This window comes from Clupea harengus, chromosome 9, assembly GCF_900700415.2.
Source record: "Clupea harengus chromosome 9, Ch_v2.0.2, whole genome shotgun sequence".
In the NCBI taxonomy this organism is placed as follows: Eukaryota; Metazoa; Chordata; class Actinopteri; order Clupeiformes; family Clupeidae; genus Clupea; species Clupea harengus.
Genome location: NC_045160.1, coordinates 8077980 through 8133083, shown reverse-complemented (window position 1 = coordinate 8133083; position 55104 = coordinate 8077980). Strand labels below are relative to the sequence as shown.

The window sequence follows — 55104 nt, the reverse complement described above, 5'->3', positions numbered from 1 at the left end:
ACATTTGCCCTTACAAGAGCATTTAGGTAGGTGGGAGCAGAACCATAAAGCACTCTGTAGGCAAGCATAAGTGACTTGAACTTAATGCGAGCAGCTACAGGCAGCCAGTGGAGGTCAATGAATAGCGGGATGACGTGTGCCCTTTTCGGTTGGTTGAACACCAGATGCGCCGCCGCGTTCTGGATCATTTGTACATTTACATTTAGTCATTTAGCAGACGCTTTTATCCAAAGCGACTTACAAGGATGTATACACATTTTACATTTACACTGATGGCACACTGCACATCAGGAGCAATTAGGGGTTCAGTGTCTTGCTCAAGGACGCTTCGACAGGGAGTCGAACTAGCAACCTTCTGATTACTAAACGACTTCTTTACCTCCTGTACCACTGTCGCCCCATTTGTAGTGGTTTCACCACGCAAGCCGGCAGGCCCGTTAGGAGGGCGTTGCCGTAATCAAGGCGGGAACTCACCAAGGTTTGCACCAGCAGCTGGGTGGCATACTGGGTTAGGTACGGCCAGTGGCGTAACGTAGTACTGACAGGCCCAGGTGCAAGATATTATGTCGGGCCCCCCTAGTGAACCCCCAAAAAAATTAAAAATCGTAGCGTTCCCTACTTCCGCAACCGCGTCTAAAAAAAACGCTAATCAAAGGTGTTTGTTATCAATATAAATAGTGTTTAATTAATCAACCTTACTTATTTGGGTGATGGGTGTGTACACAATGAACTAAGTCTTGTTTGACTCTCAGCAGGAACATTTCTTACCTTAAAAATAGTTAGAAAGTAATAATAATAGCGACCACTATTTACCCAACTTGTAGCCTAGTAATCCTGCCCTACCATAATGTACAGTGCCCTCCACAATTATTGCCCCCCCCTAGTGAATATGAGCAAAACAGGCTATGAAAAAATATGTCTTTGCTGTTTATCCTCTTGGTCTTTCACTCAAAATATTCACAAAAATCTTACCTTTTCATTGAAGTAAAATTATTGAAAGAAAAAAAAACTGTTGACATTAAATAAATATTTTCCCCCAAAACATGTGTGCCACAATTATTGGCACCCCTTAATTTAATGTATTGTGCAGCCTCCCTTTGCCAAGATAACAGCTCTGAGTCTTCTCCTATAATGCGTGATGAGGTTGGTAAACACATGGCACGGGATCTGAGACCATTCCTACATGCAGTATCTCTCCAGATCCTTCAGATTCTGAGGTCAACGTTTGTAGACTCGGCTTCAGCTCACCTCACAGATTTTCTATGGGGTTTAGGTCGGGGGACTGTGATGGCCATGGCAAAACCTTTATTCTGCGGTCGGTGAACCATTTTTGTGTTGATTTTGAGGTGTGCTTCGGATCATTGTCCTGCTGGAAGGTTCAACCACGGCCCATTTCAAGCTTACTGGAGGGGGCTGTTAGGTTTTCATTTAATATCTGCTGGTATTTGATAGAGTTCATGATACCATGTATCCTAACAAGATGTCCAGGGCCTTTGGAAGAAAAACAGCCCCACAACATCAAAGATCTGCCACCATACTTCACATTGGGTATGAGGTGCTTTTCTGTATGGCTATCTTTCTGTCTACGCCAGGGGTGGGCAATTAATTTCTCCAAGGGGCCACATAAGATAGTGGGACTGTTGTGGAGGGCCGGACCAATAGGCTGAACTCAATTCTGCTCAATATAAGTTGTATAAATAAGTTGTATCTCTTTATAAAAAAACATTAAATTGTATGGTTTTGATTAACTGCTACTGGTAAGAGTAGATGTTGCATTTAGGCTATCAAAAAAATGAAAATGAGCATGTTTTTGCAGTATTAAAGGTGTTCCCAGACGACCAATACACATGGCACACACACGAGAGCAAGCTTGCAATGCAATAGTATAAGTATACAAATTAATAGTAATATCAATTTTTATCAGCGCAAATGGTCACAGGCACGCCCACACGCACGAATGTAGGCCTACGGAAATAAAAAAATATCCCGCTTATTATACGGTTACTTGCCAAAACAATAGAAGACATTTCTCCAAAATACCTCTTTTTAATGATTTTGTTGCCGTTTAGTTCTTCACGCAAATGCGAAGCAACCCACCTTCTGACTTCAAGTTTCAATGACTTTCAGTTACGTTAAATGACCGGACTACTTGCGTTGCGGAATGATATGAAAGATGTGAATTAGAAGCACAAAACCCGTTGCCAATGACAGCAGTCATACATTTTTCGCAGCAGTGAATATAAAGAAATTACAGACCTGCGAACGTTGGGATGGCCCATTCAAATCAACGGAACTTTTTTGGAATATTCTGAAGAGCCGTATTATAAATACAGGTATTTACGTTTGATTCCTAATTTACAATTGACCTCCGCGGGCCGCACAGGGACAGCCAACGGGCCGAAAATTGCCCTTGGGCCGCACTTTGCCCAGGTCTGGTCTACGCCAAACCCACCTTTGATGTTTGTTGCCAAAAAGCTTTATTTTTTCTGACCATACGGTATAACTCGGTCCCATTGAAAGTCTGACTTACATTTGGCAAACTGTAGGCACTTTAGTTAGTTGTTGATTGACAGCAGAGGCTTTTTTCTGGCAACCCTCCAAAACAACTTGTGGTGATGTAGGTGGTCTCTGATGGTAGTTTTGGAGACTTTCTGACCCCAAGACTCAACTAACCTCTATAATTCTCCAGCTGTGATCCTTGGAAATTATTTTGCCAGTCGAACCATCCTCCTCACGGTGCGTGGGGTCAATGTACACACACGTCCTCTTCCAGGCTGATTCTTAACATCTCCTGTCGCTTTAAACTTCTTAATTATTTCCATGATAGTGGAAATGGGTATTTTCAACTGTTTAGAGATTTTCTTGTGTCCATTTCTTGATTTGTGCAGCTCAACAACTTTTCGTCGCACATCGTCACTGTGTTCTTGGGTCTTTCCCATAGTGATGAATGACTAATGAAATTTGGCCTGTCACCTCATATTTGTACGCCAGTGGAACAGGAAGTCATGGTTGACCTCTTAAGAGTTCCTTATCAAACAGATGAACTTAAAAATGTAAAACATGACTGGAAATATGCTCTATACTAGTTAGATTTTAATTATAAGATTTTTCTAGGGGTGCCAATAATTGTGGCACACAGGTTTTGGGGGGAAATATTTATTTAATATAAACAGTTTTTTTTTCTTCTAATAATTTTACTTCAATGAAAAGGTACGATCTTTGTGAATATTTTGAGTTAAAGACCAAGAGGATAAACAGCAAATTCACTAGGGGTGCCAATAATTGTGGAGGGCACTGTATGTAGGCTACAACTTGTCTTGAAATGTATATCTATCACAATAGCCGTAAGTTACCTGTTGCATGGTTGCTGACACACCACTGAGGGCAGAAGCAGCGATGCTGATCCCTGCTGACTCTGTGGGCTCGCGACTAGTTGACGCCGGGCTAGTTAAAAAGCCGAATTGGTTTAACTATAGCGTATTGTATTGTCACATGATCAAATAGAGACTTGACATTGGACAACAACATACATATTACCCAGCAATCATCATTGCTAATCACAAAAATACCAAAGAAAATAAGAACTGGTTCATTTCATTGAATAGTTTTTTGATAGTTTATATAGTGTATGTAGGATAAGCATATGGGGGGCTGTCGAACGACGCGTGTAAATCTTTGGGCCCGGCTACGGCCGCACCTACTGCACCCCCTATAGTTACGCCCCTGGATACGGCCTGATTTTGCGGATGTTGAATAGCGCAAAGCGGCAGGACCTGGAGACAGAGGCAATGTGGTCCGTGAAAGTCAGTTGGTCATCAATAATGACCCCGAGGTTTCTTGCTGTTTTGGATGGAACAAGAGATAAGGAGTCAATATTGATGCTGATGTTGTGGTGGATGACCTGTTTGGCTGGAAAGACCATCAGTTCCGTTTTGGCCAGGTTCAGCTGAAGGTGGTGATTTTTCATCCATGTGGATAAATCAGCAAGACAGTCCGAGATCCGCGCCGAGACAGTGGTGTCCTCAGGAGGGAAAGACAGAAACAGTTGAGTATCATCGGCATCCATGACAGGTCCACAACCCAAGTCAGAGGGATATGAATATCTGCTTGTTTGCATTGACAGATTTGATCTTGATGGGCATTCCCTCTCCAGATTGACAGTGCCAAGGGCTCACATTTCACATGACAGGTTTTCCAAGCCATTTTGAAAAACAGCAGATGCCACTTTGTAAGTCCTCCTCGGAAATTTCCCATGTCACCCTCAAGAATGCTTTGAAATTTCCGCCCATGCGCTCACCCCTTGATTCTGGGGTGGGCTACAGATCAGTGCCCCTTATCTTTGCTGTGCTCCTCACTGAGAGGTTCTCTTGCTATGCTCCTCACTGAGAGGTTCTCTTGCTATGCTCCTGACTGAGAGGTTATAGAGAAGCTGCCCTCTCCTGTCAGATCTAGGGTACTTAAACTGAGCTCTGTGATTAACACACCCCTCTCCTGTCAGATCTAGGGTACTTAAACTGAGCTCTGTGATTAACACACCCCTCTCCTGTCAGATCTAGGATACTTAAACTGAGACTTTATCTGTTCTAATCAGAGAAGCTGATGAATTATGTGAAGCCATGCTTTCTCACCCTTGATGTGCATCTCTGGAAATAAAATCTTGTTCTTGATTTTTCCTTCCATTGCCGGACTGAGGTCTGCATTCCTGTGGTATACAATTACCAACACAATGTACACCCTACTCAACCCGTTGAAAGTGTAAATGATGGTAATATTGTTTATTTAATTCATATTTTTTTTTTCTTTATGAAAACCCCAAATGTCCAAAAAGCTACTACAGCTAAATTCTTCCACCACTACTACTTTTGAACCATATTCAGTTTCACAGAATAACACAACAAACTTTTAAAAAACGTTTTTGTTTTTAATAAATAACAAAAATAACATTGACAATTTTTCCAAGTTGATTCCTGCATCCCCTGAGGACAACTTTTTCATGTTTGGGCTGAAAGTGAAGTGGAAATCCCTTGAATAACTTGACAACACATCTACAAAGACCTGTTTCGTTTCAAATTGAGAATCAAAGACCACAGTTGACTAAAGTTTACTTTGACTTAATTCACATTCTGGGATGCATTTAGTTCTCATCAAACAAGGCATTAATCACATCTGTATGTAGTCTTAAACAATTCAGTGGTTTAAATGATAATGTTTAATATAATTTTATAGCTTTGAGGTGTCTGTATCACAAGGATAAACTAGGAATTTAACATGGAACACACTTATGATCTTTAAAGTTTCTAACATAAGCAAACCTCTTCCCACATCTCTGGCAGAAATGTGGCTTCACCCCTGTATGGACCTGCATGTGCGCTTTCACATTATTAGCCTGACCGAATCTCTTTCCACAAACGTCACAGCTGAAAGGCTTCTCTCCAGTGTGGACACGCTTGTGTCTCGTCAAATTCCCAATCAGACGGAAGGCCATTCCACAGGTCTCACATTTGTATGGTTTCTCCCCTGTATGAATGCGCTCGTGCATTCTGAGTGCATTAGCCAGGCTAAAGGCCTTTGAGCACCAGGAGCACTTGAAAGTCTTTTCTCCTGTATGAACCTTCTGATGTGTGGTACATGCACTTTTCTGAGCAAAGGTTTTGCCACACACTTCACACTTAAAAGGTTTCTCTCCTGTATGAAGCTGCAGGTGGAGTTTCAGGGAGGCTACAGAACTATAGCATTTGCCACACAAATCACACCTTTGAGGATTTTCTGATTGTTCTCCAGTTGTTTTCAGTCTTTGCTTATGGACCCCATCATGTGTTAGCATGTGATTTTTCAGGGCATAATTATAAACAAAGGTTTTGCCACAGATGTCGCACATGAAAGGCTTTTCACCAGTATGTACCTGCATGTGACCTTTCAAGATACTCCTCTGGTTGAAACCCTTACCACACACCACACAAATGTGTGGTTTGAGACCTGTGTGAATCAGGTGATGTCTCTTGAGGTTTACGGCCAGCCCAAACCTTCTCTCACATACATTGCACGTATAAGGCTTATCGCCTGTGTGAACGACCTGGTGGGCTCTTAGTGTGCGTGGGTTTCGAAACGTCTTCTGACACTGTCCGCACTTAAAGGGCTTGTCCTCTGAGTGAACCCTCTCGTGCATCTTCAGCTGGCCTGACTGAGTGAAGCCTTTCCCACAGGTCTGGCACATGTAGGGTCTCTCTCCTGTGTGGATGCGCTGGTGGCTCACCAGACTCCGGTGGACGGTGAAACCCTGGCCGCATGTTGTGCAGCTGAAAGGCTTCACCTCGGCATGCACCAGTTCATGCGATCGCAGAGAACTTTCTTTATTGAACATTCTACCACAGGTCTCACAGTTGTATTTTTGATCATGTTGTAATTTGTGCCTGTTAAGAGCTTTTACATGCCAGTACTTCTTCCCACACAGGGCACAGTCATGTGGTTTCTCAGCAGACTTTCTGTAGTTCAAAACTAGATTACACTTATCTTGAGGGGAGAGGTCTGGTGGTGTGAGACTGATATTTACTACAAAGGACTTTCTTTTGGATAATTTGTCTCTTTCTGGCACAGTTAGTACGGCTCTACCCTCCTCCAGCCCAAAGGTTCTGTTCTGGGCACTTATGCTGTAGGATGGGGCTCTGCACACAGCTGCAGCATCCCTGTATCCCTGGGCATCAACAACCTCTTCGCTCTCTGCAGTGACAAATACAGACAAACATAAGAGAAGGACAAATAAAACGAAATTTAAGTCACACCAGTCTTTTAAAATTACCTTTTCTGTTCATAAAGACTTCTTCACTTGAGTCATCTTCTTTGTCCTTGCTTATGAAGCCTGTAGTGGAGTCAATCATTCTTTCAAGAAACTGAGTCAGACACAAAAGGTTATTCTGAGTGACATAATCAACAGCATCTCAACACAGGAAAAAAATACATGAAATCTGCCATGTGTGCATTAGCCAAGACAAGATCCATGTTGGTGAGCTTACCTCCTTCTCAAAGGTGCCTGTCTGCACTGGACGTTCCTCTGGGATGGTTTGAGAAGAGGAGGGGGACACCAACCCTGAGGAGAGAATTAAAGCAGAAAACTTTCACCTGAAACTTAACTACACCCACTGCTTTAACCTGCAACATGACTGAACTTGAAACATCACTATATCCACTGCTTTAACCTACAACATGACTGAACTTGAAACATCACTATATCCACTGCTTTAACCTACAACATGACTGAACTTGAAACATCACTACACCCACTGCTTTAACCTACAACATGACTGAACTTGAAACATCACTACACCCACTGCTTTAACCTACAACATGACTGAACTTGAAACATCACTACACCCACTGCTTTAACCTACAACATGACTGAACTTGAAACATCACTACACCCACTGCTTTAACCTACAACATGACTGAACTTGAAACATCACTACACCCACTGCTTTAACGTACAACATGACTGAACTTGAAACATAACTATACCCACTGCTGAAACAGGACTAAATACACTAATGCAGGAGCAACAATAGGTGGGGCTATCAAGTGTAACTGAACACAAGTTTTATCATCTACAGAATGCACTGCTACTTGTAGCGCTGCTACAAATGTGTTCTTGCTTAATGTCGCCATTGGGTGTAATTCAACTAATGAATGGTAGGTTTTGATATTTCCATCTGTTGATGTAACATTACTTACTTTTATCTACCTTTTTTTATTGTGGTTTAGTTCAGGGGCTCAGGCAGAATTTCAACTCACAGGCTACGCACAAGCAGTCACAGCGTGGGACCACCAACAACCTCAACTCACAGGCTACGCACAAGCAGTCACAGCGTGGGACCACCAACAACGCTAAATTGATGATGGTTATAATTTAATATGATAAAAATGACTGCCCTCTCAAAAATCTACCATCAGTATCAGTCATCAAATACATTGCGCCAGCAGTGCGCTTTCAACACAGTTTGTTTGAAGCCTCCCCATCCTCCAAGCTACACACGGACTGGAGCTGGAACCTTCATTTTGAAAACTACAATTGACCGATCGCCAGGGCCCCGCCCCCTTAGTTTCTGTTGCTACGTCCGACACAATTCCCGGAACTGTCAAGCCAAAAGCCATGGCGAGTGCGGGGACAAGCGTTATAGCTGTCAGTGTGAGTGATGATTTTTGGAGATATACCTCCACGATATCCTCCAGATCAAGGCAAAAGGGACTGCAATATGCAGTGGAAGGATATATCCAAAATATTAAGATCAACGAAGTGGACACAACAATAATCGAAGCAAACGCATACAGGTCTCAATAAAAAAAATGAGAAACCCCACGACCTCTTCATTAAATGCAACCAGCACAGCCTTGTAGACTAGTCATGTTATTTCACCACTGGGTAAGATCTGTATATAATATTTCAAGCTAGCTAATAACCTACAACGATTCTTTATTCTTATTATGTATTCCGTCTCTGGCGAGAGACTCTGGAGGTATCTATCTATCTAGCTAGCTAGGATGGTGACAATCTAGAGAACAGTACAGTAACGTACCAGTGTGGATCAAGATAGCTGCTAGTGACGTTATTGTTCAAGGGATGTGTGTGCATGTTGCTGAAAGTATTTCACAGTCACTGTAGTGATAACTGGCTTGTAAAATGATGATCCTGATGTAATCAGCTTTGTATCAGATCGCCAGGTTATTGCTCTCAGGTTGTGCCTTATGCATACATTGGGATACTCAGGAGTAGGTTGCCCATTCACAAAATGCTACAAAGATTAAAATAAAAAAAACTTCATAATGGCCTTTTGTTCAACATTGATACAGTATGTTAAGCTCGAGCTAGTCTCTCCAACTAAAGTGTTAATGTTAAAATCAAAATGTTAATGTTACCGTCTGTAAAATTGCACGCTGAGCTATCCTAGCTAGCGATTTTAATGTTATGTCTGTAAAGTTGCACGCTGAGCTATCCTAGCTAGCGATAGCAAACGCCAGCAGCATAAATACAAAGTGTTAGATAAAAGTTCTGTTCAATGTTGTATCAAGCATAAATACAAAGTGTTCGTTAAAAGTTCTGTTCAATGCTGGCGTTTGCTATCGCTTGCTAGGATAGATCAGCGTGCAATTTTACAGACGGTAACATTACCATGTTGACGGTAACATTAACATTTTAGTTGGAGAGACTAGTTATGTACTTGTAGTGGTAATAATACAAGTTGTCATGAACCATAACTGTTTGGGGATGTTCTCTCAACTAGATAGTTAGTTATCATACCTAGCGATAGCGTAGTTCGCTAGATAGATATATAGCTATCTGCAAGCAGCTTCATTTACTTTGGAGCAGACATATGTGTGTTTTTCGGTATATTGAGTTGGGAGTGGGGTCTCCCACACTGTTTAATTCACCGCCGGCACCTTTCCTCCTGTGTTTTAGGCTTTGGAAATGCGGGGAAAAAACGACGCATCCCTCTAATCTCTGTATCAGAGCTACAAGTCCCGTAGGCACACTGTTTCACCATGCTGCTCAGACCTCAAAGTTGTCGGACCTTCTTCTCTTAGTAGCGGTTGCTAAGGTATGATTGGATGAGGGCCGTTCTAGGGAGGAGTTTCGCGATCGGTCAATTCCATTTCACCTTGCTTCCCAACAGCAAAGGGAGTCGCTCGCTGAGGATCACAGAGAAAGCAGGGGAGTCTATCTGTCTGAGCAAGTTGATATGCCGGCAAATCTTTCTGGCATTCTACCCACTTTCGACCTAGCAACAATGCAAGCAATATTCCGTTACATTTGAGTAACGCAAGGGGGTGACTTATCACCCTTCATACTCTATTTTCATATCACAGTAAGCCCTTACTCCAATGATGTCCTATTATTTCTTTCATGGCTTTGTGAAGCCATTTACCATACAAGTAACTGACAGCACACAGTCTGTAGCATAACAACCATAACAACCAGGCAGCAGTTAGAGGCAACAGTTTATAGCCTGAAATTTTCCCCCAAAACAACTCACTACCTAGCTAAGGACATTTTCAAACTATGTATACTATTTTAAAATGTAGTATGAAATGATAGCTAGCTACCTAGCTGAAGTTCCATCAACAATACACAAGTGTAACTTAGGATAGCTTCCTAAGCTACATAGCGAGGATAGGTAAGTTAACTGACATGAGACCTTAATTATGACTGTGCCATGAATTACTGCTCTATTCCAATGTATGTCACTATATTGGAAATACTTTCTGCCAGTGACTGTATTGCTTATTTGAAATGTCTTGCGGGATTCTCTCTAGAACGATTCTGTCTCGATTCAGAAAAGTTCATAATCGATTTTTTTTTTTTTTTTTACACATCCATTTTGTGTTGAAATGCAAGCTGCATCGATTATTGCATTGTTCATTGAAAGTCATAATTGTGACAAGGAAAAGCTTTTTCTCTAATAAAAAATAGAGAAGGTAATTCATCTGTTGATTTTCTTTAATTATCAAACACAAAGTAGGAAGTGATTTGAGACTCTGAGTAGCAAACTCAAATGTTTTAAAAATCGACATGCATCGATAATCGTTTTATCGGTTTAGAATTGATAATCGGTTTTGAATCGATAATCGGTTTAGAATCGATAATCGGTTTAGAATCGAATCGTTGACCACTGAATCGGAATCGAATCGAATCGTGAGGTGCCAAGAGATTCCCACCCCTAATGTATACTGTGAATTTCCCAGGAAATGTAATAAATAAATTGTATACAACAGTTCCAGTGGAACAATGTATTAATTTCTGATTGGTCAAGAGGCATTCCCTGAATGAGGATATCCTGGCACAACCTCAGCTCTAATTCCAGGCACTGAAGGTGGCACAAGCACATCCCCACCTCATATCAATCTACTAACAGATGGTGTCACAAGTGTGCTTCGCTCAACCCTTGACACTATAGCACCACTGAAAAAGAGAAAAAGAAAACAAAAAAGACACCCCATGGTACACTGATCAGACTAAAAAGGCACTTGCTGAAGCGAAATCAGCCTATTATTCTTCATTCTCTTTAATACCATTTCTAGACAAACAAAAACCACAATGCCACTATCGAACATTCTGTTACTATAACCTGTAGCAGTAACAATTTAATAACCTTTTTCAAAATAAAATGTTCACAATAAGAGGAAGTCTCCACCCCCTCCATGACCCTGTAGCTCTTTGAGGATGACTACCTCTGTAACACCCCCACAACATGGCGCACTCTTAGAATCTTTCACACCTATTGGCCCCCCTGAACTCACTTCCCTGATCTCCTCATCGAAATCATCAACATGCCTACTAGACCCCATCTCTACAAAACTGCTTAAACATGCACTGCCCTTATTAAATGAGACACTACTTAAAATAAAATAAAATAAACAATTCACTATTTTCAGGATACATTCCACAATCATTCAAAATGTATCATTTGTTAGACTCTCAAAAGACCTAACCTTGATCATGATTACCTGGCTAACTATAGGTCTATATCCAACCACCTTGTCTTGTCAAAAATACTTTAGAAAGTAGGCTAATAACAAAGCATGTCACTTATTTTTGACATAAAAAAAATATTTAAAAAGACCTCCCATCTGGATTTAGATCCCACCAAAGCACTGAAATAGTCAAAGTTCTGAATGACCCACTAATCTCATCTGATCATTGGTGCATTTCGGTACTGGTTCTTCGAGACAATTCTGCTGCTTTCGACACTATAGATCATCATATTTTGCTACTGAGACTTGAACATGAGACTATCATGTTGATATCAAAGGCTGTGCCCTATCCTGGTTTAGGGCTTACCTTTCTGACTGTCTTCATTTCGTTCATGTCCACAATGTGCCATCCAATCAGACGAGAGTAAGTCATGGAGTTCCCAGAGGCTCTGTGCTTGAACCCTTGCTCTTCTCTTTGTACATGCTACCCTTAGGTGCTGTAATAAGGAGGCAATGCATTAACCCCCACTGCTATGGTGAAGACACCCAACTTTACCTAACCATGAAACCTGGCGAAATTGTACAACTACCTAAGATAGAATGTTGCCTGAAAGATGTAAACACATGATTGACTAACAACTTCCTGCTCCTTAATTCAAATATAACTGAGGTTATGCTTGTACGCCCTAACCAACTGGGAATAACATTATCAGGCCATCTACCCACACTCCATGGTATCTCATTAACATCCAACACCAGTACCAAAAATCTCTCTGTATTATCAACCAAGACCTCTTAGACCTCCAACATGCAGAAAAAACGAATCCACACTTTCAATACTTCACAACTAGATTACTGTAATGCTCTTCTGTCCGGATGTAGCAACAACTCACTAAAGAGCCTCCAACTAATACAGTACTTGCCTCTCTGCACTGACTCCCTGTCAAAAGTACAATTGATTTCAAAGTGCTCCTTTTTATGGCCCTAATCGGCTTAGCCCCAAATTACCTCAAAGAATTGGTCATCCCCCCGATTGGTCACCAAGACCTCTTTGTTCCTAGAGTGCAGGTCTCCTTTTAATTCCAAGATCAGCACAATAGGAGGCCAAGCGTGCTATCGAGGCCCACTCCTGTGGAATAACCTTCCTGCCGCCACCCAATAAGCGTACACCCTTTCGATCTAGATCTAGATCTTTAAATCTAGACTGAAGACATTCCTCTTTAGTGCATCCTATAGTATGAATAATGCATCAAAACCCGGCACCTGCCGCAACACACTGCATACTTCTTGTCAGCCATGTTGTTGTGTTTAGCAGCAGTGGGCTACAGTCAGCGCAGTTTGTACTCTCACCAGCCAGTTGTGCTCTGTTGTTGCATCCTGCCACCCTTGTTATCCTTCTAAATTCTCATGTACCATATCAGCCAACCATAATTAAACATCTCAACAAACCTAAACATAAACAGAATTCCCACACACCATGCGGGGCATCATTGCTACCATCAAAAGTTTTCTGATTCATTCAGGCTCTGTAAAGTGCCTTGAGACAATTTTATTGTTTTGGTGCAATATAACTGAATATGAGAATGGGACTTAAGGCAGAAGTGTTCAGTGTGAGGGAGGATAAACGATGAAGATGAAGGTCTACCTGCTCCTGTTGCTCTGGTGTGTTCAGTCCGAGGAGGGGCTTTTAGACGTGTTGTATGCAGGTCCTTTACAGCAACATCCTTCTGCTTCAACTGCATGTTTCCGAGTGTCTTCTTTAGGCTTTTATTCTCCTGCATACTTTGCCGAAACTGCTTTTGCAAAACTGCACAGCACTCTGTGAAAACTCTGCTGAGCTTGCGTACAGCCTCTTGTCCCACCATTTCCAGTAAGGAAGTAATACGTGTCTGCAAAGTAGAATTAAATATGAATCAGCTGAGTGGACGTAGAAGCTAGTCAGTTAAAGGTTAAAGGTAAATCTGAGGAAACATGTCTCGGTTGACATTTCAAGGGACTCAAGAAACTCAAGGATTTGCCCCAAGTAAAAGTTTGACCCTGGGCCCCTTACCCCCAACCTCCACCCCACATATCATAACATATCCTCAAAGTACAAGCAACTCAAGTTGGAATCTGGCGTTACCCCATGCAGAGATCATAATGTCAAGCAAATTTCCATAACTTTTCCAAAACTTTCTGGTGTTAATTTTTCCCCCAAAACTTCTCAAGGCCTGGAAATTGATATTTTCAAAATTCCATGACTTTTCCAGGTATTTTATGACTGTGTCAACCCTGAATGAATTGGCAAGATCAAAGCTACATAATAACTAAACCATTTCTATATTTTTGTTCTACAGAGAAGTAAGCTATAGGCAGTCCCTCCAGGATTGAAAATGGCAGTGCATGCACACTGTTCCACAAAAAAGGACATGTATTAGAGTGAATTGTGAAGGGTTTGTTTAAAGCTGACCTATAGCATTGTCGAGCAATCAGTTTAAACTGAACGCGTCAGACAAGATTACAATGCAAGAAAAAATATTGTTGCAGATGATTGTGTTTACCAGGGGTAAACTTCTTCTGTTCTTCAAAACAATACAATTTGTTGACACTGTAGCTTGTCAGACCCGTTTTAAAAATGCCATAGCCACATCCATTCAAACTGTGAATCAGGGTATGTGATTTTGAGTAGGGTTGGGTACCGAGAACCAGTTCCAATATGGCACCGGTTCTTATACAACCGGTACCTACCCGGACCAAAATGCAACGCAGATTTCGGTGCTTCCTTTCGGTGCCTGAGCCGATTGAAATAAATAACAGCAACAAATCATGCAGTTAAATGAACAAAACATATGTAAAATGTTGTCATATGAAAATGAATTATTTCAGGCTGCAACATGAAACACGGAGGCTGGTTCCAAAATAGTAGAAAACTAGCGATAGCTAACACTACATGTAAACTTTGGCTCACGCTCATTGGTGTTTCCATAGCAACAGTCTTGTGACAGCAAAGAGCAGGCAGCATTTCACAGAGCAAGCACAAACAGAGCTAGCCATCAATTTAACAGAGAAAATGCCGAAAGGTAAACGGTCAAAAGTGTGGCTGTATTTCGCACAAAAAGATTCAAACAACGCGACGTGCAGCAAATGCAACAAAACAATTGCGTGTAAAGGGGGGAGAGAAGGCAAGAGTCAAAAACAGATCAGCAACCGCAGACTGAAGACTAAACGGAGATGCCAGCAAAACTAAACCTAGTCTCTTAAAGGGGCAGTACAAGTTCACGTACTCAGTGTGTTCAAATAACAAGATTAAGTATAAACAAGATAGAAAAGATAGCTATAAAACAAATCAGAATATGGTGAAATTTCATTAAATAAATGCAAACAAAATAATACATTTTTGACTCCGAAGGCAAATATGCTGCAAAAGAATTGCTGAAGTTTGAAGCTGTAGTGTGTGTACAGAGTGTGTGTGTGCTTTGTATTTTTTATTTTATTTATTTAAGTATAGTGTAAACTGTGGTTAACAGTTAATATATTGTTCATAGTTTGAAGTTAAAAAGTTTGAAGCTGTAGTTTGAAGAGAAGTGTTTTGTATTTACTTATATTTATAGTATACTTTAAACAGTTAATATATTGTTCCATTTGAAGAAAATGTTTTGTTAAAAAAAGCCTTTTTGTAATGTGTGCGTGATAACCCAGCAATGCACAACTAACGTTAGACATACATTTGGAAATACTATTCTCTGCAGGTAACATTAGGTTACTTCACTGAGCAAAAGACTAGTTATACATTAAATCCTGAGAAAAATAATGGGACACCAATGGAGCAAGGGCTTACTCTGACATCAATGAAGTGAGTGACGTAATTTGGGGGTGGGTGGGAAAGCTCTCTCCAGTATTTTGAATATGGGCTGCAGTACTGCATTTTAAACGAGTGCCATGTTACATATTGGTCCTTTGACAAGTTGAACTGCTGACCTCATATAGGATTGGTCAGTCTTCTCCAATTTACTATGGAGCAGTGGAAAGCACCCTATAATCTTTGGTTCTAATATCCTACCAGAAAAGGGCTTTGGAACTCGCAGTAACTGTATACTTTTCCTAACAACTCTATCGTAGGTTTACATGCCTTGACAAGCGTGATAACCCAGCAATGCACAACTAACGTTAGACATACATTTGGAAATACTATTCTCTGCAGGTAACGTTAGGTTACTTCACTGAGAAAAAGATGAAAGCGGCAACGTTACATTTTGTTTTTAATTTGAATGTTAAACTGACTTGTTTTCCATAACTAGCTAACGTTACCATTAGCGAACATCTCTAAAGTTTTGGGACGTGCGAGGGAAACCGCATTAGCTTAAATGACAGTTCAAGCTATCTGTTCATGAAGACAACATAAAGTTAATGTTACTTGACTCACCATCTGACCGTTTTTCTTTTCTAACTCAGGCGTGTGTAACGTTACTTTGGTAGTGCTATGGCTGTCCTCACATGCTGTTGACAACCTTACTTCACCATCGCCGCTTGACGTTACAACTTTGGCGATTTCTATTAGGGCCGCATGAATCAACTCCTTAATGACAAAAGTGATTTCCGTTTGGAAGACATCTGGAACTGACATATTTTACGAACTATTTCAGAAAATAAACACTCAACGTGAAATCTAAGGGTGAACAAGCTGAAATATTCCTTGCCAGTGTGTAGTCAGCGGCAATAACGAAAATTTCAAAATGGCCGCCCTTGGTAAATGTTTCAAAATAAAAGTCCACAACTTTTCCAGCAGCCGGTGACACCAGCAGTGTAGGTTCAGAGTGTAAAGGCCGAGATATGCTTCTACGACTGCGTTACTGTGTGGCCACGCAGTCGTTTCGATGGAGTCGTGAACCTTTTAGTTCTCCATTGGTTGGTGGGTGTCGCAAAGCAATTCACCGCCAGAACAGTAGGGGAGGCGTTTTTTTATTCAATATTCAACAACACCAACCATTGTACCACTGATCACACAAGGTTCACACATGGTAAATTTGCCATACTCAAAAGTGGTATCTACAGTTTTGTGATGGGCAAGCCTAAAGAGGCCCCCTACTGTCCCGACTGAACGCTCATCGGCCCCCATACGAGGTAATTTGAGTTTGAGACCCCTGTGCTGGAGTATACATATTGCTAGAATACGTCATAGAACGTGTCGCGTTTTTGACGTATCGACTCCTCATTTGTTAGGAGTTGAAGGGCGTCTAGCAAGTTTGTATACCCCCACCTGTCAAACTCGGAACATCCCACTACTAGGAAAGCGGGAGATTTTGAGAGCTCCGAGAAGTGGGTTGGTTTGACGTCACTCTATATGACAACGTTTGTGGTGAAAGATAAAAATGTACCTGCTCTGCACACAAATAAGTCACTTCATTGTTGTTTTCATAAGCTCATTGTAATGTTAAACGCTACTCCATTTAGTTTGACTTTCTGTGCGACCGGACGCCATGGTTGTTCCTTGGCAATGTGGCGGTGAAAAGCGCCAAAATAAAAGTCCACTTCCAAGTTATGTTTTAAAATCCGCATTGATCAATGTTTCAATGTTTTGCACTTCTGTGCTGCTAACAAGCCTAGATAATTGTAGCAGTGTATATTGCAACTGCTAATTTTGTAATTTTAGCTGATTAATCTGCCAAATAATCATGAAATAACAAGGTTGCCAACATTTAGGTCTTATCATGTATTTCCCCTTTTAACCTTTTATAGATCAACAAATCCAGAAAGTTGCATTTCTTACCAGGGGCCACACACCTGGACAAATTAGTTTTCATTAATACCGCTAATGAGTTATAGGGCACCATATACATTACTGGATAAATTGAGCTACTATATAAGACCTGCAATGTTTAATATGAATAGTCAGAATACAATTGTAAGTTGAATATTGTTTGTTACACTATTATGTTGCCTATATAAATATGGATATGCCATACATAGTGTTAACACGCACACACAAATACAGAAATACAGGCCTAATTAAGGCTTAGTTATCTTTCTATTTTCTAAACGTATATGTTATGAGAATTTCATTTCACCCCAATATCAATGTGGAACAATTTGTTTTCCCAGCCACACAATTTGAAGTTCACCATAGGTGATTGTAGAGACCTAGTGTATTGGTATGTGATATGGCTGAGGCTTACATTGCCCTGGTACCTGGTGATTCAACCCTTAGTATACATATGTTTTCTCAAACTACATGTTATGAGTATTTTGTTTGCCCCTGTTGCCATTGTACTAAGTATTAAGAAGGTATTTCAAGTATTTTTTCCCAGCATGGCCTGCATTTGTTGCACATGTTTAATGTACTTTTGGGAGCACATGTAGTTGGTTAAATCAGTATTTTTTCTTCATTCTGTAATTAAAGTTAAAGTTCACCCCCAGGTCTGAGCCTAACTACACCCATCATTTTGAAAAATGCTAAAAGGTGGATAAGGGGATGAGAGGGAGAGCGGGGAGGGGTTGAGAGTTTTAACCAAAGACAGTTGAGAGTCAAAACCAAATTTGAGAACACTAAAAGGTTGACTCATCCAGCATTGGCCTTGGATGATTGGGGAATATTGAGGTTTATGTAAGGGTAGGTTTAGATTTGATTTAAATAAAAAAAATGTTTTACTACATTCCTTTTACTCTCATGTTATTATTGCTGATGACTTTATCTCTAAATAATGAGTACATTTTTACTTTTATTTTGAAAAGAAAAAAAAACCGGATGGCGGCCATATTGAAATTTTCGTTATTGTCGCTGGATACATGCAGCTCTTTCTGGTGAATGGTGCGCGGTGAGCGGTACAAACGAAATTAACTTATTTTATTGCTACCGACGCACTGCCTTGTTCCAGAGGTAAGACCTTATAAAATGATTTGGGAGCTTACAGTGAATTTACAGTGTTGATAAGCTGACTAATGCATAGCTGGCTGTATATCTGTGGCAAATCCACACAGTTTACGATTGCCAATTTGGCTAACGTTAGCTACTCTAGCTACCAGTAAGTTACGTTACCAGTTTCTTTGAGGATGTGACTAAAGTAGCCTAATTTTGGGGAATTTAATGACTTGTTAGCTCACCTGCTTGCAGTTATGAAACATAAGGTGATCTCGTTCTTCATAAAAATGCCGAGCATCTTAGTTCTGGTGATGTTGGAAAGGTATTAGGATATCTTTCTTGTGTTAGCTAGGATAACGTTACTTTGAGATAAAATAGCATTATGATGAGTTGGGTTAATACCTGGGATTATATACCTATGATTACCTTAAACCAAAGATGCTTATCGTTAGAACCTGCACCGGATGGGACCATGATCGTTTTTCTTCTGGGTTAACGTTAGCCACGTTTTAGCAGTACAGTTGGTAGATTTCGTTCTGTGTTGACATTAAGGTCTTTTCATTTCATACTAGTTCACGTCTGATTTTACGTCACACCAGCCACAGATTAACAATCCTTTTCATTTATCCAAGTTTTTTCTTCTAAGATACAGTCCTGGTGAGAGGTTGTTGATATTATTTGAGCTCAAGAGCCAATCAACTGACACCTCTGCCAACATGCTGATTGATTGACAGGAATTGTTTCCCATTTACAGAGCAGCAGACTTTTATGTGTGTGTGCACACTTAAGGGCAGCTAAAGCTAAACATCTGTGAGGAGCAATTCGCTGAATTTGAGAGTGCATTGGATTCGTTCAATACAATACAATTCAATTTGACTACAACAGTATCCCACAGCGGAGACAGTCAAAGGCAGTGGGCAGAGCTTGGTTGCCTGAAATGCGTATGTGTACTAAATGGTTATGGTGTTGAGGAACAGTGTTCCCACAGCCATTGGCATTTGCGGGCAAAGATCTATAAGAGCTATAAGAGAGAGAAAAATCTGATTAGTAAACATCAAACCTTAAGAGGCATGGATTGCACATTCAACACCTCGTTTCCACATAGTTTTATTTGTCCATAATTCAGTATGATATACGATAAATTCCCCGTAGTGTTCAACCCAAGGTAACAATCAAGCAACCTCTGTCAAAGGAGCGGCGAGATAAAACAGGAATTTCACCAGGTTTCTATCCGAGAAATTGTAAAACAACATCCCCAGAAAACTAAATATGTTTTGAGCCTGGTGAAGACAATAAAACGAACAACATGCACATTTCCAAGCTTTGCCCTGGTTGTAGCCTAACTTTGTCAGATGAAAGTGTGAGGACAGCAAGGAAGAACATTGCAAAACAAATATTGAATTTTCACAATATTTGTGATCGCTTTCGCTAATCATGTTTCTCAAATGTTTAAGCTTACCTTGACGCAGAGACACCATAGTCTACATTTGGCACCACTCTCACCTCCTCCCATGCTGACAAAAGTTTGTAAGAAGAATTTTGAATCAACATTCTTCTGATGTAAAGTTCTAAACTTAATGAAACTTGACACACTCAATCACTCGTCCGATCGTCATCAACGTTGGTGTGCCTCATCTCCAGACCATGCAATTCAGTATAACGCATCTACAGACCAAATGTATTTCAAGAAAATTTGACACATTGAACCGTTTAGTTTATTTACTCAGATAAAACTACTCAGATAAAAGATGAGGTAATGAATTTGAAGTGGGCTAAATAAGCCACTCTGAATGTCCAATCAAGCTTTAGTCCACAGGTGTGTGTAATTGGTTGATTTTCTTTAAAACCTTTCATATTTATCTTAATGGTCCCACAGTAATAGGCATGCTGAGGCTATATAGCAGGTCGTTATTTTGTGACAATTTTGTCACACGTCCTGCTTTCTGCCTTGTACCTTTGTGCTCCCAGATCAATCTATCAGGGGTGTCTGACTGCAGTTCAGGAGATGACACATGAATGAGGAGGAAGATGAGGGTCCGATGCGAGAAGAGGGCAACAGTGGGAGAGGCAGATGAAGAAGAGAAGTGGTGATGAGTGAGGAAGGAGTACGTGGTCACAGGAAGGGGGAGAGGGTCAGGAAGGGTGCAGAAGAGACACTGAACCACCATGGACTGCCACTGTTATAGCTCCTTCCATTCAGCCCTGTGTGGTACAGCCAGGTCCAAAATGCATCGTCACCAATGTACTGCTAGGGCTCGACGCTTACTTCCCCCCCCCCCCAAGGAGCACATGTGCGGCCGCCCACATTTAAAAGATGACCGTCAGTCAGTTCTGTTCTTCAGAGCGTAAACATAATGCATCATTATTATAGGCCTATACAGCAATTGGAAATATTAAGAATGACTGATGCCACATTAACAGGATTTTAAAGAATATTACTGTATTTTGAGTTCATCGTATTTTAATGGTCATATTTTATGTTTTGTTTTTATTATTATTTTGCGCTCAATTTCATGCGTCATACATCAGATTTGTCTTGGCCAGGCTTTGTAGCTTGGTCGCCTTGACCGTTTTCTACTAGACAGACAATTTTCAGCACATCTTTCAGAGTTGTCAAGGCCACTTGCCTACTAACAGCGGACTGTACAGTGTGCAGATTGTTGGAATGTGACTGGATGCATTTACGCTGCAGGGACACGTTGTGTTTGCAAACACGCATATGAGACACGATGCAGTGATCAGAGACAAAGAGTAGAGTCTGGAAGTGACACGGGGCACCCCTTCAAAACTTCATACGTATCGTCTCCTGGTAGTTGTGTCGCTTGTTAGTTTTTTTTTCGTGCACCCTTGAATTCGAGAGAATTGAGCCACTTGAGGTAGGGTGATGCGTAACTCGCATTGAAATGTAGCGGTGTAGTTTTCTTATGGTGTATTCCCACCAGTTCGACTTCGTAGGCCAATATTAACGTGAAATGGTCAGTGTAGAGCCCTGACTAGACAGACTGTGGAAGGTTGTTGGGGTGTGCTTTATTTACCAATCTTGTGGCAAACACTAACATGCATGCCTCATGCACCCCGCTGCCTCATGGTATGATACAGAGGAGATATGATATCTGGTTTCATATACTGATGGGCATCCACCACTTGCCATCTCAAATGTCTGATGATTGGAGCTCAGATGGGTGTGAGTTCTATATATAGCAGACCAAATGTCTCCGTTTGAGTGTATTTGTCAGTTTTTGCATTTCTGAATCAGACACCAGCGACAAATTGTCAGAAGTCCGGCCCTTTATTCAAGTCTTGCAAAAGAACTTCCCCAAACTCCTCAGTCCCTGGCAAGCCTTGTCTGTGAATGAGGCTATGATACAATTTGACGGCAGACTTTGTTGGAAGCAGCATATTTTAAAAGTAAAATGGGGGATAGAAATATGGTGCCTCTGTGACTCCTTGACAGGGTACTGTGTAACCCTCAGCATTTGCACAGATGGGAAAGGGCTGGCCAACAGGGTTGGGAAAAACCTAATAAGTTACTTGGGCGCTAATTGTCGTGTGTGCTGTGAATTTTTTTCTTTCATACCTGTAGTTCAAGATTTGCTACAGAATAAAACTTATTACTGTGGGACCACAACTGATCATACTCATTTGGCTTTCATGAAACATAGGCCTACTTATAGCACTACCTATATTGAAAAAGGTGCGCTGCACTTTGATATAGTTTCAATGTACAAAGCATAACCGTAATGGTAATTTGTTGCACCTCCAATGACAATTACATTCAGTATAATTAATGTTTTGATTGATATTAAAGCCCCGTTCTGGGAGAATTGCAATTTTTTGCTACTGAGCTCCCCCTAAAGTTGCGGAGTGTGGCTCACTTTTACACCACTGCTGTAAATACGAATCACGCTTCGAGACCCCCTTATGGAAAGTGTACATGTGTATTAGTTGACAAGCTGAAGGATATGGAACCAGAAAAGAATACTGCTAGCTTCCTCTTAAAGCTAGCGCATGGGTCTAGTAGTTGTTGCATGAGGTGGTGCCATAAAGCATTACGTAGTTCTGGCGAGAGCTCTCGCACAATGTTAAATAGTGCAATACCAGGCAACGCCATTCTCCACCAAAATGATTGTGAAGCTGTTATTTTAAGGTTTGGTGAGCTTTTTAAGTTCACATCAGATGTAATACAAATAAATTAAAAACCCACACTTTGTGAAAACCACAGTTTTGAGTTTTGACCCTCTAAAGTGCTAAATCACCTGTATGCAGAATTTAGCCGGCGTGATTTAAAGCATGGTCGAGAATATACGTTCTTGTTATGTGAAATTATATGGTTAATGTAGTATGTGGAACACGAGAGAGCTGTGGTAGCTGTGCATGACGCATCAAATGATGAAGTTCAAACTTCACGGGATTATTTGTGCCTTGGACATAATGCCATCTGCATGTGCCATCCACCATTTGGAAACAGGAAAGTACAGCTTCCAATGTCTTAATAATCATCACATGTGGCACACCCATCAGATATGAGTGCAATGTTTGATGACAAAATGTTAGGGTTCACCAGAGGCGTGAGGACCTGCCATTGCCTCTTGCAGCTATATTTCCATTTTTAATAGTCATTTAATATATCGACACTATATTTCTGATCAATTTGAGGTTATTTGAATAGGAAAAAAAGTTCAAAAACAAAGACATTTCTCAGTGATTCCAAATTTTGAACAGTAATGTACATCAGCTAGCATGCTAGCTAGCTCGAATCAATGTCAATTGTAGGGCACCCAGAATATACAGAGAGCATGCCTAATATCCTGGATTTAGGAGGAATGTAGTATCTTATGAAATACTTAAAATAAAAAAGATTTGTGTTCTTTCACATCCAAGAGAAATTAAGAGTAAATTAAACATTTGTTGCCATAAGGTTGTCATTTTTAAGAGGTGTAATTTTTTATAGCTGCATTATTCACTGATATGTATCCTGTCAAACTGAAGAATGGTCTGAAAATTATAAAATCTGTTTGTCTTTTGTCTGTTTGTCAAGAGGTCTGTAGTTAGAAATTAAGATCATCTCTTATGAAATACTCATCAGCAAACATGACAAAATGGAGAAATCCAAAGATGACAATGGCAGTTGAACTGCTTGGGCCATCATGACTTTAAAACCCTGAATGTTGTTGCCTGTCGCTACGAAGCATTGTCACCTAAATTCATGAGCCGATGATCTTTGCGTTAGTTGCTGTTGTTTTTTTTTAACTCACATGAACCTCTCAATTGATAATTACAGGAAACGGTTTGCCAGTCTTCTAAGTGAGGTGAGCAGTTTAAAAATGTCTGACAGCGAGGACAGCGATTTCTCCGACAACCAAAGTGGCAGCGAAGCAGAGGAGGTAGAGGAGAATGAGGTAATGTCAGTTTGGGTTTGATTGATTTGATTGATTGATTGATGGCTGTTGTTGATATACCTGTAATAAAGTTACTGTTCAAATCAAACTTCCCCTTTTTAGATTGTGCACCAGGGGTTTCTGTTGGAAAAAGAAGATAAATACGTTTATGTACTAGCAGCTTGTCTACACTGTGTTCTTTTCAGGAGGAAGGAGCAGCAAGTGTAGCTGGCAGTGATAAGGGAGAAGGGGAAGACCTTGAGGATGAAGAGGAGTATGACGAAGAAGAGGAGGAAGAAGATGATGAACGTCCCAGAAAGAAACCACGTCACGGTGGCTTCATTTTGGATGAAGCTGGTATGGACAGTTACTCAGGCTAAAGCAACACCTTATGCATATCACCTGGTTGTCATTCATCTCAGACCCTTTGATTCATTCAAACAATTGTTTCAGATGTGGATGATGAGTATGAAGACGAGGAAGAGGACCCCTGGGAGGAAGGAGCAGAGGACATTTTGGAGAAGGGTATGACCTTTCAGTTCAGTTCAGGGTAGTTGAGAATTTGGCAATAGTGAGTTTCAATTTGAACATACATTTGAAAGTATTTAGTGTTGATAATGTGGTGGCGCTCTGTTCAGAATATTACAGTATTTGATAAACTAGTAGTTGATAAACTTACTTCATCATGTACCCACAGTTTAAGATTGTGCAGACATTTTAATGTTGGTTTCTTAGAAATGTTCAGAATCTAGTAGTGATGTATAAAGATTAGCCCACTTGCTAAACTCTGAGGGAGTGTTTATTTAAAATGCTAGTAGTTTTTCAAATGTCTGCTATGCTCACAATTTTTTATTTCTCATGCATGCTTCCTTCAGTTAACGGTAAAAACGACCAGACTTTTCCTGCTCTTTGTTTCGCATACTATCTAACCTATCAGCCAGTTAACTAATCTCATTGTCACATAGTGGTTAAGTCCATATCAATGTGCACACTGTTTAACTTGATGTGGCAGTGGCATTCTAATGTGTTGGTATAAATACGTTTGCACAGAAGTTGGGGAGCACTGAGGGCCAACTCACTATTGGGCTGTTCTGCTGGCAGGCAGTGAAATTGATGAAGATGTGGTCTATTAGACTGGACCTATGCCTTTATGTAGCTTATTACCTTCTTTCTATAGTCAGATAGCAAGAGCAGGGCAGGAGCCAAGTGTGATTATTTCCTGAAAATGCTCATTGTTAGGATAACATATGGCCTTAAAGGTACAATCCTTGATCCTGGCAAAAGATTGGCTGTTGAGTTCAAAAATCAACAATCAAATAGACCCCTCCCTTTATTCGCTGGAATAGTGTATTGTTCAGTCTGAGCCACTGTGTGCGAACACCTGAACTTGACTGAAGTGTACTGGATTATAATCGAGGACTTGCCTTTAATCGCTGATTATTGACCATAGCATAGCAGGAATCTTTTATATTCCTTTAATACAGAAAATGTGGTTCATTATGTTATGACTAAAATTAATTAAGCCTTTATTCACATAAACAACCAGAGAACACTTGACTGTTCACCCTCTGGAGTTATTTGCTATTGCATATCAGAAAGTCCGTCTGTTCAACAGAGCAGTATCAGTCCCTGTAGTTCTACAGGGTTAGGTCCTTGTTCAGGTAGTCTCCACACTTGGCTTCCTGTTTCTTCCTGCTTCATTCAGAAAGGGGGGAATGTACTGACCCATCCCTCTCCGTAGTTACCATGAAGTGATAAAGATCTAAAATGTGAGAGGCGTAATCACATGGTCTTGATTTGGTGATAAATGTTGTTTGGGCTCCACAGCTTTTGGCATTTCCACATGATGTTAGAGTGCTGCCGCATTTTCTCTTGGCCGTTGCGCTTTCAGTACTCCACACACTCATCCAAGTCTTTTGGGAACGCAATGTCAAAGATAATGGGACATTGTTTTGCATGCAGCGTTTTCAGCACCCAGTGTGCAGTCTTGTTTGTGGACATTAGTGGATGAGATCCAGTGATTTGTTGTATTTGCTGAACATTATTTCTGTTTATTGTCATCAGCTAATTACATTGTGCAGTTGCATCACTTGGTGTTTACATTTTGTCACAAACCTCATTAATGACCCTTTTCCCCTCCATCTGGTTGTTTTGTGCTGCCTGTGGCTTTGCTGCCCTTTACTGTGTGCGTATGTTTTCTGAACTGCAACTTTCCTGGACATGGACAGAAGAGGCAGAGGGTGAGTGCTCTCTTTGGAAAAATCAATTTTTGGTAATGGTCATCGGAATGTTAAAGTATTTAGTGGTGATGAAAGACAAATGCAGGATAGGAATGCCCATGAAACACAGGTGAATCATGGGTATGAAACACAGGTGAATCATGGGTATACTAAGCTCAAGCAGAGTTTGTTTAAACCTATCCCTTTAGTGTATGGTGCACATGTGAAATAACTGGAACACTTCAGAAGTGTCCTGATTGTTTGTAACTGACTGGTGATAATTCATGCATATTATAAAGATCAATGCAATCCTAGAGACTATTTTTGTTAATCAAGGCCTGGTAGTATACAGCACACTGTTTAGCATTGTTAAGTGTTAGCATTGTTAAGGGTCATTTACAGCAGTTTCATGTTGGATTTCCACATGCAGGTAATGGGCATGCTTCAGATGAGTTGTTCCTTCAGTGTCTTGGTGCTTTGGATGTAATACTGATCTTGCCTGGTTTTGTGCCTCTCTGCAGCTTCTAACCTAGACCATGTGGTGCTGGACGAGGATCACTCTGGATCTCGCAGGCTTCAGAACCTTTGGAGGTAGGAGAGTGAGAATGAGCAAAGCAGGGCAGCCAGTTGGAAGCAGATGGCATAGTCTTCATGTACTTAAACAGTGGGTTGAACCAGTTCATTTCACAGAAGCGTTGCACTTTATCGCTAATAGCAGCAGGCCATATGGGGCCCCATCCTTTGTGTGTTAAACAGATATGGAGAAATATATATATATATATATATATATCCTATATTTAAGATCAGGTAATTGAGGATCAAAAGTCATGGCTAACTCAGTTGTTTGAACACGATTATAATGGTGGGATTCCATTAAGAACTGTCTACTCCTGTGGAAAGGGCTTATGTATCAAGACTTGAAACTGTGATCAGCAAGTGCATGATTGGTTGAAGGTGATGACCAGAGAGAGTACATTTTTCTGTCTTTAGGCCTAAGGGCAAGTATCTTAAAGATATGCTGAACACAAAAGCATTTCTGAGAAAAGAAATAAGAAAGTTGGTGATAAATGCAATTTGCAGGCTCAGACAAAATGTACTACGACTAAATCATTATTTTTGTCCTTTTATTTTGTTACTTGTGTATTTCACTATAAAAACCTCCATTCACTTTTTAATCTGTGATTCACTTTTAATCCCAAGTAGGGTAAATTATTATTATTATTATAGTGGTCCAGTCTGAATATTTCATGTGTGGAGCTCACTGTGTGTTTGCTTTGCTGGCTGTTCCAGAGACTCAAGAGAAGAGGCCTTGGGAGAGTACTACATGAGAAAATATGCCAAGTCCTCAGGAGGAGAACAGTAAGTCTGAAAACACCTCGTCTGAATGTGGCCTACCAGCCCTTCTCATCACTTGGGCAGCCATTTTCAAATACACTGAGATTTGCTAGCTGTGGTGTGGACACTATCCTCACACGGTGCAAGTCTTGAGTGACATCTGGCAGAAATGCTGGGAAGTTCAATATGACTTAGTTACAGTTCGGTTTGGAGAATTGAATGCTGATGTCCTATGTTATAAGCTGAAATTCGATTGCTCTTTATCAGCCAAATGACAAGTAAGTTGATTTGATTTGAATTTTTTGAGCTGTGATGTGTTTAGATTATGCTTACCAAATCACATAATCATCATTGAAATTGCGCTTTGAAAAGCAATTTCAATAACTAAACAACTTATGTTCTAAACTAAACAACTTATGTTGTTCAAAATTCTGCAACTGCTGATGCGTGAGTGGACTAAGGCTGTACATGTTTGTCTTTCCTTTTCTAGTTTCTATGGAGGATCAGAGGAACTGTCTGATGACATCACCCAACAGCAACTTCTTCCGGGTGTCAAGTATGTAGAGTTCAACAGTTGTCTGGACTAGTTTCATCTGATGTGTTTTTAGAGGGCTGTGTTTGTGCAGATACAGTCCATATTTATGGACATCCATGTATAGAATGAACTGTGTGTCCCAGATCATCCATTTAAATGGAATGTGTGTTAACTTTTCTTTACAGAGATCCTAATTTATGGACTGTCAAGTGTAAGGTATGGGCTCAGTTTTTATTCAGCTTTTTAGACACAAGCAGTGATTTGATTGCTTTGGAAAATGTAAATGTTGAATCCTGTCCCGTGTTAGATTGGAGAGGAGAGGGCCACTGCCATTGCTTTGATGAGGAAGTTCATCGCCTATCAGTTTACGGACACGGTGAGTGTGTTGCAGAGCCAATGATCCTGGCTCTCACTTTAGTTTTGACTCATGGCTCTGTCTGTCTTGCTGTCAACTTTGATGAGTTTGATTGTCTCTCCTATGCAGCCCCTTCAAATCAAGTCAGTGGTTTCTCCTGAGCATGTGAAAGGCTACATCTATGTGGAGTCATACAAGCAGACCCATGTGAAGTCTGCCATAGAGGGAGTGGGCAACCTGCGCATGGGCTTTTGGAACCAGCAGATGGTTCCCATCAAAGAGATGACTGATGTGCTGAAGGTGGTGAAAGAGGTGACTAATCTCAAGCCCAAATCCTGGGTCCGCCTGAAGAGGGGCCTCTACAAAGATGACATCGCTCAGGTAAGGATGGGATGGAACAATCACATTTTGTTCTTATTTTCTCTTAATTCCAGCTGATTGGCATGTTATGCTAGCCCATGCTGTCCTTATAAACAGGCTACACTTGAACAATTAAAGCTGTAAAGACAACGCCCACTGGCGGCGTCGGACGCATGTCGACACCAAAGCTTAAAACACGGTTCTCTTTCTTGAGCGTCAGGTCCATAGAAATGGTTTGGTTTTCAATTAAACCACATATTTTTAACGCCTTCAACAATTTGAGCCAACTTGTATGGCACTGTCACATTTTCTTTTTTCCACACCTTACACTTTACGAATATTTAAGAGAAAGAAGTAAAAATGTCCCATTGAAATGAATGGTGCAACGAAACGGTAACACCCTTTTATGGGGACCAACATACTGCTTCGATTCAGTAGAAACCAGTGGTGGTGCACCTACACAGGTAGAGAAAGAGACTAAAAAAGTGAAATATATTAAATATTTGATCAATAACAGGCACACTGTCTTTCATAAATGTTCTAATCTTTTTTGTCATATGTATTTTGAATTTTTTGCTTTGCATTAGCTAGTATTCCCTTCTGGAAATGTAAATCAAATTTTTGTTTTGTTTTTTGTCTTAGGTTGACTATGTTGAACCAAGTCAGAACACAATCTCACTGAAGCTGATCCCGCGTCTAGATCTGGACCGCATTAAAGCTCGCATGAGCATGGTGAGGCTTTAAGGCTATGTAGTGAGGTGATGGATGTGTAAGCTCTGTAAGTATTTGTTCTCCTCTGAGTTTGATTTCTTTTCACAGAAAGATTGGTTTGCCAAAAGGAAGAAGTCTAAGAGGCCTACTCAGAAGCTGTTTGATGCTGAAAAGATTAGGTATGATTGTCTTTGTGTCCTTTTTGACTATTAGCTTGTCTGACCTTGATAAGATTTCACGTACAGTTTTACAGTTTAAGTTCAGGTAATTCACGACCCCAAGTAGTCTGCAGGCACCGCAGCCTCAACCACAGGCTGGCTTTCTCACCGAGAAGTTCAACAGAAGTGTTGTGGTTTGATTTAGCTACAAAGCCAAAACACCTATCTCCATTGGTCTTGTGTGAGCCTGCCAACCTCATTGCCTTGCTTACGCTACCAGTTCTGCATACTTTAGCTTCTTCCTTTCAAATGCTTCCTCAATCACATCTTTTAAGGGAATTGTTAACTCAATAAAGTAAACAGGGCACTCACACTCAGAATACAACACCATGTCTGGTCTCATAGTAGTCACAAAGATACATTGTGGAACTTAAAGTTAAATTCAATTTTGTTTATATAGCATCAAAACAATACAATTCTGCTTTAGAGAGCCCAGGTCCTGCTCACCTTAGCGCAAGCACAGTGGACAGTGGCAAGGAAAAATCCCTGTTAATCAGGAAGAAACCTTAAGCAGAACCTCGTCACACAAGGGGGGGGCCATCTGCTTGGAGCCGGCCAGGTAGAGAGGTAGAGCTAGAAAAAGAAAGGGGGTGGGTGGGGCTCAACGCAGAAAAGGAGGGAGTAGAGGGATCAGAAACATGGCAGATGAAATCATACACGTATCGGGATGAGCATGCTAGCATATATGTGGTAAAACATAACATGGTTTATACATGATGCATACTAAATTAATAGTGGATAAGATGGGGATCGAGCATTCAAGTATATTCTGCAACAGCTTAGTGGGTATACAGTGTGCTCGTAAGGTTACTATTACAGGTGTAAGTAGAGTAATGAAAGTTATTTACATTGCAGGTAAATGCTAGCACAGAGTATGGGGTACAATAAGTGCATGACAATGTGGTGGGGATGGATAGGTGTAGGCCGAGGATTTTTGCAAGTAGATCAGGTGGAGAGACTCCAGCAGCATCCCACAGCAAAGTAGTCTCTTTCTTCCCTTCCTAGTCTAGACTAAGTGAGTGGGTAGAGTTCAGCTGCCAATACACGTATATGTACTTAATGGATATGGTGATGAAGAACTATGTTTCTACAGCCATCAGCATTTGCGAGCAAAGGTCACGCTGTAAGAGAGAAAGTTTGGTTAGTAAACATCAATTTGACAAACAAATGAAGAGATAAACGATATGGCCACTTTATCAGTATTAGCATAATGTGATGTAGAGGGAGAGGTTGCCTGGCAAGTTGTATGGGAATTTTGTTTATGTTTAGTTTTGATGAGTTATGTTTTGTTTTGGTTGGCTGACATGGTGCATGAGAATTTTAGTTATGATAGCAAGAGTGGCAGGATACACAACAGTGCCCAACTGCCTGGCGACAGCTGCAACACGCGTTGCATGCTGTACCCGGGGTCCGTAAAGGCCCTCCTTCACAGTACAGCATGCACTGTCTGTAGCCCAGTTTACCGACATCAGCCAGTCCTGTTTGTACGTACCTCCACTTTTCTGCACCTTTTACACAAAAGAAATCCTACTGTCCCTGTAATTGAGTTCGATCACCTCTATGTTGTCACTGTTGTCCCCTGTTGACTTTGGATTAAACCGACTGCTATAAATACCCGACTTTACCATCTATCCTCTGATACGTGTATGAATCCATCTGCTTCCATCAGGCTCTGGGCTCTCAATTATTATTGGTGCTATATAAAAAATTGGTTGAATTGCATTGAACTGTGCTTAGGCTGTGTTGTGAGGATGATGGAGAAACGTGAGGTCCCTGAATTGTTGAAATAGAAAATAATCAAGATAACCGGGAAACTGGTCATTTCACAATTAACCAGACCACCTGATTTGAAACAATGGCATCCATAGTTAAGAGATTCATTCATTTCCATGTCAAAAACCATTAGAACAAACTGAGAGATTCCTGGGAAAGAAAGATAATGCTTTTGATGTATTTGCAGATTGCATGGAGGAAATCTACTATGTTCAGTTTGTACTTGATTTTGTTTAATATCATCGTTTAACTGAACTGTGCAGGTCTCTCGGAGGGGAAGTGACTCATGATGTGGAGTTCATGATTTTTGAAAGCAACCGCTACAGCCGTAAGGGCTTCCTCTTCAAAACTTTTGCCATGTCTGCTGTGGTGAGGTTCTACATTATTAACTTAATATCTAATATTGAGACTATAGTGTAATAGTATTCTATATTCTGTGTCCTCCTTATCTTATGTCTGGTTCTGCCACTTTCTCTTAGATCACAGAAGGTGTGAAACCAACTCTATCAGAACTGGAAAAGTTTGAGGACCAGCCAGAGGGCATTGATCTGGAGGTGGTCACAGAAACCGCAGGTACTGTTTCCCAGTTCATATGTGTTCTGTGTTGTCATAGCTCTCGTCTTCTGCTGTGCTCTGTGGGCTGACTTCAGTGATGTGAAGCTGGGCTGTGGGCTGTTTCTACAGGTAAGGAGCGAGAGCATAACCTCCAGGCCGGGGACAATGTGGAAGTGTGTGAGGGGGAGCTGATCAACCTCCAGGGAAAAATCCTCAGTGTGGATGGCAACAAGATCACAATCATGCCCAAACATGAGGACCTCAAGGTGCTACATTTACTTACTACATCTGTCTGTTAACTCTTGCATGAAGCACAGGATAATCTTATAAAGGCAGCACTGACTCCTACTCCCACCAGGAAGCTGAAAAAAAATCACATTACACTTCAACCTACACGCCAGCATTCTGCAGGTTCACAGCAAGAATAACCATAGGTTGTGCTGTTTGAAAGGTTGCAACAGTAAACAGTTGTCATAATGATAAAAATGACAAGAGGTGTGAATCTCAAAATTATTAGTATTTTTTTTTTCCAAATGGAAGTAGGACTCCTGTATAGTATGATATATTGGTATTGAGGTAGGGATGTCATATCTGAGCCCATTTTGCCAAGAGTTCTTACGACCATAGTCTTTACGTGATAACATCAAGTTGTCATGTTGAATATGTCCAACTGAAGTGTTTGTCCCCCAACATTGTTGCTTGCACCTACATTTCTGTTTGTTCCTGTACAGGACCCACTGGAGTTCCCTGCACATGAGTTAAGGAAATACTTCCGCATGGGAGATCACGTAAAGGTGATTGCGGGGCGCTACGAAGGTGACACAGGACTCATTGTGCGAGTCGAGGAGAATTTTGTCATCCTCTTCTCGGACCTCACCATGCACGAGGTAAACTACAATTGCCGTGGTACTGTCCGGACATGCATTTTGTGGCTGATGGGTTGTGGTGGCCCTCTGATGAAGTTTGAATTAACTGTGTATTTTCCTGGCTACAGTTGAAGGTTTTGCCGCGAGATCTCCAGCTATGTTCGGAAACGGCCTCTGGGGTGGATGCGGGGGGCCAGCATGAATGGGGTGAGCTGGTGCAGCTGGAGCCTCAGACCGTGGGGGTGATCGTCAGGCTGGAGCGAGAGACCTTCCAGGTACACAAACGGCCTGTTCACACACTGTTCACATCACAAACAGACAACTCTTAAGTACAGTTGGCATTAGATTCCGTCTCCACATGCATAAGACCATAAAGACCAAATGCTTTTGCATGTGAAGAATGGAGTAAGATTCCAACAGAGAGTTGTAAGACGATTGTCAGCGCTTACTGAAAATGCTTATTAGAAGTTATAAAGGCTGAAGGGTGCTCGACAAAGTACTGAAGCTGGGGGTTGAATAATAGTGCACATGCACATTTGTGAAAAGTTAAATTTTCCATTTAAACTCAAAGTTTATGCATTAAGCCAATTTATCTTCTCAAAATAACTCAAATATGTATCAATCAATATTTCGTTTTTTTAATGAGGCTTTTTGTCGTACGTATTTTCATTAACCTTGACTCGCATTACTATAACTTTTGAGGTGAGGGGGTGAATATTTTCGATTGCAACTATATAATAGTTAAACTGCCATGCATATTTACTTTACTGAAGAATGACTAAAAAGCACATTGAAGTTAGTCTAATAAACCGATCACACTGGGCCCAGCGTAGTCAAATAATACAAGAACCATATAGACACAACATTAATATCTCCCAGTTCAAAATATATCTTTGCACAGCACTAAGCTTTATATAGGCTATCTACACTTCTGTTTACTGAAGAAAGGAATGGTGTTAATATTGAATTGCCTTTTAGTCGAGTAAGCAGTCCTTATCAGCTGGATAGTGTTGGGGGGATACTCATTATTTGCAACCTCAGAAAATCTTGATGTTTGCCAGAAGTAAAACCTGCTGGCTAGAGGGAAGGAAGGGGGAAGCAAGTTTGCTTATCGGACATTAGGCCTACTTGGTATGTTATTGGTTATTGATATCAACCATTACACACTAGTTAAATATCTCATTTTTCAGACATCGTGGACAAAGCCAGCTTTTGAGTACGTACTTCCACTTCATTATAGGACGTCAGTTGAGTAGGTGGGTCCTTCATGTGCCAGGGACACTGCTAAATGAAAATGGCCCTGTGTGGACCAGACCACCTGGTGGTCATAGCAATCAGATCTCCATGCATCCTCAAAGCATCCTGGGTACATTCACACTTTTACTTAGAGCTGTCCACTTGAGATCAGAGCAGGTCTCTCGTCAGGGATTCTGTGTTGATCACCCATCTGTTGTCCTCCAGGTGCTGAACATGCATGGTAAGGTGCAGACAGTGCGCCATCAGGCTGTGAACCGGCGCAAGGACAACCGCTTTGCTGTAGCCCTGGACTCTGAACAGAACAACATCCATGTGAAGGACATTGTGAAAGTCATAGATGGGCCTCATTCGGTATGTAAAATTTTCCGGAAATCAAGATTGTGACTAATTTCTGATTTCTGTGCTCTTCCTTTGCTCCTCTTCATTCCAAATACACCAGCCATTAGCATTATCGACATTCAGTAGTGTCATTCAGTAGTGTCATTCAGTAGTGTCATTCAGTGAGGTCATTCAGTAGTGTCATTCAGTGAGGTCATTCAGTAGTGTCATTCAGTGAGGTCATTCAGTAGTGTCATTCAGTGGTGTCATTCAGTGGTGTCATTCAGTGGTGTCATTCAGTGGTGTCATTCAGTAGTGTCATTCAGTGGTGTCATTCAGTAGTGTCATTCAGTAGTGTCATTCAGTAGGGTCATTCAGTGGTGTCATTCAGTAGTGTCATTCATTAGGGTCATTCTTGTGTCAGGCACGACTTTGGCGTCCCTGGTTCATCAGAATCATGCTCAATACAAAGAGACAAAAAATCATCCAACCCAACACTGTAAAATTCCTGTGCATGAAGAAATAATAATAAGACTGCATAATGCGTTTCATGTCACAAATTAGATATCTGTGGTTGGGTTGTGGAGAGCAGAATTCACTCTTGTAAATGTTATTATCTTGTTGAGTGCCTTGAGACAATGTAATTGTTTTGGCGCTATATAAATAAAATTTAATTGAATTGTTGATAGGATCTTCAAAATTTGCTTTAATTACTAGGAGATTTAGTTCTGGTCATTCGTCATCTTATGACTTGAGTGAAAGTGGGGTTGATAAAGGATATCCCTATGGCTTGGCCGTAGACACTAGGCGAGTTCCGCAGGTAATTCTTTATCCAACCCCATGAACACAAGCATTACATTGCTTTTGTACAGCAGTTCTATTACCAATTAATTTAGTTTGAAGACACCAGACTGGATTTTATTTTAAATTTTTTGCTTAAAAAAATCGTTGTCTTTGCCTTCTCTAAAAGTGTAAAAACCATAAGGCCTAGGAACTCCAAAATAGGCAAGTGGTTTGGAGACTTGGCACGTAAAATGACACTCATTGACCCCAGTTTTGCCTCACTGGTCTTCTGCTCGTAAAATGTCAAAATTCCGCCATTTAAAAAAAATTATAAATAAAAATGTACGGTGAAAGAGAATCAAATTAGTTAAAAGCCGTTCATCCAATTCTGACCAAATTTGGCATACATCATCTACAGGCAATGCTGACAAAGTTTACAAAGACATTTTGATACGTCAATCTGTTTTGCATATGAGCCCATCAAATTTCATCAAAATGCTCAAGTGCAGTAGATGTCAACACGTTGTCTAATTTCCACGATACTTCACATGTGCGAACTTTACAACATAACTGAATTGATCAGTGTGGCTGCTAGCAGCCAAAGAAATTGCATACTTTGAACTTCCAATCATCATGAAAACTGGAATGTAGGTTTGTGTCATGAGCATGGACTGTATAAAACCTTGGCACAAATAGCCCAAAGGTGGGGCTACAAGAAAAACCTTACATATTAAGCTGCATCTCAGAAATTACTTGAACTAAATTCCTTTTTCTTATGGTTTCTACAAAGCACTATATCAATCTGCATCATAAAAGTGAGTTTTTACGATTTCATATTACTGCATTTTCAGGCTGCAAACAAACAAAACAAAGCAGAAAACTGAATAAAGTTTCAGCAAAAATTATAACTATTTTATAAAAAAATTTTTTTTTCAAGTTTAGTGGGTATAGTGTGCTCCTTTTACTATTAAGGGAAAGTAGAGTAGGAACAAACTGGGGGTGAATTTACGAGGAAAGGGGGCTTTGTTAGGTCTGGGTCTTATTGCCATTCAGTACCAAAATGTAAGCAAATTGTCTCCAACCAGTGCCAAAGTCTTGTTTTGTCCTGTGAGATTAGTTTTTGGAAAGAGAAGAACTATGAAAGAATTTTCAAGATCATATTTGCCACAGTGACGATTACGTTTTGTGGAAACTATGACTTCAATCAAGACCAGAAGTTGCTAAATGTGTGTCTTTTTTTTGTCTGTAATTGGCTGCGTGGCATATCTGTCCGTTCATCAAACAATGCATGTATGTTTCTTGTTGCAGGGGCGCGAGGGAGAGATCCGTCACCTTTTTCGAGGCTTTGCCTTCCTTCATTGTAAGAAGCTTGTAGAGAATGGTGGCATGTTTGTTTGCAAGACGCGTCACGTGGTCCTTGCTGGTGGTTCCAAGGTTAGTTCCAAGTTTTTAACACACACCCCTCTTCCTTTTTAACACGGTCACCTCTTTTCCTGATATCAATAGATTACATCAGGACTAGGTATGCTGAGATTTCGGTTATAAATTGTAAAGGGGAATTATTCATTGAATGTAAATACTTTCACTACTTAACAATTTCACTCTGTCTTGACCAAAAAAGTCCCACTATTGCTAAGACGAGATTTTCCACTGATACTCTTCGAAGTGGCAAGATCTCAGAAAAACTTAGGGATGAATCAGATCTTTGATCAATTTCTAGGTTCCTGTGTTCGTTTCTTTAACAGAATGTGTGCTTAACCTTCTCTGTGAAGGAATTCCATTGGGAAAATAAGTAGCCGATAACTCTGGTGATGAATATTTTGCGAATATTTTTGTTGTATGTCTATATCCATTATTGTTTTGTACTGTTTTTCTTTGCCATGCGGAAGGTCTTTGAGAATAAGTGTTCTTGTGTTCACAGCCCAGGGATGTGACTAATTTCACGGTGGGTGGTTTTGCACCCATGAGTCCTCGCATCAGCAGCCCCATGCACCCTGGTGGTGGAGCAGGTGAGTTTCCTTCACGCCTGTTAGAACATTAAAACCCTCATGCTTAGAATCGGAATCCTCATTCAGTGCTGAGACAGTGCATGGGACCTTTTCAAGCCAGTCGGGTCAGTTTGTTAACCTTTTGAACAGAAATTCAATTCGTAGAATTCTTTAGTTATTTATATTGTGCTAATAACAATTGAAATGGTTTCCAAGCCCTTTACAGAGTCCATAGCCTGAACACCCTAGAGCAGTGTTTCAAGAGCAGTATTGCAGGTTTGTTAGTATGTCTTTGAATGTTTATGTGTTTAACCATCTCGTTCACAGGCGGGCGTGGAGGTGCAGCTGGAGGTGCAGGTGCAGGTGGAGATGGAGGTGGTGGAAGAGGAGGAGGAGGAGGAGGAGGAGGAGGTGGTGGTGGAGGAATGGGGCGCGGTCGAGGAAGACGTGATAATGATCTAATTGGTCAAACTGTCAGGATTTCTCAGGGACCCTATAAAGGTGTGTGTGTGTGTGTCTTTCCTGTCTTAAGAGTGTGAATGTTTGAGCAGTAGGTCTGAGTGTGTCCTGTCCCTGTCCCTCAGGTTACATTGGGGTTGTGAAGGATGCAACAGAGTCGACAGCTCGTGTTGAGCTGCATTCCACCTGCCAGACCATCTCTGTTGATCGCCAGCGTCTTACCACTGTGTTAGTTCAAAACTTACATTTGCATCTGAGGAGAGAAAAAAAAATAATTAATTCTTACAGTTGATCGTTGAGGTGGTCTGTTAATCTGTTGTTCCTTTCTACAGTGGTGCCAAGAGGCATGGCGGCGCGACATCAACCCATGGCCGTACCCCTATGTATGGCTCCCAGACCCCCATGTATGGCACTGGCTCTCGCACGCCCATGTACGGCAGCCAGACGCCGCTGCACGGTGACGGTAAGCCTCCTCAGAACAAGCACATCTGGAAAGAATAGTCCCGTTTTCTTTTCCCAGCTAAGATTTGGTACTGCAGAGTTACCATGTCCCCTATACTGGGAGCAGTGGCTTCCGACTACCTGCTGCTCACAAACTTTCTACCGCAGGTTCTGCCCCCCAGCTAGTGCTCCAACTATTTCATCCCAATCAGGAGCGGTTTTCATCTTTCATGATTGATAAATGTTTTGTTGTAGTCCTGTGGTCATGGCTATGCAGTCAAACCACTCTTTGCCTGTCATCATTGTCAATTGCAAATATTTATTATTTGAAATAATTGAAATATTGCATTGTTTAATGAGAAATGTTAGTTGATCAAATTTATCAGTTTATCTAAAAGAAGAGGGAATAGTCTGATCCAGTGGAAATGACACTTTACACATTTGTGTCCCAGTCACAAGACTACGAGGACTACTAAAACATTCATGATCTAATTTGTTTTAAACCGAGGCACCTGTGTCACAGCATAGGTTTGGAGTCTGTTCAGGTTTAAAGCAATTCTGAATTTCCAGATAAATGAATGGCCAGATTGCATCATTTTCTCATTTTTCTTCTTCCTGTTGGATCACCTTGAAGTGATATCCTGTACATCATGCATAAAGGAGTGTGCTGACACAGGATGTGTGTGTAGTGTGTTATAGGCAGCACTAGTATGTATTTTTTCAGGAGAAGCTAACAGCAGAGTTGCCCCTCTCCGTGTGTTTAGGCAGCAGAACGCCCCATTACGGCTCTCAGACGCCAATACATGACGGGAGTAGAACACCGGGCCAGAGTGGAGCATGGGACCCCAACAACCCCAACACACCATCACGGTAAGCTACGCTTCTCACACCATACACTCAACACACCAAACACTCAACATGCCATCACGGTTCTCACACCAAACACTCAACATGCCATCACGGTTCTCACACCAAACACCCAACACACCATCACGGTAAGCCACTCTTCTCACACCAAACACTCAACACACCATCACGGTAAGCCACACTTCTAACACCAAACACTCAACATGCCAAAACAGAGCTGTACTACTAGGGAGGCACCCGAATCCAGATATGTTATTCAGGAAAGCACGAATAATGCAATGTAAACAGATATTTGTTCTACCAGAAAATGTGCGTTATTATGTCAGTTTGTCAGACTGACATGTCAACCAGTATGGTTCTTCAATCAGTTCATATTATTGTGGATGGCCACAAGATAAGACATTCTGTTTGCAGCATCAGACTTTGTAGTAAATGAAACGACTAGTTTGTAAACTACTACACCTACTCAAGTCATGAAGTGTAACTCCATGTGGAGGTGCACTCTTGATGAATGGAAAGTGTGTAATTCAAGAGCAAACTTGGAAACCCTTCTAAGACCGGAGGAACTTGTCGTACCTGTCGGCATTGCGCCATAGATGAACCTGAAGAACCTAATACATATTTAAAACATCATAAAAGACAGTTTTAGGAGAATAAATGATGCACTTTCCACTTTATACTTCCAATTATATGTTAGTGCATGCGAGTGGGCTCCATGTCTATAATATATGATGTGGACATAATACAAATGGCATGTATTATTTTGGTCAATTGTTTTCGTTCAGTTCTCTGATTTACTGATTATTGGAAATAACAGATTTACTGATACTGTAGTAAATTGCTCTAGTAGGTACACAAATGGCAAGAGAACAGATCCTCTGATAGCCTCCAGAATTCCTGAATAAGACTGACAATTGTGTGGATTGTATGCCTCATTTGCTTATTATTCGCATGTGTGGAAATAATTAGTAGAGTTTTGTGGACTCGCATTTAGATTTATTACCAAGGTTTATTGCCATCATCTTTTTTTGTTGTGGTTTATGGACTTTGTTTTTGTTATTCCACCATAAGCGGTGACAGGACTCTAAAAGACATTGCCCCTAAAGACTACTCGATTCCCCTTCCTCTCCACTCTCTTTCACTTAAATACATTTCTATCCCATATCATTCAAATGAATGCGTGTTTATTTGAACCGTAGATGTAATTGTGTGATTACTCGGATGAGATAGTTGACAGTTCGATTAGATATGTGTTGTGTTTTCGTAGCATCCAAGCTGAAAGCTGCCACTGAGTAGGTTAGTCTTGCTGCCACTCAGTGGGTGTAGCCGCAGTGACTTACGCTTACTGTGACGTCATTTACATACCCTAAATTGGCTGAGTAACTTTTTTAAATCCATCAGACACTGACAAATTGACCAAAGGGTTCATTAAACCACTTTGTGATTTTCCTTAACATTTATGTCCTGACCTTGAGCTATGCAAAGCTGTCTGGTACTCTCAGAGAGACCTAACCCTGTGCTTTTTTTTCCCCCTCAGCGGTGCGGATGAGGACTATGAGTTTGGCTATGATGACGAGCCATCACCATCCCCTCAAGGCTATGGAAGCACCCCCAATCCTCAAACGCCAGGCTACCCAGAAGTGCCCTCACCACAGGTTAACCCCCAGTACAACCCCCAGACGCCAGGAACACCCGCAATGTGAGTCACAACTACTACTTACTGCTGGTCACGTGTTAAGAGCTTCATGTCATAATGCCTTAGTATAGCTGGGATCAGGTGTTGGGCCTGAAAAATGTCCGCCCTCACAAGCACATAGGTAACAGAAACCTTGAGCAGAACCCAAAATGTGGGAAATTGAATCCTGGATGAGAGATTGAAAGAAGGGGGGAGAAGCAGAATCAGGCACTGAATGTATCAGCATATACGCTTTCCTAACACCTCTAACACTCTCGTCCTTGGGAGATGGGAAGCAGTAAGCAGAGGACTTCTGCAAGAAGATCAGGTGGTCAGACTGCAGCTGCGCTCCACAGTGGAGAGAGTCTAAAATAGGAAGGGGAGAATGACTCAAAGTGAGTGTACTGACCTAGGTATCCCAGTAGGTTGTCCCAGTAAGTATAGTTTATGATGGTGAGGAACAAGCCATCACAGCCATTAGCTGGTAATATGAGCAGCAAAGTATAAGTGCACAGATATTTATGCTGTAATAGTCCAGCAAACAAGAGATTATCCAGCCCTTTACACACGAGCATACAGCACACAGATTATCCAGCCCTAACACATGAGCATACAGCACACAGTAGGCTTTATGATCAATAAAACAGTATTCAAAGGTTACATAGTGCCAGTGACACAGACGCCATTCTCCGTATTACCAGTCAGTGTTCCACCAAAATGATTTTGAAGCTGTTATTTTATGGTAAAAGTGTTACATAATGTTACTTTAAATTCAAGGTGTTAAAAGACTGTTATAATCAGCTAGTATCATATCCAAATACATTTTTTTATGTAAACGCTAACTGAACTCGCTACCTTTAGCCCAAAACTCCTTACTGTCATAGTAAAGAGTGTCGGTAAAACTTGGTAAGGATTTCAAAGCACGTAATCTGTGTTTTCTAATACATCCTCTTTGGTAGTACTAAGACAAGGAATGGACCGCACCTTAACATTAATTCTATCTGTCTGTGAGAAAGCTGACCTGTAACAACCAGTGGTGGTGCACTTACACAGGTAGAGAAAAGGCCTTAAAATAGACGCACAGTCACCAGTGGTTATAGAAGACTTGGATGTTGATGTCCAACATGGTATAACGTTATAATAACGTAACTATAGCTTACCGTTTCAAACTTGCCCGCCACTGTGGAGAATCTTAAAGTATTGAAGAATGAGGCAGCGTGTACAAGGGGTTAATGTCTCATTTACATTACATTTTACATTTAGTCATTTAGCAGACGCTTTTGTCCAAAGCGACGTACAAGGGAGAGAATATTCAAGCTACGAGCAATAGAACCTGGTGTAACAATAAATAAATACTACTTTACATAAGAAATATAACAAAATAAAAAAGAAAGAAAGAAGTGCAGAAATGTAACTGCTGTAATTGCAAGTTACGCACTAGTCGAAGTGCCAGTTAGGACAGGAAGTGCTCTCTGAAGAGTTGGGTCTTCAAGAGCTTCTTAAAGGTAGAGAGGGACGCCCCTGCTCTGGTAGTGCTGGGTAGTTCATTCCACCAACGTGGAACTACAAATGAGAATAGTCTGGACTGCCGTACTTGCACAGACGGCACTGCCAAACGACGCTCACTAGAAGAGCGCAGCATCCTGGGTGTAACATTTGCCCTTACAAGAGCATTTAGGTAGGTGGGAGCAGAACCATCAAGCACTCTGTAGGCAAGCATAAGTGACTTGAACTTAATGCGAGCAGCTACAGGCAGCCAGTGGAGGTCAATAAGAAGCGGGGTGACGTGTGCCCTCTTCGGTTGGTTGAACACCAGACGCGCCGCCGCGTTCTGGATCATTTGTAGTGGTTTCACCACGCAAGCCGGCAGGCCCGTTAGGAGGGCGTTGCAGTAATCAAGGCGGGAATTCACCAAGGTTTGCACCAGCAGCTGGGTGGCATACTGGGTTAGGTACGGCCTGATTTTGCGGATGTTGAATAGCGCAAAGCGGCAGGACCTAGAGACAGAGGCAATGTGGTCCGTGAAAGTCAGTTGGTCATCAATAATGACCCCGAGGTTTCTTGCCGTTTTGGATGGAACAAGAGACAAGGAGTCAATATTGATGCTGATGTTGTGGTGGATGGCCTGTTTGGCTGGAAAGACCATCAGTTCCGTTTTGGCCAGGTTCAGCTGAAGGTGGTGGTTTTTCATCCATGTGGATATATCAGCAAGACAGTCCGAGATCCGCGCCGAGACAGTGGTGTCCTCAGGAGGGAAAGACAGAAACAGTTGAGTATCATCGGCATAGCAATGATAGGAAAAACCATGCGAGCGGATGATAGGGCCCAGCGAAGTGGTGTAAATGGCAAAGAGAAGTGGTCCCATCACCGAGCCTTGGGGCACCCCTGTGGTAAGGTGGTGAGGTACAGACAGCTGACCTTGCCATGACACCTTGAACGAGCGCCCAGTGAGGTACGATTCAAACCAGGAGTGCGCCTTGCCAGAAATGCCCATACTTGACAGTATGGACAGAAGGATGCGGTGGTTGACTGTATCAAACGCAGCTGATAAATCAAGCAGGACGAGAGCTGAGGATTGAGCTGCTGCTCTAGCTGTTTTCAAGGCCTCTGTCACAGACAACAGGGCTGTTTCGGTGGAGTGACCACTTTTGAATCCAGACTGGTTTGGATCGAGGAGATTGTTCCTTGATAGGAACTCTGTGACCTGTTTGGAAGCTGCCCTCTCAATGGTTTTTGATAGGAGCGTGAGAAGTGAGACCGGTCGATAGTTTTCCACCTGAGTGGGATCGAGAGACGGCTTCTTCAGCAGCGGTGTTACCCGAGCCACTTTAAATGAAGAAGGGAATGTTCCAGAATTAAATGAAGCATTAATCACCTGTGTTAGTGCCGGTAAGACGGCAGGCGATATGGCTTGAAGGATATTGGATGGGATGGGGTCCAGCGGGCAAGTAGTTGGACGGCTACCTGTTAGGATTTTGGAGACCTCACTCTCGCTGAGAGGGGTGAAAGAAGGAAATGATGAGCCATTGACGGTTGCGCCCTTAGGGGGGGGAGACAGTTGGTCGAACTGTTTCCCGATGGCTGCCACTTTCTCTGTGAAAAAGGAAGCAAAGTTATCAGCAGTGAGGTTAGTAGCTGGGGGAGGAGGAGGAGGGTAGAGCAGAGTTTTGAAGGTGGAGAATAGTCTCCGAGCGTCAGTTGCACCGTTGATCTTGTCATTGAAGAAAGTCTTCTTAGCAGCAGTGATGCTGGATGAGAAGGAGGCCAGCAGTGTCTGGTAGCTTGCAAGATCGTCCAGTGCTGCAGATTTGTGCCACTTTCTCTCAGCCGTCTCTCCACAATGAATGCTTTTCAGCCCAACTGTGATCTATAAACTGGGCTATTTGAACAAACGTTAACGGTGGTGTTTCTTAACATTTCCTAATGACAGACTGAATCATGCATTGGCTAAAAAAAGAGTGTTCACAGTTGAAGAGTTAGCTAGCTAAACACAGAGACAACAATCGAGGCAATGTTAACATTAATTGAAGGAACTGAACATTCTCCCAATTGTTTTCCATATGTGCCATTACTTAAGAATCTTAAACGCTGCATCAATGTTATGGCGACGTTTACTGCTGACAGTGTTGTTGCTGCCAAGGGCACAAGTTCCGAGAACACCAGAGAATTTGATACTTTCCAAATTCCAGGAATTTATACAACTCCTGTCTGTGTGTTCATGCCCAATGTGAGTTTCATTGAATTTGATTTGAATGATTTATGGGTTTGTTCGATCTCATTCGAATTTGATTTTAGGAAATGGTGATGATCGGAGGTTCTGTGTGTTTCAGGTACAACACAGACCAGTATTCGCCATATGCTGCACCGTCCCCTCAGGGCTCCTACCAGCCCAGCCCAAGTCCTCAGAGTTACCACCAGGTGGCCCCCAGCCCTGTGGGGTACCAGAACACTCATTCACCAGCCAGCTACCACCCCACCCCCTCTCCTATGGCCTATCAGGTAAAGCCAGCCCAAAGCTCCCTTTTGAAACACTTTGAAGCTGTCCCACATTATCATGTAGCATACATAACCCTCTCCTGGTCGGTTGGCTTTGTCGTGTGTGTGTGTGTGTGTGTGTGTGTGTGTGTGTGTGTGTGTGTGTGTGTGTGTGTGTGTGTGTGTGTGTGTGTGTGTGTGTGTGTGTGTGTGTGTGTGTGTGTGTGTGTGTGTGCGCGTGTGTGTGCACACTGCAGGCCAGTCCAAGCCCCAGTCCTGTAGGCTATAGCCCTATGACCCCTGGGGCTCCTTCACCGGGAGGCTACAACCCCCATACTCCTGGCTCCAATATTGACCAGACCTCCTGTGACTGGGTCACCACAGACATCCTGGTCCGGGTCAAGGACACATTCCTAGACGCAGCTGTGGTCAGTCAGACTGGCGTTATCCGAAGTGTCACGGTGAGCTGCTCCTTACTAGACATATTGTTTTTGGCTGTACCATACTGCGGTGTCACAGGGGCAAATGTTGTGATGGTTCAGCAGCCTAGGGCTTTGTTACATTGGTCAATGTATTGGCTACAGCTGTGGTGTTTCTTAACCAATTAAATGAATTTGTCGTTATTGGAGAACTTCAAAATGGAAAATCAAGAATGTTTCATAGCTGAAAATCATCATTGAGACACTTATTTAAAGTGACAGAGCAATTGGCTTATTTTATCATGTGATTTGCTGTGATGGTACCATAACATTCCTTTCTGATGATAACGGAGGAGTAAGTTGTGCTGGTTGGGTTTCCCTGCAGGGAGGCATGTGCTCCGTGTTCTTGCAAGACACTGAGAAAGTGGTCAGCATCTCCAGTGAACACCTGGAACCCATCACTCCCACCAAGAACAACAAGGTAAGGGATCCTTATCTGTAGGTTGTGTATGTATTTACCCCTAAAATGCTATGTGGAAGGAGGGAAAATGATGTGACTATTATCATGTGTGAGTCATGAAGCCATTGAGTGTTCAGAATTTCCTATTGAAGTTCCATTGTTATCTGTGAAGGTGAAAGTGATTTTGGGAGAGGATCGAGAGGCCAGTGGCGTCCTGCTCAGCATTGATGGCGAGGATGGCATTGTCCGAATGGAGCTGGACGAACAGCTCAAGATTCTCAACCTTCGCTTTCTCGGCAAGCTGGAAGTTTGATCCAGTAACCATGGATAAGAGCTCTATCCTTACCGTACACTAGCTGCAGAAGTGTGTCAAATAAGCAGAATCAATTGTTGTGCTTCTTTATACAACATTTGTACTTTTTATAGTACAAATTGTTCACAGTGTGAGATGAGTTGATTTTTCCCTTTTAAGTTGAAGCTGACATTAGTCCTTCCTGCTCATCCTGTCCGTGCAGTTTTCTCTCTTTATAGATGCCACTTTGGGCATCTTCATTTTATGTCAATAAAACGTCTACTTCTGCTTGTCTTCTGTGTCCTTGTAGTTCTGAATTAGAGGATCATAGTGACATTCTGCAATCGTATTTCTTTGTACATTTATCATCTATTACTTCAGTTTCACAAATCCCAGCCTGCATGTCGCAATCAAATATCCCTACACAACACTGAGGGATACAAAAATGTATGTGTGTATATATATATATATATATACTATATCAATTTATATATAAGTATATAGCAGCCAAAAGAAAGGCCTCTGACCCACAGTTTAGGCCAGTAGAATTCCATAGATGGACTGCCTCTCTTTTGGGCAATAGTCCTGAGGTCAGTCCCTTCTCTTATTTCATTTTTAAAATGTAATAATTATTAATAATAATATAATTACAAACAGCTTTACATTAAGAAAAGTGTTCAGAATTTGTATTTGAATGGTTCTTCAGAAGTTTGACTGACATCTGTGTAAGCCAATTAACAAGTTTGCTTGGCTATCTCAAGACTCATTGCGTTTAACTTAATTGGTTAATTTTGATCTGGCCAATGGTACTTTTGTGGGCTAACATCATACAGCCATCTTAGTTTTTTTTTCATATTAGTTTTAAAATGTGGCCTTAGAAAAGAGATGCCTTACCAAAATGGCATTATTCCGTACATTATTCTACTTTAAAACTCCTGTCACTAAGGCACGTGCTGGGAGACCCCCCTGGGTTTTTTTTTTTGGCATTAGTCCACCGGCAATTTCTGGGCTTTCATTAATTCAGAGAAGTTGATTTTGTATCTATGGGTTCTTGATCGTTTATGGGTTTATAGATTTTTGTTGATCATTCTTGTTTTTGGTGGAAATTTGTTTAAGTGATTTTTGTGTGTCAGAAGATGAACTAACTATTGTGATTTAGTGATTTGTTTTCTGTTGTCCATGGTATTGTGACTTATGATTAAACTTCCCCTGCTGATAGAGCAGTTGAGACTGGGATGACCCTGGAGTAGGGCTCAAGGCCAAGAAATGCCTCTGCCGTCAGAAAGTTTGTTCTCTGCTGCGGACCATACTTGGCCTAGGTTCAGAATCACAGACATATGTTTGTGTGCCCTTCTGAGAGCTGAAGCCAGACGAGCAACAGGAGCTTTCACAAGCAAGTGGTGAACATGAGGGTCCTCATGGTAAATACTTTTTCTCTTTACTTTCAGATCCCAGGGTGTAATACACCAATGTTCTGAAGTAAAACTTCACTAAAAACATTTAAGCCAACATTTTCGATGGTCTGCTTTTAATCTAGTGCCTTGAGTTACCATGTTTAGGACATTTCTGGGCGTTTAGTTTCTTGCTAAAGGAGATATGTAGGAGAAATAATCTCAAGGTCCTTAAGGTCATTCTGTTTTTACCAGTACTTTCCTTTTAAGTGTTTTGATGTATTTGTGATAAACGGCTAATTTTGTATTTACTGTAATTGTATTAAGTAAACCAATGGCATATAATGTTTAACCATAGTTAGATTCTAGTCGTCTTCCAGAGAGTCATCTCTCGACCTCCATTGCACTGCTCTTTCCACATTTAGTGTTGGTACTGAGCCAAGGGAGCTTTGGCAGTCAAATCGACATGCCCAGTGTCCCAGAGAGTCTGCTGATTGGTGGACAAAAGTTTAATCATATCAAATCTTTGACAAGCTGATGTCCTTGACAAGCACAAAGCAATTTGGCATGGAATCACAGTCATTTATTTTTGAAAATAGGATATAAAAAGGTCCAGTATTGTGAGAATTGTGCTTTGTAATGGTAGTCAGTGTATACATAACCACTCATCATTAGCTAAAAACTAATATGACCCTATTATATTGGTGATGCCACAGCCAGAAAAGCACCTGTAAATGTGTGTTTTTTTTGTTGGTTACACCTTGTCCCATGAGAGGGTAGAAAGCTTTGACACACTGAAAGTCCTTGTGCTTTGCACTAGTTTCATAATTGACCCCTGTCAGTTCTTGCATGGCATTGATTTCAGATTCTAGGTTTGGGAAGAACCCATGCCAACGTTGTGTTTCAGACCTACTTCTCCTCAGGTTCAGTCCTTCGGTCAGTTTCATTCTTCGCATTAGAGCTTGTTCTATTACAAGGTCAGAACCCTCTGACCCATCAAAAACTTGCCGACTATCTTCCTGAAATCTTTTGTAAACTTGGTGACTTATCTAGTCTTTCTGGAGTAATATGCTCAATAATGTAACATACAAGTTATGTCCGGAGGCAGTCTTTCTTGTCAGAGAATCAAGGTGCCGATCCCAATTTCCAGTTCTTTCCGATCTGCTGCACGGACTAGATCAATCATCTCCATGATTGCCAGAGTAGCCAGAGTTCTGTTGGTCATCTACAATGGATGTGGTCTCTGCCTCCAAACGCTGGGCTATCATCTGAAGTAGTTCACTTTCATTTGCAGTGCAGCCATAACATTATCATTCAGACCCGAGGCTTCTGCTCGTTCCTCTGGTAAGTCCGTGGTGTCTGTGGTCTCTCCACCTGTCTGATCAGAAAATGGTTCATCTGGAGCTGTCTCTCTTCGTGTGTCCTCGCTGTCATCAGCAATAGTACCATCTTCAGTCAACTTTGACACATCCTTCCAGTCTACAGCATAGCTTTTTGGGATGGGTAGTTCGACTTGGAAAGTCTTCACAGCAGGGTGTTCAGTGCTCCATCAACTAGGAAATGACCTCAAATGGCCAAAAAAGAGCATTTTTGGCACCGTATTTGTTGTGTACACTAATTCGAGGATTTCTTCCAAGCCAGAGCCTGACATCAGATGACCAATGAGCACATGGATTCCACCAAATTGGAGAACGATAGATTTCAATGAACTGCCAGGGGCCTCACTTTCAATAATTATCATCACTTTCCACCATAGTGGTAGATCAAAGGTTACAAATTGCTGTGACCTGGTAGCAAGCTGCGTGATCATGAACAAACTGGATGTCAGATCCCCTGGATCCATGTAAATCATGGGTAGGAAGATGGCTGACAACTGACCGAGATGATCTCCAGTGTCCATCCAGTACAGGCCTAGAGCATTTGAAGAGCAGCAAGGACAGCTTTCAAAGTCTATCAGCAACTCTCTCTCTATCATCTTCAGAGTGCTCTTCAATGTCCCCATAGGTAAGGTCCTTGAGGCCCCCAGACTTCTGTACATATGGAACAATGTTTATGCGTCTGACGTCTACTAGGTCCTTTGCCGTCACCTTGATACGTGGAATGACTGAAGCTCATTCGATTTTGAGGGGAAATGCACACAATAATGTCCATGCCATGGAACGTTCCATGGCCATCGATCATTCTGATGTTATGGTCAGCATTATCGGTAACGTATTGCATGAGGTGCCCTGGTGTGAATGCACAGACCTCAAGTTTCTGTGCAACTGCAGCACCTTTTTCATACATCTGTACCTGTGAATGTGAATAGCCAAACCCAAGGTGATACAGACTGTCAATTAGAAACCTGTCAATCCATCCAGACAGCACCTGCCCTATATAAGGCCGGCACACCTAATATTCAATAACTGACCCCCAACCCAGCCATGTATGAGTATATCTGAATGAGTATAAGTATGAGCCCGAAGATGATGTGCTCTCCCTCTTCACCGACACCTCAGAGTTCTCCACCGCTGTTCTCCTCCTGTTCTGCCCTCCGTCTCATCTTCTGTGCAGGGCAGCTGGCAGCCTCCCGCCAAAGCAGCTCTTCCAGCGACCTCCTACAAGCCTTTTTGTCTCCGCGCAGACTACCCAGCCTTTGGTCCTGACAGGAATCAGTTTGAATTCTTTTCTCATGCACCCCACAAAACAAACTGATCTATGTATGAAAATGATGGACACCTACCCCTGCTTTGATATGTTGTTGCCGTTGCATCAATTCTATTTCACGTGGGTTAATACATTTCCTCCAGTATTCTACATGATCCACTTGGCTAGGGACTATGGTTATGCCTGCATTGCATTGTTTGTTGGTCCTGCGAATACCATCACATCCCTTTTGGGTTAACTTGACGGTCCGTGCATCAGATGTTTGGTTCCCAAAGAATGCGCTCTCAGCCAGCTCCATCTCGAACAAAGGGGTTTTAAACAAGGCACACTTTTATACTTCTGATATATTTTGCATATTGTATACATGTATAAATGAATGAACAAATACAATAATAAATATAGCTGCAAGCAGCGATGCGGATTCTTCCAAAGTTTGCGAAACCAGGGGAAAATGTATATTCTTCACAATTTTGGAAAGAAGAGTAAAAGAAGGAAAGAAGAGTGAAGAAGGGAAAGAAGAAAAGAAAGAAGTGTCTTGCTAAAGGACGCCTTAACAGGGAATTGAACTTACAAACTTCTGATTATTAAACGACTTCTCTACCCCTGTACCACTGATGCTCAGCTTAATATCTCAAAGATTTGCTTACATATTACTTCACTTCCTGTGAATTTGAATTTGAGTGGCTGTACCGGACAAACGGTTGTGAGGATCAAAATTGTGTTGATTAAGTTTTGTGAGGCTTGGTCTGAAGATCCTCTCTAGTGATTTTGAAGAAGATTTGACCAAAATTGTAGGAGGAGTAAGCTTTCAAAGGTTTTTTGATAAAACCGGGAATAACAGAAAATCTATACAACCGAAAATTGGCGCCATTGAACGTCGAATTCGTCTTGATCCAAGGAATCCAATGGTACCTCAGTTTTGAAAATCGGTCAAACGGTTCAAAAGTTGTGTGTGTTAACAAAAGTCCAACTTTGACCCGTTGGTGGCGCTAGTGTGGTCTAGTGGGAGACATGAAACTTGGTGTGAGTAAAGAAGGGACTGTCCTTAATGAGTGTGCCAAATTTCAGAAAGAGTTACCATACGGTTCTAGGGGCTGCCATTGACTCCCATGGTACAAGAATAATAATAATACCTACAATAACAATAGGTTTCCTCCTGACGGAGGAATCCTAATAAGATGCTCATAGTTGCAAATAGAACCAGTCAGCCCACATACACTATGTCTCCATTTCTCCCACGTGTCGCGATCCTCTACATACGTGTCAAACTTATAACGAATGATGAAGTCATAGATACTACACATAGCAATGGAAGGTGCTCACTAGACAACTGCGAAGTACTCGTGTAGGCAGTTCTTTGTGGCTTGGGATGTGAAGTATTCCGAAGTATCAATAAGGTGATTGTGTTGTATCCTGATGTGAAGTATTCCGAAGTATCAATAAGGTGATTGTGGTGTATCCTGATGTGAAGTATTCTGAAGTATCAATAAGGTGATTGTGTTGTATCCTGAGGTGAAGTATTCTGAAGTATCAATAAGGTGATTGTGTTGTATCCTGATGGTTTAGTTTAGGTTGTATGAGTATGATTATTTGCTGGTGATATTGAGAGGACTGGACATTTTGGGAAGTGCCTTACCAATAGCACAAGGAATGTACTGTCTTTCTGTGTATACTTGAGATTACTATTCATTTAGCATCTTTGATTGATGTTGATGGATAAAACTCAGTTTTCAGTGAAAAGGTGACATTTTCTGACTTTTCAGATGGATGTCTTTTGTCAGTACAAGAAAGTTTGGTAGAGCGGTTCAATGCACAACATTCATTCCAGAGGGTTCCAAAGTTCAGAGTTTTCCTACATTGTTACCATAACAACTGCTAAAAATGTTCACAGTTGTATAACCAGTATTGTGTTTATTTAAATGCTACGTAGGGGTTCAACAAATCAATCCAATCATCTTCTTAGTTAGTAGTTAGTTTCACCAATGTAAAGCTGATTACTTTTTTTTACAACAACTCTGACATTATGCAGTCTACACCAAAGGATTTTTTTGGTTATTGGCTTATTATGGTTTTTTATGGCAGAATTTTATGAACAATTTCATACTCGGAGCTGTGGCAACGGTCATCACAATGAGACATTCAAAGCCTAGTGGTGCTAAATATAGAAAGCATGCACAGGCAAGGTGGAAATGCTTGGCAAGCTGTCCAAGGAGGATATTTGATCTGCAAGCACAATCACATGAGCCAGTGGTTGCAGTGAAATGGTCATGGTTATTATACTCTGAAATTCAGATTAGGATTTTCTGCTTTTGCTACACATTATTTAGAAAACATGATGTTGGTCTAGCAAAGGATGCATGTAATGGTTGAAAACATATTGGTGATATTGGTGGATCACTTTACTCCCAGTTGAATCCACAACAGGTGAAGCAGTGTATAACACTTTCCTATGCCATCTGGATGGACATATAAATGAATTATTGGACAAAGCTACGACAATGGCAAGTAGTATGAAAGGCAAGAAACTGGGAGCTGAAAAATGCATACTTGATTTGAACAAAAAAAGCGCTTTCCATGCCATATGGTAGCCATAGCATCGCTCTCAGGTGCAGCGTAATCTTCAGTGCAATCTGACCTTTATGGAGTGCTGCAGAAAGGTTTAGTCAGTGATCTTCAACATGTCACTGATTAATACTCAAAGACCATGTAACCAATCTGACTGTCAAACACCTCACAGACATTCGTTTCACAGCATGAAAGTTTTTGCGATATCACCTGGAAGAAGTTCATGTGGCACTGTTTGACCATTCAGATGGCTAAAGAGATGGCATGAGAGTGGTAGAGGAAATTTCGTCAACAAGGTCCCACTGTATCACTGCTTTATACACACATACATACGATTTCTAGTTACCTAGTCCATTACATTCTATGATCAGCAACTATCTAAATGTGCTGTTCTGCTGTTGTTTCAGGCACAGGGTATTCCTTATACTGGCTTCTTTTTGCCAGCATGCCCAGGACTAAGAAGGATTAAACGGCCACCATCACAGCCTCATTTCTGTTGTATTCTAGGGCCCTTTACCATTGTTGTTTGTGATGCACTGTTCTGTTTGACTTGAATCGTGCAAAATATCCCAGAGCCCCCCTGCTGGAATGGAGACGATCAGAAATGAAACCCAAGTTGTGGTTGCTTTGTGTCATCCTCACTCCAACTTTGTGTGTATTACAGTGCTCATTCTGTGAATGCCCTGATGGTTTTGCCTTTCTAATGGTGCTTTATATGCAGTTTTATGTTACCGGCATCCCTGTCTCATATGTGAATGTGTTCCAGAATATCCCCCGAGTGGGCTACCGGGCGTTCAGCACCACCACTAGGCAGCTGAAGAACAAAGTGCCACAGCATCAGAAGCTTTTCCAGGTGAGAGCATCAGAGTTCAATAGTCAGAGACTGAATACAATCATTAATAATGAATTGCTAAAAGAATGGTGTGAGCTGTTGAGGTGGCTAAATATTCAGACGTTATCAAGAAAAATCAGAACAGTATTTACAGCATAATCACGGTTGGGATTAGGGAATTATGTTCATTCCTTGGAACAGGAAGGAGCACAGAGGACAGGGTCAGTGAAGAGGAATAGTGTTCCAGAGGACAGGGTCAGTGTTCCAGAGGACAGGGTCAGTGTTCCAGAGGACGGGGTCAGTGAAGAGGCCCAGTGTTCCAGAGGACAGGGTCAGTGTTCCAGAGGACGGGGTCAGTGAAGAGGCCCAGTGTTCCAGAGGACAGGGTCAGTGTTCCAGCGGACAGGGTCAGTGTTCCAGAGGACAGGGTCATTGTTCCAGAGGACAGGGTCAGTGTTCCAGAGGACAGGTTCAGTGTTCCAGAGGACAGGGTCAGTGTTCTAGAGGACAGGGTCAGTGAAGAGGCCCAGTGTTTGTTGAGAGAAAGAAATTCTCAAAGACATGAAGCTATGCCGTTTCTGTGTAAGTGTATGAACACAATGATTGGTGGTGGAATTGTCTGGGATACAAGCTGCACCAGCTCCAATCTTGCCTAGGGCACCAAATTGGTCACTAGGGCTCTGGGAAAGAGAGAGCAGGTAGACACAGTGGGTGGGGCCAAAGAAGGCGGGGCAGGGCCCTAACAGTCGTTGAAGCCAAAAGGAAAGGGACATGGGTGTATCCACTGACCAGTAGGAATGTGTGTATCCACTGACCAGTAGGAATGTATCCGTGATGTTCAAAGAAATCTTTATTAAGCAGATTTTGGCTGACTCCATAGACAGCTCATCTTAGTTAGCTCATGTTACAGTGCTGTATCCATCACATCAGTGTTCTGATGAAGTATTTTATAATTCTGTATCTTTGAAAGTGTAGAGTTTAACATTGATTACTATGTCACAGGAGGACAATGGACTGCCTATTCACATCAAGGGTGGAACCACTGATGTCCTGCTTTACCGTCTTACCATGAGTATGACCCTTGCAGGTAATAGATCTTTTGCCATATTCAGTGACTAATCCATTGTATGTCAAGTAGAAAGTAATAGTTACGGTACATTATTCTCTTAATCATTTTGAAAAACAATACACTGTATATATATATATATATATATATATACTATTACTTTCTACTATATATATATATATATAAAGATATATTTTCATGACAAGGTACAACAGGTCCGACTATATCACTGCTTTATACGCATCATAGTACACATACTATTTCTAGTTACCTAGTCCATTACATTCTATGATCAGCAACTATCTAAATGTGCTGTTCTGCTGTTGTTTCAGGCACTGGGTATTCCTTATACTGGCTTCTTTTTGCCAGCATGCCCAAGAATAAGAAGGTTTAAAAAGCCACCATCACAGCCCCCTGTTGTATTCTATTCTTCTTCACTCTCTTTTCTTGCCAATGCCAAAATGATTTTGACGTATACAATTATGTGTAAAATAAAGATATGTCTGTCAACCACAGTCTATCTCTCTCGTATATTAATCAATCAATTAATCAAAATGAGAAAGACATTCAAAGAAAGACAACAAAGGAATGACACAGCAAGAGCTAATACATAGCAATAGAGAGAGCAATCGATTCATGGATAGGTCATGTTCAATTACAAGCTTCAGAATGATACACTGAACTCCAAACATTTATGTGAATGAATTATATTGGCATGCAAGCTAATATGACCATCATAGTGTGGGCTCGTGTTTTTAAAAAGCCATAGGTCAACAAAACCATCTTTGGTATCCTTATTCAGCAGTCCTTACATTCAGTACCACCTATAGTAATCACAGGAATTCTAAAACACACACAATGATATCTACGATACGATATCTAGAGAAAAACTACACTGTCTTGGGAAGGTGGTCATATTAGAGGGCAAGTAACACTAAAGCAGCTACAGTGCTGTTTATTATGCACCAGCAGGGGGCGCTGCTAACCACTGGTGCTCTGTGATGACTGGACTGGTCAGTGGACTGATATATCACTGTGTTGAAGGCTGACTGAAAACTGAAATGTATATGTAT

General features: G+C 41.4%; 3 protein-coding genes across 6 annotated transcripts; 2 read left to right on the top strand and 1 right to left on the bottom strand.

The window, feature by feature from the left end:
- Positions 1-4900: 4900 nt before the first annotated feature.
- Positions 4901-16242, bottom strand: LOC105900714 (gastrula zinc finger protein XlCGF57.1-like). 2 transcript variants are annotated; one of them, XM_012828070.3, is made up of 5 exons: positions 15860-16242; positions 13103-13346; positions 7011-7084; positions 6797-6887; positions 4901-6717 (listed from the first exon to the last, which is right to left on the bottom strand). In XM_012828070.3, exons 1-5 carry the CDS (start codon positions 16058-16060, stop codon positions 5264-5266), a joined length of 2064 nt encoding a protein of 687 aa, XP_012683524.2. In that variant the 5' UTR covers positions 16061-16242; the 3' UTR covers positions 4901-5263. The 2 variants fall into 2 exon arrangements, with proteins under 2 accessions (XP_012683524.2, XP_031429104.1); XM_031573244.1 differs by lacking the exon at positions 15860-16242 and adding an exon at positions 11825-11954 and having other exon boundaries at positions 13103-13191.
- A 1953-nt stretch (positions 16243-18195) lies between these two features.
- On the top strand, positions 18196-45824 carry supt5h (SPT5 homolog, DSIF elongation factor subunit). Of its 3 annotated transcripts, XM_031573242.2 has the most exons (32): positions 18196-18310; positions 20261-20397; positions 23574-23691; positions 23877-24027; positions 24124-24195; positions 24546-24551; positions 25899-25910; positions 26411-26480; positions 27180-27248; positions 27715-27780; positions 27945-27975; positions 28067-28135; positions 28244-28495; positions 29117-29206; positions 29294-29364; positions 31440-31545; positions 31656-31749; positions 31861-31997; positions 32463-32618; positions 32726-32872; positions 34059-34205; positions 36264-36389; positions 36877-36964; positions 37271-37444; positions 37528-37630; positions 37735-37865; positions 38608-38713; positions 40248-40409; positions 44216-44384; positions 44618-44821; positions 45165-45260; positions 45412-45824. In XM_031573242.2, exons 3-32 carry the CDS (start codon positions 23617-23619, stop codon positions 45550-45552), a joined length of 3321 nt encoding a protein of 1106 aa, XP_031429102.1. In that variant the 5' UTR covers positions 18196-18310; positions 20261-20397; positions 23574-23616; the 3' UTR covers positions 45553-45824. The 3 variants fall into 3 exon arrangements, with proteins under 3 accessions (XP_031429102.1, XP_031429101.1, XP_031429103.1); XM_031573241.2 differs by lacking the exon at positions 20261-20397; XM_031573243.2 differs by lacking the exons at positions 20261-20397; positions 24546-24551 and having other exon boundaries at positions 18197-18310.
- Positions 45825-46831: 1007 nt separating this feature from the next.
- LOC105900712 (cytochrome c oxidase subunit 7A2, mitochondrial) lies at positions 46832-54546 on the top strand. Its single transcript, XM_012828068.3, has 4 exons — positions 46832-46952; positions 52900-52986; positions 53968-54052; positions 54364-54546. Exons 1-4 carry the CDS (start codon positions 46938-46940, stop codon positions 54423-54425), a joined length of 249 nt encoding a protein of 82 aa, XP_012683522.1. The 5' UTR covers positions 46832-46937; the 3' UTR covers positions 54426-54546.
- The last annotated feature ends 558 nt before the right edge of the window (positions 54547-55104 follow it).

What these genes read in the sequence shown, in the direction of transcription:
- LOC105900714 (XM_012828070.3), bottom strand. Translation starts at nt 16,060, where the DNA reads ATGTCAGTTCCAGATGTCTTCCAAACGGAAATCACTTTTGTCATTAAG. An exon ending in CACCAGAGCAACAGGAGCAG is followed by an intron (nt 7,085 to 13,102) that starts GTAGACCTTCAT and finishes TTCTCTCCTCAG; the next exon opens with GGTTGGTGTCCCCCTCCTCT. An exon ending in AGTCTTTATGAACAGAAAAG is followed by an intron (nt 6,718 to 6,796) that starts GTAATTTTAAAA and finishes TTGTCACTGCAG; the next exon opens with AGAGCGAAGAGGTTGTTGAT.
- supt5h (XM_031573241.2), top strand. Translation starts at nt 23,617, where the DNA reads ATGTCTGACAGCGAGGACAGCGATTTCTCCGACAACCAAAGTGGCAGC. An exon ending in GGTGGTCACAGAAACCGCAG is followed by an intron (nt 31,750 to 31,860) that starts GTACTGTTTCCC and finishes CTGTTTCTACAG; the next exon opens with GTAAGGAGCGAGAGCATAAC. An exon ending in TCCTTGCTGGTGGTTCCAAG is followed by an intron (nt 36,390 to 36,876) that starts GTTAGTTCCAAG and finishes TTGTGTTCACAG; the next exon opens with CCCAGGGATGTGACTAATTT.
- LOC105900712 (XM_012828068.3), top strand. An exon ending in AGCATCAGAAGCTTTTCCAG is followed by an intron (nt 52,987 to 53,967) that starts GTGAGAGCATCA and finishes ACTATGTCACAG; the next exon opens with GAGGACAATGGACTGCCTAT. An exon ending in CATGAGTATGACCCTTGCAG is followed by an intron (nt 54,053 to 54,363) that starts GTAATAGATCTT and finishes CTGTTGTTTCAG; the next exon opens with GCACTGGGTATTCCTTATAC.